Source organism: Capra hircus, chromosome 27 (assembly GCF_001704415.2).
Source record: "Capra hircus breed San Clemente chromosome 27, ASM170441v1, whole genome shotgun sequence".
NCBI lineage: Eukaryota > Metazoa > Chordata > Mammalia > Artiodactyla > Bovidae > Capra > Capra hircus.
In genome coordinates, this window is record NC_030834.1 from 31,210,996 (window position 1) to 31,283,084 (window position 72,089).

A 72,089-nucleotide genomic window follows, 5' to 3' on the forward strand; every position below is an offset into this window, starting at 1 on the left:
CTTGTGCTAATTTTGGAAAATTCTCAACAATTATCTGTTTCATTGTTGTTATTGTCGCTATTCTCTTTTCCTTCTTGGACTCCACCTTCAACTATTGTCCAACAGTTGTTTGATATTGTCCAACAGCTTTTGTGGCTCTGTTAGGCCACTCAGTCATATTTGACTCTTTGAGACCCCATGGACTGTAGCCTGCCAGGCTCTTCTGTCCACGGAGTTCTCCACACAAGAATACTGGATTGGGTTGTCATTCCCTTCTCCAGGGGATCCTCGCGATCCTGGGATTGAACTTAGGTCTCCTGCATTGCAGGCAGATTCTTTACCGTCTGAGCCACAGTGGAAGCTATCATGTTGCTCTAGGCTTAAAAAAATAAAACAACTTGGTTTTCTCTTCATGTTCAGTTTGGATAATTCCTATGAATCTATCAGCTCTTCCCAATCTGCTATAAGCCCATTATAGGAATTCTTCATCTCTAACATCGCGGCATTTGATTTCTCAAATTTCCATTTTACTCTTTTTTATAGTTTCTATCTCTCTGGAAAAAACCTCCCTTTTGTTCATGCATACTGTTCACATTTTCCTCTAATTTCTTTAGAATGAAAGTGAAAGTCACTCAGTCGTGTCCGACTCTTTGCAACCCCATGGACTACAGAGTCCATTGAATTCTCCAGGCCAGAATACTGGAGTAGGTAGCCTTTCCCTTCTCCAGGGGATCTCCCCAACCCAGGGGGAAGATTGAGCCCAGGGATCGAGCCCAGGGATCGAACCCAGGTCTCCCACATTGTAGGCTGATTCTTTACCAACTGAGCTATCAGGTAAGTGTTAATCATAATTATTTTAAAGACCTGTTTGATTGTTCCAACAACAGTTCAGTTCAGTTCAGTTCGGTCACTCAGTCATGTCTGACTCTTTGTGACCCCATGAATCGCAGCACGCCAGGCCTCCCTGTACATAACCATCTCCCAGAGTTCACTCAAACTCATGTCTGTCTAGTCGGTGATGCCATCCAGCCATCTCATCCTCTGTCGTCCCCTTCTCCTCCTGCCCCCAATCCCTCCCAGCATCAGGGTCTTTTCCAATGAGTCAAATCTTTCATGAGGTGGCCAAAGTATTGGAGTTTCAGCTTTAGCATCATCCCTTCCAAAGAACACCCAGGGCTGATCTCCTTTAGTATGGGCTGGTTGGATCTCTTTGCCAATCTAAGGGTCTCTCAAGAGTCTTCCCCAACACCATAGTTCAAAAGCATCAATTCTTCGGTGCTCAGCTTTCTTCACAGTCCAACTCTCACATCCGTACATGACCACTGGAAAAAGCCTTGACTAGACGGACCTTTGTTGGCAAAGTAATGTCTCTGCTTTTCAATATGCTATCTAGGTTCATCATAACTTTCCTTCCAAGGAGTAAGCGTCTTTTAATTTCATGGCTGCAATCACCATCTGCAGTGATTTCGGAGCCCAAAAAAATAAAGTCTGACACTGTTTCCATTGTTTCCCCATCTATTTCTCATGAAGTGATGGGACCAGATGCCATGATTTTCATTTTCTGAATGTTGAGCTTTAAGCCAAACTTTTCACTCTACTCTTTCGCTTTCATCAAGAGGCTTTTTAGTTCCTCTTCACTTTCTGCCATAAGGGTGGTGTCATCTGCATATCTGAGGTTATTGATTTCTCCCGGCAATCTTGATTCCAGCTGTGCTTCTTCCAGTCCAGCGTTTCTCATGATGTACTTTGCATAAAAGTTAAATAAGTAGGGTGACAATATACAGCCTTGACGTCCTCCTTTTCCTATTTGGAACCAGTCTGTTGTTCCACGTCTAGTTCTAACTGTTGCTTCCTGACCTGCATATAGGTTTCTCAACAGGCAGGTCAGGTGGTCTGGGATTCCCATCTCTTTCAGATTTTTCCACAGTTTCTTGTGATCCACACAGTCAAAGGCTTTGGAATAGTCAATAAAGCAGAAATAGATGTTTTTCTGGAACTCTCTACCTTTTTCTAAGATCCAGCGGATGTTGGCAATTTGATCTCTGGTTCCTCTGCCTATTCTAAATCCAGCTTGAACATCTGGAAGTTCACGGTTCACGTATTGCTGAAGCTTGGCTGGGAGAATTTTGAGCATTACTTTACTAGCATGTGCAATGAGTGCAATTGTGCAGTCGTTTGAGCATTCTGTGGCATTGCCTTTCTTTGGGACTGGAATGAAAACTGACCTTTTCCAGTCCTATGGCCACTGCTGAGTTTTCCAAATTTGCTGGCATATTGAGTGCAGCACTTTCACAGCATCATCTTTCAGGATTTGAAATAGCTCAGCTGGAATTCCATCACCTCCACTAGCTTTGTTCATAGTGATGCTTTCTAAGGCCCACTTGGGTTCTCATTCCAGGATGTCTGGCTCTAGGTGAGTGATCATACCATCATGATTATCTTGGTCATGAAGATCTTTTTTGTACAGTACTTCTATGTATTCTTGCCACCTCTTCTTAATATCTTCTGCTTCTGTTAGGTCCATAGCATTTCTGTCCTTTATTGAGCTCATCTTTGCATGAAATATTCCCTTGGTATCTCTAATTTTCTTGAAGAGATCTCTAGTCTTTCCCATTCTGTTGTTTTCCTCTATTTTTTTGTACTGATCGCTGAAGAAGCCTTTCTTATCTCTTCTTGCTATTCTTTGGAACTCTGCATTCAGATGCTTATACAAGAACAATAATTTTTTATAATTTTTAATTTTGAAAGAAAAGAAACCATTTGAGCATTTGTGGTCTGTAACAACATGATAAATTTCTGATACATTATTTTAAAATTTAAAGCTTAGCACATCTAGAGATTATTCTCACAGAATAATTTTTCTAAAAAAGATTTTACTCAATACAAAATATATTTTATGTAAGTCTGAATTCTTTTAAATTTTAAATTATACCCTGGCATTTTAAGGTTTTCTCTAACTTATGGAGGTTTTTTAAATTGACTTCATAATTCTCACATAACTTAAAATGCTTATTTATGTATTCTATAATTACACCTTCAATTACAATGAAAATTTAATTTTAAGAATTTCTCCCTTGTTAATAATTGGTTTATTTGAAGCGTCTTATGAAAGTGGTATTCTTTTCCATTGAATGCAATGACCTTTAAATTTAATTTCCAGGCCTGTGGATGTTTGCTTTGCTTTGCAATGTTCCAGCAGTTTTATAAACTGGAGATCCAAAACTCTGAGAATTCTAATAACTCCCTGATATGCTTTGCTGCAGTTCCCATGTGGACGCTTTCCTTTTGTAATAACTTACTGACAAACTTAAACGCTTGAGCCCCCGCAGTTCCCTGTCCTGGTGCTCAGGCCAGAGAGTGTTTGTGCGGACACTAAAGGATGGGCTCTGGGGACAGAGGGTCAGGACTCCCCAGCCTGGATGCTGGCACTGCCCCATACTGCGCCACTCTTTATGCTCGTGGCCACAGCTGTTGTCTCGGCCACGCGGCTTCTGCTCCTGCAACTCTCACCACCGATCAGGGCCCGGTCCCAGACCCCACGGAGCCCAGGCTGTCCAGAAGATACGCGTATGTATGTGTGCTTGGCCATCGGGCCAATTGCTCAGTGCCACGCCTCTGGTTTATTTCTGCTGCTGATATGCTTATTTCCATCGTCCCATAGAACTTGCTTACAAAACGCAAGTGCAAAGATGAAATTATCAAAACTTTCAAGATGGCAACTGCAAAGCCTAAACCATACACACTGAGTGAGAAACCACACAATACATGATTCCGTTCATATGAAACCAAGTCACAGACTCGGGAAGGCAGCCTCGGCTTCCATTTTCCCTTTTCTCAGTGTGGTGCCGCCTTTCAACAGTAGTGCCGGGGGTGCTGGAGGCAGGCATCGTCTACCTGTGTAACGCCCCCCACCTCACCCTGTTGCCCTGATTGGAAGTAAGCAAATACCTCTCCTCCAACCATTATTCTCAAGCTTCATTGATACATCACTGAATGATTTATTAGCTCATATGAATACCTAGATTTTCTAAAATCAAATTGTTTATATAAACAAGGGACTTAAAAAAATTATTTGCCCACAGTGTACGCATGGTGGGGATAACCCTGACTTCCTATAAGCCTATAAGCTTCTTGAGAATAGGAATTTTGTTTGCTTTGCTTGTTATGTGTCCCTAGTTCCATATTGTTTTGTACTGATTGTTCTCTGCTAATCAACTCCTGGTGAAATTCATGAATGTCTCTAAATGATGTGATAGATTGTGTAGAAGTCACTTTGCTGGAAACTATTGCAGTAATCAGGATTTAGAAATTATTTTGTAAGCCAGAGATTGCCATATTGCTCTTTGGATGCATGCATGTTTAGTCACGCAGCTGTGTTCGACTCGTGGCAACTCCATGGGCTATAACCCTCCAGGTTCCTCTGTTCGTGGAATTTTCCAGGCAAGAATACTGGAGTGGGTTGCCATTTCCTTCCCCAGGTGATCTTCCCAAGCCGGGAATCTAAACTGTGTCTCTTGCATCCTGCATTGGCAGATGGATTCTTTTTTTTTTTGGGGGGGGGGTACCCTAGGTGGAACATGAAGCAGGTGGATTCTTTGAGTCACTTGGGAAGTCCTATATCAGTCTTTGCACAAGCCAAACTGGAATCATGTAGCTCTTCTCTGATTTAGTTAATGGTTTATAGAACGCCTGCCAGATTTCAGGCACTTTTACATATATAATTTCAGCTCACCATTCTGGCAGTCAGTACACCATCTGTGTGTACAATGGAGTAAACAGACATGACAGCTTGGTGTCATCATGTCATTAGCAGAACAAGCATGAACACATAGCACTTGAGTTTCTAGGGCATTCATTGCCTGTGTCTGAGAGCTGCTAGGCTGCCCCCCACGCTTGCCTCTATAGCCTAGGCTACAATGGTTTTTTAATAAGTTCTTCAAAATTAGTTCAAGCAGCCTTGAACGACTTTGAGGGTGCCCTCTCGCCCATACCATTCACCCTGGGATTATAAAGGTGGTATTCAGCCTCTCCTACTGCCGCTACAGCCAGTGTCATACATGTGCTAACCTCCAGGCAGTGAAGAAGTATCATTTGTGAAAATGATTGTTGTTCAGTCACCCAGCTGTGTCTGACTCTGCAACCCCATGGACTGCAGCACGCCAGGCCTCCCTGGTCCTCCCAATATTTCATACCTTTTCATTTCTGTTATATGTGTGATGGTGATCAGTCCTCTTTGATGTTACTCTAATTGTTTTGGGCTCCCATGAACCTCATCCATATCAGACAGCAAACAATTGATAAATACTGTGTGTTCTGACTGCTCCACTGTTCCCCCATCTCTCTTCCTCTCCTCTGGCCTCCCTATCCCCTGAGACACCACAATATTGAAATTAGACCGGTCGATAACCCTACAGTGGCCTGTAAGTGTTCAAGTGAAAGGAAGAGCCAATCAGTGGGGCAAACTTCACTGGGGTCTTATTTTAAGAAATTGTCACAGTCACCCCAGCCTTCAGCAACCACCATCCTGACCAGCCTGCAGCCATTAATCTCGAGGCAAGACCCTCCACCAGTAAAGAATTAGTTTGCTGAAGGCTCAGGTGATGATGATCATTTGTAGGCAATAAAATATTTTTTAAAATACGTGCATTGTTTTTTTAGACTATTTATGCTATTGTACACCTGAAAGAGTACAGTATAGTGTAAATATGCCCCTTTTTGCACTGGAAAACCAAAAAAAACGTGGGCCTCACTTTAATGACGTCTTTATTGCGGTGATCTGGAATCAAACCTGCCTTATCTCCAAGGTCTGCCTGTATAATTTAACTCTAAATATTAGAAGCGTCTCACTTCAGAACTGGGTCCTTTACACCAAGAGCTTTGGGTTAAGGCCATGTTCATGCTAGAGGACATGAAGAATAAAAAGGGCACATTTATAAATAGGCTGGTTGTCAAGCTCCTCCCTCTCTGGAACTTTACTACTGTTCTCTGACATTTTGTCAAATTCTGACGTTAGGCTCGCATGGAAGATGTTGGAATGTGGGAGGAAGGGGGACCTGTGTCGTGTGACATGTGCCTGGCAACCAAAGCTTATAAATCAAGCTGAAACCTGGTGAACCTACAAGATTTATGGCTCATGGGAAAATATGCTAACTCAACTGCAAATTGATACCACACCACACTGGCCTCCGTCTTCTTACATAACATCGCTCAAATTGTCAGGCCGTCTTTGGGACAATTTATTGCAGCACGTTCGATGGAAACAGAGTCTCTGGCCACTTGACTGAGCCCTTTCAGACCAGCTGGAAATGATCTCTGACCAGCTTGCAGAAGAGCTGGGCAGAGCCTCCAATACACACCTTCAGCCAAAACAGTGGAAAGGATTTGAAAAACTGAATTCACAGAGACATCAAAAAGCTATGGAAATTTTTGTCATTAAATTGAATTTCATAGAACCCTTTAGAATATATACAAAGATTCCACACGCCTTTACTTAGGAAAGCATAACCTGGAACACGATCATAAAGGATAACAAATTAGGAATGTTGAACAAATTAGGAATTGCAATGTCTTCCTCTATCACTCTTTCTTCCCCCTTTCTGTTTCTCTCATGGAAATTACAACATTTGAAACTGCTTCTTGAAGAAGCTGGAGTTTTAACCAGATTTCAGGAATCCCCATTTCCTGGGCAAGTTTTATCTCCTAATCATAGGGCTTCCCTGGTGGCTCAGACGATAAAGAAACTGTCTGTAATGCAGGAGACCAGGGTTCCATTCCTGGGTAAGGAAGATCCCCTGGAGAAGGAAATGGTTACCCACTCCAGTATTCTTGCCTGGAGAATCCCAGGGACAGAAGAGCCTGGAGGGCTATATTAGTCCATGGGATCACAAAGAGTTGGACATAATTGAGTGACCCAACAACAACAACAAACACAATCATAGGTCAAGGCGGCAGGCACTCTCTCTGTGATGAGCTATTCATGACTGGCTATGAACCTACATCCTCTGGGTTTCTGCTCACTTCTGGCTCACTTTTGGGGGGACTTCCGTTCCATCTGTAGAGTAAAGCCTTTGTATCTCTTGGTGATGCCAGGCCTCCCTTCATGATAATCAAGAGTCATACAAGCAGCAGTTCTGCCTGAATGAGAAAGAGCCTCCGTGGAACTTTCTGCCTCTCCCTCTGAATCTTCTGCTGTTTTGAATAATGATCTCAGATCTATTTTTGCTCATGCAATCCTGCATCTTGAATTCATGACATAAAAGTCTTAGGATTTGATATCCTGCATTTCAAATTCTCACTTCTGTAGTTTAAAATAGTTTATGCTTTTATGCTATCAATCACTAGGCTGAGTTATTTAGTAGGACCGTCTACTTTCTTTATATACTCTCTCTGACAAGAAATTGAAGAGAACTCTTTTTCACAGATTCCTGTTCCTTCCAGCCTGACTCAATTGTATTTTAAGGGGTGTTTTCAGGTCTGATGAACACTGGAATCTTCAGGATTCCAGCAACCCTCTTCTTCCATCTGTCTCCCTATCTTCTATGTCCACAGCCCTTTCTCTTCTTCCGTCTCTTTCAAATATTTATTTGGCTACACCAGGTCTTAGTTGCAGCGCGTGAAATCTTAATTCTTTGACCGGGGATTGAACCCTGGGCCCCCTGCATTGGTAGCTCGGGGTCTTAGCCACTGGACCACCGGGGAAGTCCCCTGCCTCTTTAAAAAAAAAAAAAACAAGTGGTCATAAAATTAAAAATATAACTCATGGGACTTCCTGGTGGTCCAGTGGTTAAGACTCTGTACTTCCAATACATGGGGAGTGTCTTTGATCCCTGGTGGGAGGATTAAGATCCCACGGGTTGGGCAACCAAAACTAATGTTTTAATACACTCACAGATGGATGCTGTCTCTGACAAGGACACCCATCTGGAGGCAGGCAAAGGTGTGAGTGAACAGAGAGGCCGTGGAGGGGGTCCACACCTGAGCGGAGAGTGTTCCTGGGGATACCTCTATTCCGCCTCATGCAGCTCTGTGCTGAAAACATTGGCCTTGCTTATCCTTGTCATCTGAGTACAAATCGGTCTTTTGTTGACAGAAGCCAAACCCATTAAATGAAACATTGGTGAGAAACTTCATTAAGGAGGCATCAGTCTGACAATCTGGCCCATAATGGTTGGTCTTGGCCTTTGTAAAAGGGGAACAATAAGCCATTATGGACCCGTAATGTGATGCCAAAACAAGTACGCAGCACCTCGTGTAAAGGGTTCCTGACCGTAAAGTTGAACCTAACTTCAAGTACAGGAAATACACGAGTTTGCAGAACAAATCAAATTACACCACCAGGAAACAGCCAGCATAGATTGTAGGAGAGTCTTTTGTCAAATGAGTCATTTTCTTTTACATACCGTACATAGCATGTGTAAAAGAGACGGCTATACAATAAAAGAGAGATGTCAATGTAAGGTGTGATACTTGGTTAGATCCTGATTCAAAAAATAATCTGAAAAAAAAAGCATTTTCAAGATAAAGTGGAGCATTTCGAATGTGCTCTGAATTTAGACTATATTAAGGAATTAAAAAAAATATTTATTTAATTTGGCTGCACTGCTGCTTAGCTCTGGCTTGAGCGATCCTCTGTGTAGTATGCAGACTTCTTAGTTTCAGCATGTGGGGTCTAGCTCCCTGACCTAGCTCCCTACATTGGGAGCCCAGAATCTTATCCACAGGATGACCAGGGAAATCTCTCTCTCTTTTTTTTTGAATTGAGTTATAACTGCCATATATCACTTTATTAGTTTCAGGTATACAACAGAGTGGTTTGACATTTGCATATATTGTGAGGCAGTGGTCACCACAATAACTCTGTTAATCCATCACCATATATAATTCAGAATTTTTTTCCCTAAGGAATGATTATTGATCTTTTAGAGTGATTATGTCAAACCAGTTTTTTTTCATTCCTTTTTAATTGTCACTTAGACATGCACATTGAAATATTTACAAAAAGACATATTGTTTGAGATTTGCTTCAAAATGCTCAAGAAAAAAGAAAAACAGAAATATATGGGGAGATAGATGATGTAAGATTGGGAATATAGCAACAACTGTTGAAATTGCATCATGATGGGTATATGGGGACTCATTATATTATTCTCTTTCCTGTTGTGTATGTTTAAAACATTCCATAAAAAAAAAATAAAACATTCCATAATAAAAGGTTAAATAATAAAATAAAATAAGTTTTCTTCCTAGAAAACAGTTCAGTTCAGTTCAGTCGCTCAGTCGTGTCCAACTCCTTGTGACCCCATGAATCGCAGCACACCAGGCCTCCCTGTCCATCACCAACTCCCAGAGTTCACTCACACTCACGTCCATCGAGTCAGTGATGCCATCCAGCCATCTCATCCTCTGTCTTCCCCTTCTCCTCCTGCCCCCAATCCCTCCCAGCATCAGAGTCTTTTCCAATGAGTCAACTCTTCTCATGAGGTGGCCAAAGTACTGGACTTTTAGCTTTAGCATCATTCCTTCCAAAGAAATCCTAGGGCTGATCTCCTTCAGAATGGACTGGTTGGATCTCCTTGCAGTCCAAGGGACTCTCAAGAGTCTTCTCCAATACCACAGTTCAAAAGCATCAATTCTTCGGTGCTCAGCTTTCTTCACAGTCCAATTCTCACATCCATACATGACCACTGGGAAAACTATAGCCTTGACCAGACAGACCTTTGTTGGCAAAGTAATGTTTCTGCTTTTCAATATGCTATCTAGATTGGGCATAACTTTTCTTCCAAGGAGTAAGCGTCTTTTAATTTCATGGCTGCAATCACCATCTGCAGTGATTTTGGAGCCCAAAAAAATAATGTCTGCCACTGTTTCCACTGTTTCCCCATCTATTTCCCATGAAGTGATGGGACCGGATGCCATGATCTTCATTTTCTGAATGTTGAGCTTCAAGCCAACTTTTTCACTTTCCCCTTTCACTTTCATCAAGAGGCTTTTTAGTTCCTCTTCACTTTCTGCCATAAGGGTGGTGTCATCTGCATATCTGAGGTTATTGATATTTCCCCCGGCAGTCTTGATTCCAGCTTGTGTTCTTCCAGCCTAGTGTTTCTCATGATGTACTCTGCATATAAGTTAAATAAGCAGGGTGATGTATGCAGCCTTGACGTCCTCCTTTTCCTGTTTGGAACCAGTCTGTTGTTCCATGTCCAGTTGTAACTGTTGCTTCTTGACCTGCATACAGGTTTCTCAAGAGGCAGGTCAGGTGGTCTGGGATTCCCATCTCTTTCAGAATTTTCCACAGTTTGTTGTGATCCACACAAAGGCTTTGGCATAGTCAATAAAGAAGAAATAGATGTTTTTCTGGAACTCTCTTGCTTTTTCCATGATCCAGCAGATGTTGGCAATTTGATCTCTGGTTCCTCTGCCTTTTCTAAAACCTTCTTGAACATCTGGAAGTTCACGGTTCACATATTGCTGAAGCCTGGCTTGGAGAATATTGAGCAGTACTTTCCTAGCATGTGAGATGAGTGCAATTGTGCAGTCGTTTGAGCATTCTTTGGCATTGCCTTTCTTTGGGATTGGAAGGAAAACTGACCTTGTCCAGTCCTGTGGCCACTGCTGAGTTTTCCAAATTTGCTGGCATGTTGAGTGCAGCACTTTCACAGCATCATCTTTCAGGATTTGAGATAGCTCAGCTGGAATGCCATCACCTCCACTAGCTTTGTTCATAGTGAAACAGAGGTAGATTCAACTTTTACACTACATGGTTTATTAGAGGGGAAAATTGAATGAGGGTGGGTAAACATACATTTCCCTATTTGTTATTTTTTTGTATTGCTTTGGGGAGATAATTTGGTGTTAACTCATTGACTTAAATATTATAAGAACTCATAACTCTACAAGTCACTGAAAGAGTCAAATAAAACAAAATTCCCTCCAACTAAATGAAAGACAAAGCATAGAAAAACTCCCAGTGATCAAGCCATGAAAAAGAGGCGTCATGACTGAAAGCCTAAGAAGTCCAACTGTGTAGGGTAATGGAGACAGGGGAAATATCATTTTAATCCTGGAATTGTACAAATAAGAGATTTTTAGTTGATTTTTTTCACCTTGATTCCCTATTCCTGTTACTTTTCTGACAATGAAATTTCTACTGTAGGCTAACGTCATACTTTTGGTCGAGTAGAATGAATGCCTTGGAGTCCAACATGCACAAGTCCTGGAATTTCACTTTGTCCCCTCGGTAGGAAGTTACATAACTTACAGCATGTCCAGTAACTTCTTTTGCAGCTGACACCTCTTGCCAGGAAGGCTGTAACCAGAAGCTCGTCATCGGCTCTAATCTTTACGAATGCCCAGTTGCTTGCTTGGACAATGTTTGACGGAGGTGATTAAGCCACATGAAAGAACTCACACAAGTGCAGATGAGATCAAGTGTTCTGACTGAGGGAATGGGGCAAGGAACCGATGCCAAGAGACCCAAAGCTAGCTTCTAGATCAGTGCTGTCTACTAGAACTATGGGAGCCACAAAACTAATTCTAAATATTCTAGGAGCCACATTTGAAAAAGTAAAAAGAAATAGTTAAGATCCATTTAAACAATATATTTTATTTAATCCAGTACATCCAAGGTATTAGCATTTGTACATGTAATCAATATAAAAACCATCGTGAGATATTTCACCCTCTTTCTTTATACTGAGTCTTCCCAATCAGGTATGTACTTCATGTTTTAAGCACATCTCAGTTTGGACCATTCCCATTACACGCACTCCGTGGCCACAGGAGACTATTGGCTACCCTATTGGATAGCACATTTTCAAATGATTGATGGTGGAATTGTATACATAAAACCCAGAAAACCTTCAGCCACCCATGAGTACAAATTAAGAATTTTATTAGCAAGGGAAATATTCACAATAAAATATGTATTCACTTCTGTCTTATGGACAGTGGGATGACGTGGGAAACTCTAGTTAGTATTAGACACGACAAGCTAAGGTTTCTCCTATTTGGACAGAGGACTGGGTATTGGGTATAAATGGCCTCAGGAATGACCAGACTTGTTCATACAGGCTTATAAATGTGGGTCCTGGTGAATATATAGTTTGTAAGTCTTAGGAAAGAAAAGAATAGGTAATAGCTGGAGAATTCTTAATAGAAAACCAGACAGAAAACTAACCCCCAAGCTTTACAGCTTAATGACGATTATAGAGCCCAAACTCTGGCTAAGAAACAAGCTCTTCCTGGAGAGTTACAATACCCAGAGATACATCCACGGGGTCAATTCATCCTTGTTCTCTTTTTAACTTTATTTTCTTGGCCACATTGCATGGCACTGTGTAGGAAGAGCAGTCTCAAGCACTGGACCGCCAGGGAAGTCCCCATCCTTGCACTTCTAGTTACATTAAATCTGTAACCGAGTGTGTTTTAGAGTCTATACCCCCATGCCTGCAATCCTATTCACTGAGCTTCAGGAAAGACATTTACCTGTCTTGCAGGAACAGTGGGGTACCCTGTTAGCTCATTGCCAGACATTCTGAAAAGACCTGAGCAACAATTAAAGACCTCTGTAACAATTAAATCAAACCTAATCAAGTTGCCAACAGTTCCCATCTGAAGGTTTTTTTTTTGGGGGGGGTGGTTGCTGAAGAAAATTAGAGTGTATTAAAATATAACACTGAGGTCAAATTCATGAGGACCAAAATTGTCATCTTTGGACTCAATGAGCTGTGACAAGTAGGGAGCTAGTTTAGTTTGAAAACCATTTTTATCAAGATTCAACAGAACTGAAACAATCTTATCTAGCATTAATTTAAAATTTAATATGAGCATCTGCTTCATATTTGTGAACAGTGGCTTGCTGGGCACTATTCTCATTAGTGGATTGAGTGTCATTATTTTATTTATATCAGTCCTATGATATTGCTAAGTCAAAAAGATGTACATTCCCATTTTTCGTTTTCCCATGGGAAAGGCCAAATACAAGGACTTGCTGTATCTTAAGAATATTGCACCCAATATTGCCAAATACAAGAATTTGTTGTATCTGAAAAATATTGACTAGATGTCCCATTGCATGAGGCAAAAAGAAGGTAGTATATGCCAAGGAACCCGTGGAAAACTTCTTATAGGGGCTTCTAAGCCATTTGCCATCTGCCGCCCTCTCCTTCATCAGGAAAAACCATGGCTTCATAAAGTGTTGCTAAAGTTCTAAGAACATGATGTTTCAAGGCCTGGGCTGTACCATTCCCCAAAGATGATTAATAGAACTTGTAACAAAGAAAGGAGTACAATGTATTCGAGGTTCTGCAAAACTTTTTTTTTTTTTTTTAATTCTACAGAGCTTGCTGCTGCTGCTGCTAAGTCACTTCAGTCATGTCCGACTCTGTGCGACCCCATAGACGGCCTCCCAACCAGGATCCCCTGTCCCTGGGATTCTCCAGGCAAGAACGCTGGAGTGGGTTGCCATTTCCTTCTCCAATGCATGAAAGTGAAAAGTAAAAGTGAAGTCGCTCAGTCGTGTCTGACTCTTAGTGACCTCATGGACTCCAGCCTACCAGGCTCCTCCATCCATGGGATTTTCCAGGCAAGAGTACTGGAGTGGGGTGCCATTGCCTTCTCCATCTACAGAGCTTAGATTTATTTATTTTTTAAAGTAGAATTGATTTACAATGTTGTATTAATTTCTGCTGTACGGCAAAGTGATTCAGTTATATATATATGTGTGTGTGTGTATTTTAAAATATTCTTTTCTATTATGTTTAATCTCTGCAAAACTTTTTCACCTGGTAAGCATGTCTTGCTTAGTACCTTTACTAGAAAATAGAGTGGGCTGTCCTCCCAGTGTCCCAAATGAGAGGAAAAGTTCTAATAGTATTTCATCACTGTTATTAAAGCCAGCTGTTTATTTTTAAGGGTCAGGCCTCACTGTGAAAGACAGCAACAGTTTATTGCCTCCAAGCCTGGCCATGCATGACTTGTCTCTGACTATTCTTCTCCTGAGACAGAAGGAGCCTTCAGTATTTAAACTATTAGGACAGAATGAAACTAGGGCTGAGAAACTGGTATATGTGGCAGCATACTGCATAGAAAACAAAAGGGATCTATTAATGAAATCGTGTTGTAACCTTAGTTCTAGTGATAGTTCTGAAAGTTCTTCGTTCTAAATGATAAAAGCTATACAGTTAACCAAAGACAATGTAGGAGAAGTCTTTGTGATTTCGAGATGAGAAAGAATTTCTTAAATCTCCAAGAGCATAAACCGTAAGTCAAAAAAAAATCAATAGAACTGGTGACATCAAAATTAAAGTTTTTGGTTCAACAAAGAACATCAAAAATAAAACAGACAGGTCCCAGATTAGAAGAAAATGTTTGCAGTATTCATATCTTAACTATTTTAGAAAGTCCTGTAAATCAACAAGAAAACCTCTTTCACCCCATCCCTGGGCTGATGTAAAACACCATCTAAAAGCAGCAGATTTTCATTTTTCTCACCTTGCTATACCCAAGCCTTTTACTTAGAAACCCATTCCAACCTTCAGCGAGCTCACTGGTGAGTCCACAACTGCAGTGGGTTCTGGGGGACATTGTATAGAGAACAAACCCTGCAGCGCAAGAGGCTCTGAATCTTGACGAGGTGGTGGGTGAAGGAGGACAGTCCCGGGAATTTTCTGGAAACTACAGTTTTCCCTGAAGACTGCGGGGAGAAATGATTACAATAGAGAGGGGAGAGTCTGTGCAAAGTCCTGGAAGTGGGGGGGAAATAGGCTGTAGAGAGAAGGCAAGAGGTATATTTCTAAATTATGGAGGGGTAAAGATCAGAGCCACAGTGGCTCTCAAAGGCGTGTCAAGGAATCTGGACTTTATCCTGAGTGTGGTGCAGCTGAAGGATTTTAAGCAGGGAGAGATTTACGTGAGTTTCAGGATGTTAACTCTGGTGAACATGAACACCAAAGATCGTCAAAGAGCAGCAAAAGGATTCAATGAGGTGTGTAACGTGGTCTGCTGAAGAGCAGGAAGAAAATATCAGCTCTCCATTTTCTAAAAAAGGAAAACGTTAAGCTTCACTAAAGTTTAATATATAACAGTTAGCATAGGATCGTATCCATAATTTAGAAGTAAATATGATTAATCCTTGAGCAACTTGGGATTAGAGGTGTAACCCCTCCCCTCCATGCCTGCTAAGTCTCCTCAGTCACATCCAACTCTGCAACCCTATGAATTATAGCCCACCAGACTCCCCTGTCCATGGGATTCTCCAGGCAAGAATACTGGAGTTACCATGCCCTTCTCCAGGGCATCTTCCCAACCCAGGAGTCGAACATGCATCTCTTACGTCTCCTGCATTGGCAGGCAGGCTGTTTACCACTAGCGCCACCTGGGAAGCCTCTGCCCACCTTCCACTCAGTCAAAAATCTCTGGATAACTTCCCAGTCACTAGTCTGCCTCCAGGCACTCTACCAGGGATCAGGTAGCATGTATTTGTTGAAAAAATTCCACGTATAAGTGAACACTTGCAGTTCAAATCTACTTGTTCAAGGGTGAACTTGAACATCTCGGGGATACATGCTGAAAACATTGTCTGATTGGGAGGTCCATTTAGAGACCACGGATCAGAAGATGACTTGGAAGGACTCATAGGAGATAGCTCCTTCTCAGCTCCTGTGGATTTGATCCGGCCTTCAGGAAGAAGGGCTGCAACCAGAGCCTGCTCACCCTGCACCAGGACACAGGACCCAGGAAGTGAGAGGGTTTCAAGGCTGCCATTCCAACTCTGGACTTTCCTGGAGATGGAGGAACCCCTCTTATCTAAGATAGAAAGAACAGACACGGGCAGTCCTGGTGGGACCCACGGAAGGAAGCCGGCAGAGACATTTGGCCAAGGGAGGCTCAAATTTTGGCAGCTGTTCAATGACAACTTTGTGAGAGGAATAGGATCTGGCTTCTTCACAAACGTCGAGTTTGACCTTGAACTACATTTTTTTCCCTAAGAGGCACGGTGCTAACCTTTCCAGAGGCTGTTGTCATGGTTACTCAGGGTTGGCCATTCAGCACAATATTGGAGAGTGTTTGTCGCCAGGCTGTACTTTGGGGAGAGAGAGGGTTTTTTCGTGTTAAAAATACTCCCTCACATTTGATAGCTTGTCTCCAAGAGAGCACTTTGAGATCGGAAAAGACTAATTCAATTGTTTTCACTGCCGTATATTGTACTAGCATTGCCTGATGAAGCCCCTTTGAAAAATATTTTTTTCTCATTTGAATTTGCTTTGTACTAAGTTTTCATTTAGTATTTACGTTTCTCTTAGTGTTAAATTGAGAATATGTAAAATAGGACATTGCACTCAAGTTCCATTCACTGGTGCTTTCCTTTTAAAAAAAACTCTGCTCTGTGTACAATTTCCAGCTTATCTTCATCTTTTACGATTCATATCACTTACCACTTAATAATAATTGTTGTCCCTTATACTCTCCTTTTTTCAAATGTCAGCCTTATTCAGAATATAATTTAAGCAGAATGTAACCAATGAATAATGCAAGGATTTAGCTGGGCTTATAATTTTTCATTCTGCTCATAATTTAAGTGCTCATATATAGATGTTCATAATATAAAGTCATTAGGCAATGACTTGATCGTTATCCCATGGTTCATTCTTAGATCCTATGGAAACTGATAACCTTTAGCATACTAGTTAAAGGGACAGTAGAAGGGTATTTTTGAGAGAAGGAGACCTCAAAAAATTTGTGTGCTCCCTGGTTTCACCAAGGTTCCTTAGATGTTGTTTAGACTAGTGTTTGACACTGGAGGGAAAACTCCACTATTTAGGAGTTTAGTGGAAGTGTGCTGTATTACATTTGGAAGATAATGACAAGTGAGAGATTGAGGATGACATGTAGGTTCTTGCTTGTGTAACCTGCTTGGTGATTCTAATCATGAAGGTAGAAAATATAGGAAACGGATCTGCTTTGAGCAGGAAGACAACAAACTCAGCCTTGGACATGGTGAACTTGAGAAATGTTCGTGATACTCACATGGAGAAGTAAATCTAGCGTTGAGAAGAGAGGCTTGGAGAAGTCAATTTGGGGGTCATTGGCATACAGATAGCAATTAAAGATATTGGAAAAGCTGAGATTTACCCAGGAGAGTATGGAAAGATAACAGCGCTAAGGATAAAGACTCAAGGAGTCCTGATAATTAATGCCAAAGCGTGATAGTGTTAAAAGAAATAGCCCTGGTGTCAGTGGTACTCCTAAATGGGGTAAAACGAGTAGGAAACAATATCAAGGGCACTGCGGACCCTGACATAAGCTTCATGGATGTGATGGCAGCCCATCTATACACATCCATCAAGAAATCTGGCTATGAAGGTGAGAAGAGAAACGTGGTGTTAGCTTCTGCTGTACAGCAAAGTGCATCAGCTGTATGTATACACATATCCCCTCCCTGGGAATTCCCTGGTATCTCGGTTGGTAAAGAATCTGCCTGCAGTGCTGGAGACCCAAGTTTGATCCCTGGGTTGGGAAGATCTCTTGAAGAAGGAAATGGCAACCCATTCCAGCATTCTTGCCTGGAAAATCCCATGGACAGAGGAACCTGGTGGGCTATAATCCGTCAGGTAGCAAGAGTTGGACACGACTGAGCGGCTTTTTATACATGGTGGTGTATATACAGCAATGCTCCTCTCCCAGTTTGTCCCACTCTCGCCTTCCCCTACATGTCTGTTCTCCACGTCTGCATCTCCATTCCTGTCCCGTAAATAACTTCATCTGCACCATTTTTCCAGATTCCATAAATGCACTAATAAATGATAGTTGTTTTTCTCTTTCTGAGTTAACTTCGCTTAGCATGAGAATCTCTAGGTCCATTCACGGAGCTGCAAATGGCATTACATTCACTTTGCTGTGCACCAGAAACGAACACAACGTCATAAATCAGCTATACTTAGATTACAAAATTCAGATTAAAAAATAATTTAAAAATAAAATGCCCCTCCTAACAACTTCTCTCTGTTGCCCTCATCTGGCTTTCCCTTCCCTCTTTTCCTCTGTGATCTTCTAATTCCTAATTCCAGTCTTTACTTAGGTATTGTTTACTCCAGAAAGCCTTCCTGAATCTAATAATTTCTTCTAGACTCAAAATTTTTCTTTTTTTAGAAAACGTTGCTACCCAGAAACCCATGTCATGTGTTATTATACCTATTGGCTTAAAAGCTCTTTATCAGTATCACATCAGTTTTGCTCAAAGCTATATTCCTAAGCACAGTAGTTGGGCTTTAAGAAGCTTCCAAAAATATTCAATCGAATGAAGAAATGATCAAGTGAATTTCCAAGGCAGCCCACAGCTTTTTGGAATTTAGAAATTAAACTGAGTCAGTGTGCCAGGTTTGATCAGATTTAGGGGGAAAGCCTGACAAGGCAATGAACGATATTAATCAAAATTTGAATTTATTCATTTCAATAAGAAATGTTACTGACAAGTAGGCCTAGAGTTCCTGAAGCGACTTAGCAGCAGCAGCAGCAGGCTGAGTGTCTGTGGAGGTGGGGGGGGAGGGGGGGGGGGGGGGGGGAAGGCAGCAGGCAGCAGCAGCAGGCCTAGAGTTCATGTAGCTCTTGTTTTCTCTGTGGATTTGAGAAACCAAATCATAGAATAGTTTTTGATTACCATAGATTCAGAGACAGGGAAGTTATGATTTAAATGTTTATGACATTAGGTATTAATTGCCTGATTCGTTTATTTTTTTAACTGATGGGGACACCTGACAGGTAGACTCTGCATCTGGTTCATGGACGATACCACCGCTGTGAACCTTTCTGATCTGACTGCTGTTTTGAGCCTTCTCTGCTAAGAAACAGTGACTTGTGTTCAGAAAAGCAAACACCTTGTCTTGTATTGTTGAGGTCTTCAACCAGCCTGAGAGTCATCAAAGAGATTTGCATATTTCTTTTCGGATCCTTTGGAAGTTTTGTTATTTCCCTCGTTTCCAACTCCGTGGTCGTCACCTGCCCCAAGTGATATTTTCCACTTGAGTATTCTGAGCCGGTACCAGCGATTGCTGATTGGAGCTACAGGCTGCATTAGGTAATTTACTGGGTCACTGACTCGTTTGAAATTGAGGGCTTCTTGGCAATGATATCTGAAAAGAGAAAAATGTTGAGTCTAGGAGACAAGATAAGCATTAGAATAGCTTTTGAGGGCTAAAGACAGGCTGGTGGCAAAATGCCAAATCTTTGGAGCTAGAGGATAGTCATTTCAAAATAAAAAGCCTGAGGGACTACACCTTCCAATGCAGGGGGCACAGGGTTCGATCCCTGGTTCAGGGAACTAGCATCCACATCCCCCCAGGGTGTGGCCAAAATTTAAAAAAAAAAGAAGATAACAGGAGTTCCTACAAATAAATAAAATGAAAATAAAAAATCTGGGGCGGGAGTGGCAATAAATTAAGATTTGGGGATTAACACACACATACTACTCTGTATAACATAGATAACCAACAAGGACCTACTGTACAGCACAGAGATCTATAATCAATATTTTGTAAAAATCTATAAGGGAAAATAATATATTAAAAAAAAATATATATATATATATATACCTGAAATAGTGAGCTCCAGGAAGATTCCAGGTAACAACTATTTTGTTTTCTTTAGCCTCTTACCAGATATTCATTAACTGTTGTCCCATCAACTTATAGAAGTCAGCACACATAAAAGGGTATGCTATATGATACTGTGCTTTATAATTATATTAAAAATAAACTAAATAATGTATTTATACTTAGAATGATACATGCTTTTTTAAGATACGAGGAACAATAGTGGTGCTTACAGAAAAAAGTCTTAGTTAAATGTTATTCTCTTATCTTGCTCAAAGTGTGTATTCATACACAAAATCGTGTTATCTTCCCAAAGACAAAAAGGTCACATTCAGGAAAGTAACCATTCAAAAATCTGGAGACAAAACTCTAGGTATAATTATCTCCTTTCTTCACTACATGATTCTTATTAAACTATCCACAGTTTTTGTCATCCTTTATGTAGCTTTGATTGCAAACTCAGAATCTTCTTGAGTAGGCTGGCTTTTAAATACGCATGCATTTTAAAACAAAACTACCCTACATTTACTATATATCAACTAAACAAAAGTTTCTTCACAGGCTAGAGTTGAAATTTTTTGGTGTTCATAAAGTTTTTGTGGTGGAGAGTCCCAGGGCTTACTGCTTATTGTAACAGTGATTTACTTCTGTAATTATTAAGTGCCTACTGTTTCCACTAGGTCTGAATAGGCTCAGAGTTGGAGAGAAACTTTAGAGTAGTCGAAATAATTTCCTTTTCCTTGAAGGATTACAATCTGTAGTGTTTGAGGAGATGTAACCTGGGAAAAAAACTCTTTTGAAGCAAAATAAATATTAATTATATAGTTTTGAAGTTTGGTTGACTTTGGAAGGTTCTGTGGACTTAAAATTTTACCTTAATGGAAGTGTAGGATTTAGATGAAGGAAGGTGAGGAAAGAATTCTTGTTGGAACAATGGAAATGCATAAACCAAGTTTACATAAAATAAATGAGGAATGAGATATGGAAGTGTCTATGACCAGAAGTGGGCAGGATGGAGAGAGATCGCAAATGGAGAGTTAGAAAGAGAAGGCAGACTCTCCTAATAAGATGTTGGTTGGGGCACTTCCCTGGTCGTCCGGTGGTTAAGACTCTTTGCTTCCAATGCAAGGGACATGAGTTTGATCCCTGGTTGAGGAACTAAGATCCCACATGCCACCAGGCATGACCCAAAACACAGTAACAACTTTGGTTGGAGGGCTGACTGTGGGGCTGGGAAACTGGGGGTTAATCCCTCAATCTGATGTAGACCGAAGAGCTATAAACTCACGATGAGAGCAGAGAGATAATGGAAAGGGTGCTTCAGAAAGAAGCCAGTTGGTGAGATGAGAGGTTTCATAATTACAAGATAGGAACAGGATGTGACGGTTTTCATCAGCATGAAGAGCTCTCTGAGCTACCGAAAATCTCTAGCTTCACAGAAAACAAAGGCTTACGTAGGATAGCAGAAAAGAGAAGAAATAGGATTAAGTGATAATGTTGAATTCAACAGTGCATACTCCACAAAAGACTCAAATGTCTAACCTAGTACTAGTGACATAGTAGAAATGAACTATTAGTTATCATCATTGCCATATTATCTTGTATTATGTTTTCAGAGAGATAGAAAGTGAGGGAATCTTAACATTTGTTGGGTACCAGCTTGATTAGAATCTAGATGAGAATCGTATTTCTTTCAATTGTCACCTTTAACCCTGAGACGTAATATTAATATTCTTAATTTTTAACAGGTGAAGACATAAGCTCAGAATAGCTAAGATGTGTACAGCCAGCAAACGGTCAGAGCCTAGGTTAGGAATGAAGTCTGCCTGGCTTTGACAGCCCTGCTTTTTCCCCTCTGTCTCCGAATTAGCAATCAGAAAAGCAGATGGATAAAGAAAGCCAATGAATGCTATAAACATTCCTGCAGAAAAGTTGTCAGCGAGAGGGAGAATGTTCAACAATGGAGCACAGAAGGGGCGTCTGAGAGACAGAATTGAGAATGGATTTAGCTGTTTATAGCAGAAAGACCGATGACTCTGATACACACAATCCGGTGATTTCCTTGAAACATACTTAATGCTGTGACTTTACAAGGCTGAGAAGCTATTTTCCTTATCTTTTAACTCTTACCCAGCGATTTCATCATTGGTTTGCCAGATAACAAGCACATACTCTTTGTGCTATAGAGAAATTGCCTGTTTTTTCAGAATTAGTTGATACTTGTTCTACCAACATTCTCCTAAAACACCAAGCCTGCCAGCAACAGCATGCAGTAGGACAGACTTGGGATTGCTGTGTTGGGAGTTCCAAAAAGTCTAAGTCCTGATCTCTGCCACCCAGAGGCATGTAGTGTGGTGGAAAAATGAAATCCCAACATATGGAACCATTAAGAAACAAAATAGAAACATAATTCAGTGCTAACTGTTTGGGAACGACCGCCTATTTTAGGAAGGAGAATAATGAACTCAGCCCGATAATCGGTGCGTAATTTATGACAGGCCATACACACCATGGTTGAACTTAACGCAGCAACAAAGTAAGTTCTGACACTACAAACGAGGCTTCGCCCCCTATCAAGGGAGAGGAGGCAGACCTGCGGAAAAGACCTGTTCAGCTGCTCCTGATGAGAAAGGAACCTGTCTCGTGATGCTATGTAAAAAGAAATAGAAACCATGCTGTAGACTGGGAGTTTGACTGACATGTTCACACTGCTATTGTAAAATAGATAACCAACAAGAACCTGCTCTATAGCACAGGGAACTCTCTGCTTAATGTTTTGTAATGAGCCAGAGTTCAGGTCTCACCGCTACCTTAGCCACGTGGTAATATAAAAGGCAACTTCAGTTCAGATCTTCAGTACCACTGGCCTTTTGTCCACATTTTTCCAGAAATGGATACAAGATTATTAAAAGTAGTTTCTTCTAGCATTTCTCCGATTAAAATAGGAAGGTGACAGTCCCTGCGTACCTAAGAAATCTAGGCCAGTTCTACTTATCAAGAAATTGAACAAGTTAAATTATTTTCAAGGTTGAGATAACAGGCTGCAGACAATTCTTATTTTGACAGCATTGTTATTTGTTGCATCAGATTCATTTAGGAATGAATGCTTAATCTGATGCTTAAAACATGTAGACTTCCTCCACACAATTAAGTATTACTGCCTAACAGAAAGAATGTGTAAGTTCCTACCCCTGATTAATATCTCCTAAATAATGGCATAAATGGTATCATACTGAGGATATATAGCAAGGGCAGGGGCTTGGGCGTAACTCCCTATATAGCACAATTACCCAGAATATTTGATGGATGGTTTAGGGCAATATTCTCAAAAAGTATGAAATGCCCCCTACTTCCTTGGGATATGAGTAGGTATTATAGGGGAAGCAAGTAATGAGTTTGAGTAGGTATTACAGTGGCAAGATTTCTCAGAACCTCTAATATGTACCTTTCGGAATTTCCAGGCAGTCAAGGGGTTAAGACTCCATTGTTTCCAGTGCAGGGGGCATGGGTTCGATCCCTGGTGGGGGAAACTAAGATCCCATAAGTTGCATGGTGCAGCCAACACACACACAGACACACACACACACACACACAGAGACACAGACACAGAGACACAGACACACACACAGACACACACACACACACATAACACGTACCTTCTGAAGCTCTAAAAAACTGAAAAAGTGTTAGTTGCTCAGCCATGTCCAACTCTTTGCAATCTCATGGACGGTAGCCTGCCAAGCTCCTCTGTCCATGAGATTCTCCAGGCAAGAATACTGGAGTGGGTTACCATTCCCTTCTCCAGAATCTCTAAGAAGTGGGGTATAACATGCAGGTTACCCCAGCTTTGTCAGGCAGATTAGCAGTCCAGGATCCATGGAACACTTTGAGAAACTCTGGTTTAGAGCATAATCCCACCCCCAAGACAGAAGATGTTGCTTAGTTACCACAGGAATGCTCTTCTAGTTCTAGGTAATATGCTTTTGCAAAATATTTTTTCAGGCTACTTAGATTATCTTTGAATTGTCTTATTAATGTCAAGAGTCGGGACAAGGTAGCTAAAATGGGAAAATATTTTAAGGAAACAAATGACACTCAGCTTATGCCTGGGGATCATTTACAAACGATTGTGTGCAATAATACTCTTTTATAGCTTACCATTTGCATCCTATACCCTCAGAAGGACAGACCTCAGTGGAGCATTACAAATAAAACAAAGATTCAAGGATCTGGTAAAAACAAATAAAAAACCCACAACAAAACATCTACTTTAATCCTGCATATAAAGAAGTAAAATTTGCCTTTAGCTTCTGTTTCACACTAAATTAACCAACTGCTTGCTAAGGTACCGCAAACTCTCTCACACATAAAGTAGCTCTACACAAAAGTGCTTTTCCACAATCCTAAAGGTACTCTCGTTAGCTCAAAAGGAGCCATGCCTAGTTTCAGATCTTCAAATGGTGTGAAAGTGACATTTTTAAGAAAGCTTTAAAATCTCAGTTCCAGATAATTAAGAATTTAATCTACTACTGGAAAGATAAATCTAATTAAGATGAATTTTAATAAAGAGTTAAGTAGAAAGAAAAGTATTTAGACCCTTTCTTTTTAGATCCATCATTTTTTCCTTCTCTTAACCAGCCATTGGAAGCTTCTTTGTTTTTCATGGTACAATTAGAAAAATTCCACTAAATTACACCTGAAATTTAGTCAGAATTACCCTGAAGGAACACGAAACTGACGTGGGTGTAGAAAATACTCGGGGAAATATGTAGGCACCATGAATTCAGAGCCAAAGCTACTACAAATTTTTTGTAGTCAAAACTGAGTAACTTTTCAATCACTGTTTTGCCAGAGTTTACAATCAATTAATCTGTGAGAATTTCAAATGGATAGGAAATATAAACTTACAAAAGCCAAAAGGTAAACATGCTCTAAAAACCCGTGAAGAAACTTTCTGCCATTTGGAGGGTGTTATCTTTCAGGAAGGCACAAAAGTACAAAACCGTCAGTTTTCAAGGGTTGGGATTATCTGCTACCAAGTTATACCCTTGGTAAGTAAAACAGCAAGTTCTCCTCTCAGTACCAAAACCACTGCTTCCCACTGAGGCCATCAGACTCTATCACTCATCTAAAATCTGAGCCCCTGGGGAAAGCCAGCCAGTTGGCCCAACACCACTGTTTATATGTGGGGAGTTTCTAAGATTAGTGTCCCTGTAAAAAAAAGCTAAGGGCCCTGGTCAAATAATTCAATCTTGCTGTTCAAAGCCAAGTATATAGCAAAACGCTCTATCTGAAGACAGTCAAGAACAGGGAAGAAAAAAATCCACATGTTAAAAAAAAACAGAAAAAGGTCCCCAAAAGAGGGGTGATTTGGGCCTCTGCTTTCACAGGTAATACTATAGAGCTGGAATTTAATAACACAGCTTTATTTTCATTATGTTTTATAGTGTTTCACTCATAGAAAATGATACTAATTTTCCATTTACCGAAGTGATATGCTCCCTTTTAAAAATAAATTGACATCACAAAGTAGTCTTTTTTTCTTACAAGAAAAATATAGAGTAAATAAGACGCTGAAACACAAAATTAGAATGGTTTATGAAAATGGCAAAAACCCATCAGGCTCATTCTAGCATCTGGTGTTTAGAAAATGCTGCTCAAAAGGTCTTGATTCTTGACAGTCCCTTGGACTGCAAGGAGATCCAACCAGTCCATCCTAAAGGAAATCATTCCTGAATATTCATTGGAATGACTGATGCTGAAGCTGAAACTCCAATCCTTTGGCCACCTGATGCGAAGAGCTGACTCATTTGAAAAGACCCTGATGCTGGGGAGGAGAAGGGGATAACAGAGGATGAGATGGTTGGATGGCATCACTGACTCGATGGACGTGAGTTTGAGTAAACTCCAGGAATTGGTGATGGACAGGGAAGCCTGCTGTGCTGCAGTCCATGGGGTCGCAAAGAGTTGGACACAACTGAGCAACTGAACTGAACTGAACCACATACATGGGTTAAAAGCTGTTATTTTAGGACCTCCCTGGCAGGCCAGTGGTTAGGACTCTGCAAGTCCATTGCAGGGGGCGCAGGTTCCATCGCTGGTTGGGGAACTAAGATCCTGCCTGTGGCATGGCCAAAACAACAAGAAATCCTGCTATATTATAAACTAGTTAGTGAACTAACCAGTTAGAGAACTTTGTAACCAAAACTCTCTCCTACAGTAATGCTAAGAGGCATGGATAACAATAACCACATTTTCAAGATAACCATTTCTTCAATCACTCGTTTTACTGCTGAGCAAACTGCAAGCCAAGGGTAGGTGACCTGACGGGGATCCCAGAGGAGCCCATAGCAGGAGTCCGGTCCAGAGCCCTGGCTGCACGCTGTGGGCTCCTCAAGTGGCTCTGATCAGTAAAGAAGTTGCCTGCCCAGCAGGAGACCAGGGTTCGATCCCTGGGTGGGGAAGATCCCCTGGAGAAGGAAACGGCAACCCACTCCAGTCTTCTTCCCTGGGAAATTCCATGGACGGAGGAGCCTGGTGGGCTACAGACCATGGGGTCCCAAAGAGTCAGACATGACTGAGCGACTAGATAGCAGCAGCAAAGGGGGTTTGGTTTCTCTAACTGATGTCGAGTTTAGGCAACCTAGCAATTTCGAGATAACTTGTAGTTTACTTAAAATAGATTTTGAGTGATATCAAACCCTAAGGACTTGATTTAAGAGGTGAAGGGCTGTAGAGTTTATTAATACCAAATGCTCCTTGAGGATGGGCTCCTCTTATTTCAGGTGAGAGAGGAAGACAGAATTCTCAGGGGAAGCCACCTGTGGGTATATAAAAAGGATAGGGGAGCTGCCATTTTCCCAGGTGCCTACTGTGCAGAGGGATTCCCTCATAGCTAAGTAGGTAAAGAATCAGCCTTCAATGCAGGAGACCTAGGTTTGACGGGAAGATCCTCTGGCAAAGGAAATGGCAACCCACTCCAGTATCCTGGCCGGGAGAATCCCATGGGCAGAGGAGCCTGGCAGACTACAGTCCATGGGGTCGCAAGAGTCGGACATGACTGAGCGACTAAACCACCCACTGTGCAGAGATTTTGAAATTTTCAGTTCTCTTGTCCACTTCTTTTTTTACACCTGCATCCGGGCAACAGAATGAGTTCATCTGAATCTTATGACCAGATTCCAGCTGCGCTTGTGCTCTGACCGGCACTCCGGGCCCAATCATCTGTCCTGTCTCCCCAGTGAGAGCAGACGCACACCTCCCACCAAAGCCTGCAGACTTCCAACATCTTTCCCATCTCAGCTCTTCACGGGCAACACGGAAGCTGTGAGAACAATCCCATTTTCCCAGGACTAAATCTAGCAAGCTCTCTGTGCTGACACCCATTCACTCCAGAACTTAAGCACCTCTAGCTTTACAGACTTCATTCACTCCAGAACTTAAGCACCTCTAGCTTTACAGACTTATCATTCCAGTCACTGCTTTAGCCTCAGTACTGAAAATAGTGCCTTGTAAATACAGTATAGGTACAACAGGTATGTAGCCGGTAAAGAATCTGCCTGTGATGCAGGAGACCCGGGTTTGATGCCTGGGTCGGGAAGATCCCTTGGGGGAGGGAATAGCTACCCACTCCAGTACTCTTGTCTGGAGAATTCTGAGGACAGAGGAGCCAGGCGGGCTACAGTCCATGGGGTCACAGTCAGATACGACTTAGTAACTAAACCAGCACCACCATAATGGGTATGCAATAGATATTTGAATTAACGAGCAAAAATACCGCCCTCCCTTCTGACGCCTGAGCTGGCACTTTCCCTGGGCCTGAGGCTAAGCCCTCACAGTTTTAGCTCTCGCTCCTTCCTGCCTGCCCACTTGGACTCCATGCCTGCATTAAGGACTCCATGCTTGCATTAACCCGCTGCTGCTCGCCAGAGGTCTCATCTGTCTCTTTCTAATGCAGTATTCCAATTGGCACATAATCCTGAGACTGTCTCCTTCAGTTAGAACCCTCCCTGAGCTGCCCGGCCCCTCGTCCCACTGCTATTCCCTTGATGTGAGAACTGGAGCTGCCTGGAGTCGCTGGCTTTGCTGCAATCTTCTGCTCCAGACTTCCCTGGTGAAGTCCAGTGGTTAGGACTCTCCGCGCTTCTAATGCCAGGGGTGTGCGTTCGATTCCTGGGCTAGGAAGTTTCGCTTGTCCCGGAGCTTGGCCCCCCAAAAAATAATGGAGCTGGCCCAACTTATCCCAGCCAAGCCTTCACCCCAAACCCTGCAGCCTGTTAAACTTAACAGTCTCCCCCATCTACCCATGAGTTCTCTGTCCTCACCTAACTTGACGAACACTTGAAAGATCACTCCCTTCCTGAAACACTTTTCTCACTTTTGTCTCTGGTGTCATGTTTCCCGTTTCTCTCACCGAGAGAACTTGAGTCTCTTTTGGCTGGCCCCTTTCAAACACTGGGGTACCGCCAGGCAGGCCCACCCTCCCTCTTCTGGATGTACATGGTCGCTACTCAAAATGTGGGTTCCTGAACTAGCAGTGTCACCTAGGAGCTTGTAGGTATCTAGACATGCAGGATCTCGGGCCCCACGCCAGGCCTACTGAGTCAGAATCTGCATTTGCAGAAAATTAAATGACTCACAAGCTTAAAATTTGAGCAGCACTGATGTATTTACATGAGTGATTTCAGTCACATGACTTTAAACTCCCTTCCTAGGCAAACTCCCTAATGTTTAATCTCCCGTATCTTCCCCTAACGTCAGCCCCCCAACTCCATGATGGAATCCCACTACAATTCTATCAGGCACCTCGAACCTAAGTGCAAAACACAAATCTAGATCTCTCAAGCCCAAAACTTGAGTCATGCTTGTCATTCCCTTGCTTTGCAGCTTCTGGGCCAAAGTCCTCCGAACACCTGTAACTTTAAACACAGAGTCCTACCACCCACCACCTCCACTGTTCCCACCCTAGTCTAAGCCAGTAATACTTTTGGCAGAAAGACCTCTCAGCTTCCTCTATCTCCCTATCTTCACCAAGGCTCCCAGTGATACATTAGCACACATTTTCTACCATGGCTGCCAGGAAGGCCCTCCCCCACCAAATGCTTGAGTCAAACTGACATGCCTGTTCCATTTCTCCCTCCTCTAAATCCTTTGCCTGCCTCACTTCCTTATTTCTGGTCTCAGTTCAACGATCACTTCCTTGGAGACCGTCTTTAACTACATAACTAGAAGACTCACCTCCCTTTCTACCCATTTTCCATCTCCTTACTGCCCTTTCCTCTTGAGATCTAACACCAGTTGGGGGGGTCTCAAGTCACTAAGTCGTGTCCGGCTCTTTTTGATCCCATGGACTAGAGCCTGCCAGGTTCGTTTGTCCACGGGATCTCCCAGGAGCGGGTTGTCATTTCCTTCTCCAGGGGATCCTCCAGACCCATGGATCAAACTCATGTCTCCTCAATCAGCAAGTGGCTTTTTTTCCTCTGACCCAGGGAAGCCTACTTTATCCCCAGTACCTATACTCTTTCTCATATATATATATATATGATACCATATATATATATATGATATCATATATATATGATATATATCCCTTCACCCCTAGACTGTCTGATCCATGAATAGGAACTGTTTCTTCTTTTTTTAACAATCACTACTGAGAAAACAAGAAGCACCCAAATACTGATTCTTTAAGTATTGTTGGTGGAACTTTAGGGGTCCGGGGACAAAACTCCCAGGTATGTATCCACACTTACCTGTGCTTCAGGCACAGGTGCAGAGAATCCGCCAGCGGTTTTCAATCAGCTCAGGGTTTCATAGCATGGCAGAGGACCTACTTTTCTGTACATCAGGGGTCTTAAAAATTGTAATATTAAAACTACATTTAATAACAAATGAGTTAAATCACAACTGCTGAGGGTGGGACCCAAGTATCAGTATTTTGTGATGCTCCTGAGGTTAATTCCAATGTGAGACAAGTTGGCAAACCATGGGTACATAGTATGAGTTGGTAAGAATGCACTGAAATAGTGTATGAAATCTGATACTTAAAAAAAGTAATGCCAGTCATAATGTTATACAAACTTAAGGCTTCTATTTCCTGTGTGGTACAGAAAACAAAAAAGAAATTCATAAAAATAAGTGTTTCAAAGATTTGGTCTGAAAGAGAACACACCTTTCAGGACTTTCTGTTGCTTTTCCTATCAAGCTAAATCCAAATTTGGGGACTTCCAGTCCCACCTGCAAGTTTGGGGGGGCTTTGCACATATTGATATTTTCAACAGTGTCAGGTAGACAGCTCTATCCTGGTCACAAGGGCATAATCACTAAGACAAAATGCTGTGTCTCACGAGAGAAAAGGATTTCTCCACAGTTCAGTATTTCTTGCTCAACATAATCAACTGTAGTCATCGATCAATCAAAATATCCTTGAGTCAGAAGCTAATCAACTGTTGTGTGTTTACCTGCCTCTAGGCTCACCTTGGGGGTTGCACAGAGTCGGACACGACCGACGTGATTTAGCAGCAGCAGCAAGCTCACCTTTGAACTGTCCTCATACCTCAGAATGAAGGACAAAATTAGTGAAAAACAAGTCCTTTGATTATTTAAATCTCTGAGTGTTAGTTGCTCAATAGTGTCTGACTCTTTGTGACCCCATGGACTGTAGCCCACCAGGCTCCTCTGTGAATGGGATTTTCTTGGGATTTTCAAGGCAAGAATACTGGAGTCGGTTGCCATTTCCTCCTCCAGGGGATCTTTCCGACCCAGGGATCAAACCTGAGTCTCCTATATTGCAGGCGGATTCTTTACCTTCCGAGCCACCAGGGAAGCCCATTACTACAACAAAAAATACTCAATAGATTTCAAAAGAACCACAGATACACTTAAGTCAACTGCATACTATAGATGAGCAGCCTAATACCCAGATGAGCTGAAACGTTATGCTTAAAAGTCACACAGGAGAACTAGAAGAGAAAAAAACTTTTTTCTTTTTTTTTCTTTTTTCCAAACAAGCAAACAGGATTTTTCACATGTTAATCAAAAAGAATCCAGATCATCAGATTAGGAAGAAATGAGGACTAAAAAGTATGTTACATATAGATTTAAGGACTAGTCAATCCACTGTCCCCACCCCTGAAAAACCAAAAATTTTCCAAATATATGGATATGTATCCATCAAGATGCTTACCCTTAAAATATTAATCTTGGAAAATTCAATTTACAAATACATTATTAATTGCATTGTTATAATGAAATTAGTTCATTAAACATGAAGACACCAAACAGCACCAATACCAGAAAGTTAAGAAAGTAAATACACTATTACTTAAAATAACATATAATTTCTGATTGGGACAGAAACGAACTACAGACACTAGCAAAACTACTTAAACTACTGTTTGACATAAAGGCAATATTTAAAGACTAGTATACACCTTCTTCCTGCTGATAGGCCTGTAACCAGGCATCCCAGCTGTGGGTCAACATGAAAAATAGTTAACAAAGATGATTTTTTAAAATTGCTCAAGCGCCTCGAACCATGATACTGCATAACCCAAATTTTGCCAATATAAGCCCATGGCAGCATTTTTGGTATTCTAATTGCTCCTACCTGCCTCAATTAAAACAAAACAACTCCCATACGAAGCACTAGACAATGTAGCTGTGAAGCAGCAGCAAGGTATTTATAAACGGGCTACTGACAGTGTATCAAAACGCTACCATGGAAAATACAGCAGCAAATACTCTGATAAGAGCACATTATTCCACATGGAATCCCAAATTCTTATCTCTAGTTCCTTAAATTCTTGGAAGGCTAGAGATCAACAAGTGTATGTGTAAATGGGGCCAGGGAGAAAGAAGCTCTGAACGGTATAGTGTTCATATTTTAAATTATCCAAGATAACCTGAAGGCTTACAGAGAACTCTCAACTGTATCTAAACTTTTTTAAGCACACAGAACTAAAATGCTAGCAAAACTTTGGTGTTTCCCCCCAAATTAGCATTGCAGTTTCAGTGAAGATGAAACAGGCATGGTGTGTGAAGTTTTTATCATGTTCAAGCCACCCTTTTCTAGTCCCTGCTCCTTTCATCAGGCGATCTGAAGACTACCTGGTTTAAAATATTTGGTAATTCAGTGCAGAAAATTAAGGTCACAGACAAAGAACAACAACTTTTAATACACCATTAATACTAATGATTAAAAATTATTGCATAGTCTTATGCATTTACCCTAAAACATTTTCTGAAAGTAGATTCCGAAAGAATTATATAAAAGACAACCCTTTAAAATGTGGATGGCCTTTAACTACCTCGATCTTCTTTCCTTCTTTGTCTTTTCAGTACTTTTGTCCATCGTTTTCTCATTATCTCCCCTGCACTTGGGGCAATACCATTTCCCCTTTGGTTTATAGGTAAGTGAAACACACGAAAAGTGAAACCATTCGATTGGACACTGTTCATTGTCACATCCGATCATTTCCCCGTAAGACACTTGGTTACATAAACAGTATGTAGGTTCGTTGGGATCTATTGCAAACTCGACGGGGGAAGCTTCTCTTTCCTGCTTGGCCTTGGAGCGTTTCTTTTTCTTGGCGGACTTGGATTTCTTTTCTTTGGGAGGCTGATCGTCACAGTCCTCGATCCCGTTCGTCATGTGACACAGGTCGCGGCTTTCACTGGTCCGCTGGCGGCGGGGCCTTCTGGAAGACCGTTCCGGTTGGCTGGAGTCCATCTTCGCTTTATCCGCAGCTCGATCACTTTCGGCCGGATCTTGAAAACACTGGGAGTGCAGCTCCATTTGCCTGGCCCGGTTTTCCACCAATTCGAGCATCTGTGTGACAATTTGAATTTTTTCATCTCCCAGTTCTTGACTATTGATTAATGCCCTCTGGAGATGCTGCTGGAGGCGTTTTTTCTGGTTTGAATCATCTTCTTTCTTATATTTTTCATAGACATCATCAATTTCCTTTAATGTTTCTAAAAAAGAAAAGAAAAAATCAGAAAAAAAAAGAAAATGCTTGCTGGCACATATAACATTTTTCAAGTTAGTTATTTTTCCCAGAACTGGTACAGTAAGAAAGAACTCAAAAACAACAACAAAAAAAGAACTCAACCATAAAACCACATTCCTGCATAGTATGAATACATTAAAAACATTTTATTGTCCTTACCAAGACCACACATTATCCAACATGAAAGTACGTTTATAAATAAGCTAATAAAAAGAATGAGCCCTCCCTAGTACTCATTAATCTACATTAGAAAGAACAAAAGATGTGTGGCTAATTAAAAATAAGTCTTTCACCAGGACTAGGCTAGATTACTGTCCAACTACCTTTACAGGATTTACGGTCCAATCCATGACTTGCTACATGGCCCCAGAGGCACTCTACCTTGACTTTCATATCATCCCCTGGACATTAAGCAAAGCAAACACAAGTAACTCTTAGCTTTCCATGATATTAGCTTGAATGGCTCTTTTATTGCATCACATGGGAGACTCTGAAAATCAGACTATTTCCAGAACAGGTTTAGGTTCAGGTTCTGGCATCAACTGACTAAGCTACTAACAAAATTATAGTTAAGTCAGCAATGGGTCACTGTGCTTTTGTAGATAACTCAGCATTTGGTCCTCAGTTTTTTGATCTGCTGATTTAGGTACTTTTAGAGAATGTGGAACACACTTAAATCAACTAAAAATGGCCTAATCATTAGAAGACAGACAAAAATCTGAAAATATAGTTCCAGATGTCACCAAAATTTACATAAATGTCTTACTCAAATCTGTCCTCTTTCTTGTCCTTATGAGATACAATGCTAACTGAGAGTTCTTAGAAAAGGTGCAGAAACAAAAATTAACTTGGAATTCATCACACCACATGTCATATCACTGCTTAATCTTCTAATATCATTACTCTAACGACAAGAACAAAAATGTTAGATGAGTAACATACATTGGGGGTCTGCAAGTAAGGTAACATAGAGCATGTATTCAATACAACTTATGAAATAGAACCTCCTTGGAAACTGTAGGTACTCACACAAAGGACAACTATTTACTGGACAATGTGCCCCCACATGTCTGAGGGTACTCACACCCGCACAGCGTATTTTTAAATAATGTTCACATCTTGCTCATTTTCCCAGCTAGATATGTACGTGGATTTCTTTAGAATTCAACTTTCTTCCAGGAAAAATAAGTTATATATTTTCCCCTCAGACACACAAAAATTGAAGTTTAAAAAATAAAGGCAAGCCTTATCCAATAATCAGGAATTAGAAGCTAATTATAGCAACACAGATACTATTAATTCACGTTTTCAAGACACCTTAATTACACAGTGACAGAAGAAAGGCCACTAACACTCACTGAGTCCCTTTCATGCAACCTTCTCATGATCACAATCCCGTGAGCAAGCCACCACTTCTGCATGTGAAGACACTGAAGCTCAACAGGTAGGCTAGACTTTGAACTGCGCCATACCCGTCAATTTGGCTCTGCCCTTTAAGCACATTCTACACACCTGCATGGCACTGGATATTAAATTTGAAAATTTAGCTCAAAGGTGTAAATAACCTTTGATTATGAGGGAAATTATGAACAAGAATACTGGAACAAAAATTGAGGTTCTCTAAAGACAATACTCCATAATAAATTGGGCTTCTCTGATAGCTCAGATGGTAAAGATTCTGCCTGCAATGCAGGAGACCGGGGTTCAATCCCTGGGTCACGAAGATCCCCTGGAGAAGGAAATGGCAACCCACTCCAGTATTCTTGCCTGGAGAATTCCATGGACACAGGAAACTGACAGGCTACAGTCCTTGACATCGCAAAGGGTCAGACACCACTGAGCGACTAACACACACATAATAAAGACTTCATTCAATTATGCAATTGTTTTCTTCATTCCTCTCTCTTTAAAAGTTTTTAAGTCTACTTTTAGGGTTCTTCAGTAATTTCTGAAAATGTATGAAATAGGTAGGAAAGAAACGACTGTCTAAATAATTTATATCACTATTACTGTAAATATTAAATCAAAAAGCAGAAAATACTTAAGAACTAGCAAAGAAATTAAAGACATGAAAACCAAAAACACACAAGTATACAAAGCTAACAGAAAACTGAAAGTTAAGCTTAGGAAGCATGCTCATAGAGTAAAAACTAGATCACTGTTTTTGTATTACTTTTGAAATGAACTATAGTCTTAAGGGAGCTACAACTTTTTATAATCTCTCAGTCTTTCAAGGCCCAATACTGTTTCTCACGTTGTCAAATCTACTTGTCAATTCTAGATGGACAAGACTGCATAGTTCCTGTAACAAATTATCGCTGGCCAATTCAAATTAAAGTATCTTAACTTTTGTGAACTCAAACAGGTCTTTAAAGAAATGTAAAAGCATGCAAATTTTACAAACTTCAGAGTTATCATTTGAAAAACTAAAAAGGTTCCACATGCAACTCTTAAGCACACATGTAATATTTTTAGGTTACAATTCAGGTATGTGCTTCCATGTCTATAGAAAACACCTTTGGAGAGCATTAAAAAAAAAAAAAAAAAAGATTTAAATACTTTAAAAACGGCCATGTCACCTGAAGAAGCCCTGCTGTGGAGTCAAACATTCCCCACTTAATTGGACAAGTTACTTAAACTTCTTGTAAATTTAAATTTGTCTGCAAAATGAATTTTTACTTCATTGAGCTGTGCAGATTAAATGGGATAATGTTCTGAACGCAGTGCAGCAACTGACAACCAGTAATCTGTATTAATCACTCCCCCGACCCCAATAAAGACCAGTCCTGTCAATATGGATTCAAAAGGCAGAAATAAACTGCCTTTAAACTGTTTTTTAATAGGTTAAAAAACAAGACAGAGACAACCAAATATTCTATCAGGCTGCAGGCCCCAAAATACCACCCCAGAAATGCGTTAAGACACTACATTGTAGGATTAGCGACGGGTCAAAAAACTGAGAATGGGTCCAAGAAGTTATCTTTTTAAAGTTCAGAGGGCTGATTCCACATCAGGTCCAAGGTCTGTTGCTTGATTCGGGACTATTAACCGCAAACGGCTCCCCATTTAAGTTAACTCCTCCCCTTGCAGTTGCAGGCGAAAAGGGTCACCAATGATAAATAACAAATAACACGCTCCGTAAGAAAGGTCGATTCCCTGTCCTAGCGGTCTGGGTCTGACCACAAAGAGCGGCTTTTGCCACAGCATTTAAACTCGGCGGAGGAGGGACCCAGGGGTTGAGGGACGCCAGGCGGTTGCCCAGTCAACCAGTTCACACCCTTCGGGGACCCGGAAGTGACGCAGGGCCCGGAACCTACGCGGTGCCGGGATCGGCGACGGTCCCCGAAGCTGACTGTTTCTCTGTCGTGATTTGAGTGACTGGGGGGGAAAGTCGAAAATTCACAGACAAACGTGTCCCGAATCCCAACGCTGACTGCGCCGAGGGCGAGCTTACGTCCTGCACTGCCGCCCGAGCCTTCCCGCGACCAGCCATTTCCCGGACGGGCGGGAGCGCGCGTGCCGTGCCCCGCCCACACCCTACGTCACCTCTGCAAGCCCCGCCCCCAGGCGGGGGGGGTAGGGATCCTGCTCACCCCACACTCAGACACTCACATACACACACCCCTCAGCTCCCCCGCGGGGAGCCCCTAGCCTTTCAACCATTCGGCTGTAGCAGCCGGGAAAGGCTACGGCCCGGAACTTTCCCTGGGGTGGGAGACTGGGGAAGACTCGATTCCCGAGCCCAGAGCCCCGGAGCGCCGGGGGAGGGACCTCCCCAGAGGCCGCCTTCGCAGTCCGCCCTCGCCCCCTCCCCCCTAGCACGTTCCAGTGCATCTGCGCTCAGGGGGTGGGGGCCTGAGGCGGGCTGGGCTGAAGGAAGCCCGGCCCTGTGGGCCTGCGGGAGTCCGGCAGCGGCCGCCGCTCACTCCCCACGGCAACCCCCCCTCCACCGCCCGGCTGCACGCTCCCCGAGCCGGGGCGCCGAGGGGTCTGCGGTACACGGCGGGCGAACACCCGGAACAAATGAGCTTGCTGCTTAAAAATGGCTGATTTCGTCTTCAGAGCGGCTGCAGTCGCTGGGTCTGCAGCGGGGGCTGACGAGCGGCCACCTCTCCCTTCCACCCTCAAGACCCCCCCCCCAAGAAGTCCGCAGCGGGGGAAGGGGGAGGGCCGCGAACCCCACCTGCGGGGGCCCGCTGCCCCGGGTCCCACACACCAGACCCCACACACACACTGTGTACACTCGGGGTGAGCTGGAAAAGTGGCACTTTCCCTGGGGCAGGCTCCGAGCGACCGTGCCCGGGCCCCGAGTCGGGTGGGAGGACCCGCGGTCCCTACCTTGATATTTGTTGTCCAGCTCCCGCAGCACGGACACGTTCCTCTGCATGTCGTGGGGCAGCGACTCCACACACTCGAGGTAGTCCTGCACGTAGCAGGTGAGGAGCCGGCTCCGCTCGCCGGTCAGGAGCGCGGCCGACGAGTAGAGTTGCTGCTGCTGCTGCTGCTGCTGCCCTAACATCCTGCCGCTGCTACCGCTGCCGCCGCCGCCGCCGCCGCCTCCTCCGCATCCAGCAGCCACACATGCAACAGCCACGGCCGCCGCGGCTCCTCGGCTCGGCAGCCCGGCGCCGCGGGGACACCGGCCGCCGCTCGGGAGGGCACTGCCGAGTCCCCCAATCTCCGGTCCCTCCCCCCCTCAAAGAAGCCCTCACTCCCCGCCCCCGCCGTAACAAGCCCAGGGGCGGGGCGAGATCGCGGCACCCTCCTTCCCCCCTCCCTTTCCAGGACTAGAGCAGCGGGGACCCCCCACCCCCGACCTCCCCTAGCGGAGCTGGCGCCGGGGTCCCGAGCGTTGACACTTCCGGTTCCCCCGGGAGGCCCCAGATGCTACCAGTGCCGCCCCGTAACTCGGATCCCCATGACAAGCCTCTCGCTGCCCGCTTTTCCCCCAATCACCCTCCCGCGCCTGCCGGAGAGTCTCTCGCTGGGCTGCCCCCGCCCCTCCGGCTGCGGCCGCCTCTGCGCCTGCGCAGGGCTCCCTCCTGAGGAGGCCCGGGGGCCCGCCCCTACCGCCCTACCGCAGGGTTCGCATTCTCCCGCCTTCCCTCCGCCACCCGGGCGATTGGTCTGTCAACTCTCGGCCCGGGCGGGGGGAGGATGCGGAGGGCGGCCAAACGGCAGGCTGCGCCCCGCCTCCTCTTAAAGGGGCAGCACGGCCCGGCCCGCCTCTCCGCTAAGTGTCTGAATGGGACTGAAGCGCGAAGGAGGGCGAACGCCTTCCTTCCGCCCTTCCCTCACGGAGGGGAAGCTGGGTCCCGCTCTCTCGGCCCGGTGTTACCGACTTTCCGCCCCGCCCCGCCCCCATCAGGTGGGGCCTAGCGCGGCCCCTGGAGAGCCTCCGAAAGCGGCAGCGGGCGGCCGCTTCCCGCCGCGACCCTGAGGGAGGCCTGCGGGGACGACGCGGCGGGCGCGGCTCTCGGGCATGCGCGGCGGCGGTGGCGGTGTGCCCGCCGGGCCGGCGCCGCGCTCGGGCCCGGTCCTCCTCCGGCCGCGGCCTTCAGGCTCCCGGCGCACAGGGGGCCGATCGCGGAGGTAGGCGGTGGCGCCCCCGCGGCCCCCTGCGTCTCTTTCTGCCTTGGGCCGCCCGCCTTTGGGATCTTCCCTCTCGGCTTAGGCCAGCGCCCGCCCTTCCGCCCTTGCGGGGGGTCTCCCGCTGCCCCAGGACCTGCAGGTTTGGTCCGCCCTCCGACTTTTGTAGACTCGCGTTTATTTTAGGCAGACTCTGCCCTGTACCTGTTTGTCCAACAGACAACGTTTTTTTAAAAAGAAAAAAAAAAACAACATGTTTTACCCCCGGGGATCAGAACGTTTAAACTTGAAACATTGGCGGTGACGGCTTCCTGACGGCGATAGGGGCACGGTCAGTTAACATCTTCGACCTAAATCAAAACCCACTGTGGGCCCGGCTTGAAGGGATGATGGAGACGCCAGGATAAACCTCAGGAGTCAGGCACTTACCCTCGTCTTACGTGATCGGCTCTCACGGCGTAAATTTCTGTCTGGTGTTAAATAAAATGCCCAGCAGAGGAGTTGATTTGAATTCCGTATTGACTCGGTGTATATAACAGCGTGTTTTTTTTTTTTTTTTTTCAAAGAAATGGGTGTAAAGAGAACAAATAAATGGGGAACTTTAACAGTTGCCTGTGTAAACAAGCACTGTTGTGAGCAGTACCTCTGCGTTAAAAAGAAAACCTGAATGGGCGATAAATTTGAATTTCTCCTTATATGCAGTTGGTTCGCAGTGGTGGGCCACCTGTCTGGTGACCTGTTTAGAGCCCTTTTGAATAGTACATAACCACTGACATGCAAAGAACAATCTAGACCTTGATCTAGAGGATATTTTAAATTTCAAACCGAAAAAAAAGCACTCTTGGAAATTTGAGTCTTGGGAACAAGATAACATGGCTCAGGACTCAGAGACTTGTGTGTTTTGCTGTGAGGCTTCAAGGTTTTGATCACTCGAATATTACGTCAACCTAGGAGAAGGCAATGGCAACCCACTCCAGTACTCTTGCCTGGAAAATCCCATGGACGGAGGAGCCTGGTAGGCTGCAGTCCATGGGGTCGTGAAGAGTCAGACACGACTGAGCGACTTCACTTTTACTTTTCACTTTCATGCCCTGGAGAAGGAAATGGCAACCCACTCCAGTTCTTGCCTGGAAAATCCCAGGGACAGCAGAGCCTGGTGGGCTGCTGTCTTTGCGGTCGCACAGAGTCCGACACGACTGACGCGACTTAGCAGCAGCAGCAGCAGTAGGCAGTACAGTGTGTTGTGTTGATATTTTTGAGAACTGCCTAGGGATTTTCTTGTCATTCTGGAAGTCTTTCAGATTAAGTGGCCAGGTCTTGTCAAAAAAAGTCACCGCTAGGAATTGAATTTTAATCACCTTTTACTTAAACTCTGCTATTTTTGTGTACTAATATATTTAAATCAGCTAGTTTTTAATGAAGGCCCCAAATAATACAAGATGCCCTATAATTTACTGATTTAGATTTGACACAAAATGCGCCTATGGGTGTTATTCAGCCTAAGAAGTGATTTGCAGGCCAGTATGACACATTGTTAGAAACTAGAAGTGAGAGAAAGCAATGATTCATAATACCTAAAGCACTCCCTCCAGGAACTATGAACAGCATGGGAGGAAGGAAGGATGAATATGGAAATGAAAACATTAGTTTCACCTTTCACAATTCTGTTGAACAGGCTGAAAGGAAGCAAAAAATCTAAATAATGATTTTTCAGCTTCTGTTGCTGTAAACCTATGAAGAACACTCTGATATGGTAATATATGTGTGTATGTGAATCGTCAGAGATGTGCTTTCTTGCTATGCTGATTTATAAAAGATAATCAACATCTATTCCTACCATAATTGTGAAAGCAGAGTGTGGGGGGAGATTAAAAAAAAAAATCACTGTACTCCCCAAACTCAGCCCTTGACCTTGGTTATTTATCATGTCCTTTTCTTCTCAAGAGTCACTTACCTGGAAATTTGGGGCCTTTTCCTTTACCCTGCTAAATGCAATATTTAAAAGTCCCCAATTCTCCAAAATATAGAAGTTAATTGGTGATGTTTAATTGTATGAGTAAAGAAAAAAGTCATCTTATTTGCTCTTCGGTATGAAAGTGAAAAAGTACAAAAGTAACCTTAAAAAAGATAAGTTACTGACTTATCTTTTAAATTATCAAATTAGTAGAACTGTCTGATGTTAACATTAATTTATAAATCTGTTACTGTATGAGGTTCCTGGTAGGAAATTTTTAAGAGGTCCCTGGAAAAAAGTGAAAGTGAAAGTTGCTCAGTCCTGTCCTACTCTTTGCCACCCATTCTCCAGGCCAGAATATTGGAGTGGGTAGCCTTTCCCTTCTCCAGGGGATCTTCCCAACCCAGGGATTGAACCCAGGTCTCCTGCATTGCAGGTGGGTCCTTTACCAGCTGAGCCACAGTGAAGCCCAGGAGGTCCCTGGAGGCCCTTATTTATATTGTAAAGGGTTGGCAGGATATTCGGGAGGCCACTTCAAACTATGAAGGAGGGTTCCCAGGTGGTACAGTGGTAAAGAATCCACCTGCCAATGTAGGGGATGTAAGAGACACAGGTTCAAATCCCCGCGTGAAGAAGATCCCCTGGAGAAGGAAATGGCAACCCACTCCAATATTCTTGCCTGGAAAATCCTGTGGACAGGGAACCTAATGGGCTACAATCCATGGAGTCTCAAAAAGGTCAGACACCACTGAACAACTAAACACACACAACTATTCTTAAAAAAAAAAAAAAAAAAAAACAACCTGCAAACTGATGGAAAACTATAACTAGCAAGCAGTGCTGAAGGTTTCCTAAAGACATCTCTTGAGAAAACTCAGCTATTGCTTGAGTCAGGCCAATTAAATTTGAAACCCTTTTCTTTTTTTCTACTTTTTAATATTTTTAAAAACTTTGTTCTGGAAAATTTCAAGCACACACAATAGTAGAGGTAATAGTACAATAAATCCAAATATGCCATTCACCTAGCTTGAACATTTATCAATAATATATGGCCCATAATATTTCACTCCCTTATACTTTATGCATTATTATGATTTTTCTCCACAAATACTTTAAATATGAACAGATAATCTACAACATCATTATTGCATCCAAAAGTTATCTATCGTTTAATATCCAGACAATTGACATTTCCCTATTGTCTAATTGATGCTTTTTCACACTTGGTTTGTTTGACAAGTGTATTTGGCGCAGTTGTTCCACACTGCATTTGGTTAGTGAGGCCTTTTCTAAACCACTGCTGGTGCTGCTGCTGCTGCTACTGCTGCTGCTAAGTTGCTTCTAAACCACTAAGAGGCAGTTAATTCCCTATTTAATTCAGTGAAGCAGATAGCAGTGTTTTTCTAAGGAAGATGTTTGGATTGTTGGAAAGCATTATGTAAAATATAGTAAAATTCAAGGAAATCACTTTTAAACAAAATCCTCATATTGAAAGTTTACTAATTGATAGCCCCCTGTAGAAATGTAATTATATCTATTGCAAATAAATCTTCTAAAACTCTAGGCATTTGTTTTAGAGTATAATTTGTCCTAGAATTCCAAATGAAGCATTTAAAATTATACTGAAAAAACCCTAAAACTTGAAATCAGTTCATTAGTACAATAGGCAACAACAATAACTGCAAATACTAAGAATCTACATCTCCAGTGAGCTCAATTTTGAAGCATTTTTTATTGCTTTATTATGTAAGTAGTATACCTTAATTGTGGGGCTTCCCAGGTGGCTCAGTGGTAAAGAATCCACCTGCCAATGCAGGAGATACAGGAAATGGAGTTTCAATTCTTGAGTCAGGAAGATCCCCTGGAGGAGGAAATGGCAACCCAGCTCCAGTATGCTTACCTGGAGAATCCCATGGACAGAGGAATCTGGCAGGCTACAGTCCATGGGGTTGCAAAGAGACAGACACAACAGAGCACAAGAGCACACCTTAACTGTAGGAAAACAGAGCAAAAAAGAAGACATATAAAATCACTGAGAACTGGAAATAAGTCTTCTTGGTTTCTAAGTAGACCCCCAAGATGATTCCATTTTAGTTTTTTGCATTAAGGAAACACTCTGTCTAGGACTAAAGGACGAAGTTAAGAAAATACCAGATTCTCAGGATGGAATATTGCTAATGTTAGTATTGTTATCCTGTACATTTGGTTTATGAGGTAGACAGCACAGATTGGTGTACACAGTCAATCCTACTATGGGTTATAGTGCTGTGCAGCAATTAGAATGACCACTAACAGCAAGAGACGATCCTAAAACCTTTTAACGGAGCTGCTCTGAATAACTTGGTCTATCGTTATAGAAAATTCAGTATGATAAAATGTCATTTCCATAACTAAGAAGAAAAGCAAGCATGTATTATCCACTTTGGTTATCCCAGAGAGAAAAATACAGCATATGGTATACTCTGCATACTGCTGACCAGAAAAACATTCAATATTCCCTGGACGGTTACCATAGTTACACAAGCCGTTTATAACACCAAGAGGGGGAACTAGGTCACAGTATTGAAGGAGTTTGAATTATGCAATTATGTTTCCTAAAAGCAGAGGAAAGGGTTTAAAATTTAGGGAAGAGAGATTTATACTTATGTTCAAAATTGAAACTCTGGCCTAATTTTGCTGGGGAAACTTAGTAAATCTGTCCAAAATTAAATGTTGATACTGCAGGTGTAAATCATTTAGCCTGTACAAATAATGAAATAGCTTGATCCACAAGTGTGATAAAAGAGATGCCAGCACATTCTGTCCTCGTCCATACCCCTTTATCTCAGTGAGCAGTACCGTACCTTAAAATGTTTTTGCAGATAAGCAATAAACCCAACAATAGCCTAGAATCGTAGAGTAGCCAAAACCTGTAAACTGAAGTTTTGACCTCTTACTTTTGCAAGTTTGAGATTAAAGCTTGGGGCAGGGCTTGACATATGATACGCTTAATTTGTTGTAGAGATGTTCCTATTAATTTCATCAAATGGACAAAGAAGTGTGGTAAAGAGGTAATGTATTGAAAGCCATGGCAGCATAGGCTTAGCCCTCTTTAAATTATGTGGGTTTTTTTTTTCTTTTTTAACTAAGTACCTCAAAAAAGATGATTTTATTCAAGAACTGTGCCTGTTGTCTCAGAGCACTGTACAGTGCTGAGTAAATATAGGTTGAATGAAGGAAAAACAAAAAAAAATTGCTCTCAAGGTTATACAATTTCAGATGGTCATTTTTAATCTAATCACTATAGACTTGTATAAGTAAAAGTCATTTAGTCATGTCTGACTCTTTGCGACCCCATGGACTGCAGCCTGCCAGGCTCCTCTGTCCATGGAATTTTCCAGGTAAGAATACTGGAGTGGGATGCCATTTCCTTCTCCACAGACTTGTATAGTTAACACTAATCTTAGATCAGTGATGTCCCCCAAAGGAAGCGAGGACAGGCAACAGGCACCCTCGCCCAGTGCTGGGTGAACCACTGCTGATGTTAATTCATCGTAACCCTTGTGCTTTTGCAGTAAGGGGCACCCCTTCCAGGTCCTGAGAGGGGGCTCTGTCTAACACTGAGAGATGAATTGTCCAAGGAGACACATGCTGACAAAGCAAGAGGATTTATTGGGAAGGGGGGCCCGAGTGGAGAGCAAAGGGGTAAGGGACCCCAGGAGAACAGCTCTGCTACGTGCATGGCCCACAGTCTTGGATCTTATGGTGATGGGATTAGCTTCCTGGTTGTCTCTGGCCAATCATTCTTACTTTGGGTCCTCCCTGGGTGTGTGCGCATTGCTCAGCCAAGATGGATTCCAGCAAGGAGGATTCTGGGAGGTTGGTAGGACAGGGACTGGCTTCTCTTCTCTGCTTTAGACCTTTTCTGAATTCTTTGGGTTTGTGGTAGCTTGTTCTACGTTCCTTTCTAGGACCTCCTGTTTAAGATAACTCAGGCAAATGGCTACTATCTGGCCTGGCTAGGGCAGGCAGTTTCAGTCAGTGGTTCCCCTAACAATGTCTGTAGGGAAAGATGGTGAAGAGGTTGTGAATCCCTGTTAAAGATCAACTCGTTTTACAGGTGATAATATGGGGATCATGGGCTTCCCTTGTGGCTCAGCTGGTAAAGAATCTGCCTGCAATGCGGGAGACCTGGGTTTGATCCCTGGGTTGGGAAGATCCCCTGGAGAAGGGAAAGGCTACCCACTCCAGTATTCTGGCCTGGAGAATTCCGTGGGCTAGTCCATGGGATCGTGAAGAGTCGGACACCACTGAGCAATTTTCACTTCACTTCAATATGGGAACCCAGATAAGTAACTTGCCCAGGGTCACACTGCAATACATGAAATAAGTATACACATAAAAATTTAAGAGTAAAACAAATATTAGTTAATCTTGGCTCATAATCATTGGAAAGGAGACCAGTACCCATAGAGGGGGAAAAAATTTAAGAACTTGGGATATTATAAAATTACTTTTTCTGAGAAGTCTTGCAGCAAATTTGACAAAATCACCTCTAAAGGAAAATTAGAATTTCCTGAATGGTAATTGTCCAAATAATCACAGAATCAAAGTTATGAGAAATCCTCCTATATTCCTTTAGACTGTTACTTATTTTCAAGGGCAAATGCCTCATGCCTTCAGCTCTGGTTAAAATAAAAATGGTCTTTTAAAAATAAAACTCATGCTACTGGCCGAGTTTCCCAGGTGGCTCAGATGGTAAAGTATGATGCAGGAGACCCAGGTTCAATACCTAGGTCAGGAAGATCCCTTGGAGAAGGAAATGGCAACCCACTCCAGTACTCTTGCCTGGAAAATTCCTTGGACGGAGGTGCCTGGTAGGCTCCAGTCCATGGGGTCACAAAGAGCTGGACACAACTGAGCGACTTCACTTTCTGCTAAATCTTTTGTTCCTTGTAATGATTCTAATTGATTACTTAATGAGGCTTTATTGGCGCTATTGTTTCATTAATTGCTCTTGGCATGGTTAATTTAATCCAGCACTTCAGTGAATATTGATTTAGCCTCTGAGGATAACAGATTTTTAAAAATTGCCTATCTAATTTATTTCCATAAATTGGGGTTCTCTTGATCCTTTAATCTATGGAAACCAGTGTATCTCGATTTACTCAGTATATATGTTTCTGGAAAATTATAACCTTATTTTGCTACAAGTGTTTTTAAATGGGCTAGTTCTATAAAATAAAAGAGCCACATTCTGGAAATATTTATTTAACAAATAATTTATCTCATTTTCTTTTGTCTTCTGGACTGCCCTCAGTTTTTCCATTCTGCTGGAGAAAACAAGATTGTGTTCTTCATTACCTACCTGCAACTGAGGTGTGGTATCTTTTGCATGTTCTAACTCTGTTGTACATTCCAGATCCTTTAGAAATATACCCTTTGGTCATGGAAATGACATCATCAAGGAGCCAACCTTGAAGAAATGCCTGAAGTGACAGTAGAAATATTTTTTCCTGTTATCTGCTGAAAGTAAATACTAGAATTAGACAGATTGAAAGAAAAAAGATATAAAAGATATGGGGGGAAATTTGTGTGGAAAGTATTAGAGGCTGAAAAACTTTCTGTTATAGGAAAAATAGAAGAGTCAGAGAAAGGAATAATTATTTGAGCCATTGATGGTGGTGGGTATAACATGAGAATTAAGATTTAGGGATCATAACATTTAAATTATGTCTATAGGAGCTATTCATAACACTTTTATGTATAACAAAAAATACAGTTGTAATTCAGGGTTGGAATTAGCCTATCTAATGTAATCTTTGAAAAGTGGCATGTTGATTGAAAAATAATTTCAAAAGAGCCTACTGACTTCCTTACATGATGTTAGCTTTATTATTTTTTAAATTTATCTTACTGAAGTATAGCTGATTTATAATGCTATATTAATTTCTGTTCTACAGAAAAGTGATTCAATTATACATATATACTCTTTTTCATATTATTTTCCATTATGGTTTATTAAAGGATACTGAATATAGTTCCCTGATGTTAGCTTTAGAATTATTACTATTTACTATTCACATAAAGTATCTCTGGAAGAATAGTCCAGTGTTATCTATAATAATAGTTGCCTTGGCTTTAGAGCCTGGGGATCTGGAGTTGGAGGGAGAACTGTTTTCACAAATATTATTTTGCACGTTTGATTTTTTAAATATATTTATTGCTTTAACAAAATATAAACTTCATTTTTAATATAAAAGAAGCAAAAAGGTTTCCGTGTATCCTACAATAACAAAATGTATATGTATACTATTCAGTGGGAAAGGAGCACATAGGGTTTAGCTTCAGTTCACTTTTAATGAGAATTTTTCTGCTACTATTGCTGGTAATGTCTGTACTTTGCATACCAGCATTCTAATTGTGGACATATTGTTATACAAAGTTAAAATTAAGAAATACCACAATTAGTAAGTTTGAAGATTTGAAGATGTCACCCTTTAGAAACTGATCTAGACAGTTTTCACTCAGAAGTACATTTTTTTGTGAAGTTTTTTATTTTAGCAGTTTAGGAGAAGTTCTATTAGCTTTTTCCTCATTCAGTATATATAGCCCTCAACTTGTTAAGAGCTTTCTTAATTTTTGTGCAATCTTACTTGAATACCTTAGGTTATCATTGTTATGAGTTAAATGTTTGAAAGTTCATATTCAGGCTGATGTTCTACGTTCATGCCATGTATAAGTTGTGCCTAAAACCACAGAAGGGACCTATGAACTTGTCTACGGCAGAAGGAGCCCATCCCTGCTGTCCCTTATTGAGCTGTGGTCTTTACATGATTGAAATTTAAGCGGAAGTAGCTAATTAAGAGGACTCTGAATATAGCAGCTGAAAAAGGGAAAAGATTGGAAGAAGAGTCCAGATGTCATAAAGCAAAGAGAGGATGAGGTACAGGAAGCAGTTATTATTATTTTTCAAATGGTTCCAAGAAATAGATTCCATCCCACTGGGCATATTTTTCAGTTTGGATAGGAATCAATTAATTTTTAAATAAAATTGATTTTGTATGTGTTACATATGTAACACATAGGAAAACAACTGAATATAGTGACTTCAGTGGTTATAATACCTCATGTAAGGGATCTTTTTCAGAAACTATTCTTCAGTGTGTGATGTGTTGCTTTCTAGAAAGAATGGGGCTGACAGTGCTTCTGTAATGAATAATGACCTGGGGAGAGAAAGATGGAGAAGCCAGGAAGGAGCAATTAACAAGGAAGTGAGGTTATATGAAGTGAAGGAGCTAGATATAGAAAACTGCCAGGAGGTAATATCAACTGGGTTTAGCAGGTTTCCCTGGTGACTCAGATGGTAAAGAATCTGCCTGCAATGAAGGAGACCCCAGGTTTGATCCCTAGGTTGGGAAGATCCCCTGGAGAAGGGCATGGCTACCTACTCCAGTATTCTTGCCTGGGAAATCCCATGGACAGAGGAGCCTGTAGGGCTACAGACCATGGGGTTGCAAAGAGTCAGACACGACTGAGCACGTATGCTTCTTCCAAACAGCATTAACTGTTGTTTCCTAAATGTAGCCTACTTGTTTGTAAAGAACAGCCCACTGTAGAAATTGGAGTCTGGGAACATGTTGGGAAGGGTAGATAGAGAGACTAGAGGAAATGATTTAGATGTGCAGTGGACTTAAAAACATTTTCCCACATGCCAGGACTTAGCTAACTTCGTATTACTTCTATCAGTAAGCCAGGGATTGGTAATAATGGAGATAGCAAGGACGTACAGACCCTTGGGAGAAAAAGTTTCTGCAGCGGGTCTGGTTGCTTATTTCTCCAAGGAAACCATGACTGACCTGGCAGGCCCTGGGAAGTTGGCCTGTGGAATGTTTTTTATGTTAGTGATGATTTTGTGGTGAACACCCAGGGAAATGGAACACACCATACTGGCTTGTCAGGTTCCTTTGCACAACACGATCACCTGGTTTCACGGTTGGGGACCTGAGTCTCAGTTGCTGTAGCTGATTGTACTGTATAATGTGTGTACTTTAACAGCTCCCCATAAAAATCTTGGACCCTGAGACTCAAATGGGCTTCCACAGGTAGAGGTACTTAACATATGTCTGTAGTTTGCTGCTAGAAAGAGAGAGAGAGAGAGAGAGAGGATTCTTTGCAGCTTCAGACCAAGGACATTGGAAGCGTGTAGTAACCTCTGGATTTCCCAGCACATCTTTTTCGGTTACTTTGCTCTCTGTCCTTTGCCATAAGAAGTCTTAGCCGTGTTTGTAACCTGCCATTGACTCTTGTGAGTGGTTCTGGGCTCACCAAAGACAACAGCCACATCCAGAGTTCTGAAGAAATTTAAAACCCAATTTGTCCATTCAAGTCTTGATAGGGTTCACTGAAAAAAGAATAATTGACATACGCAAGTATGTGCTGTGTATGGATTTAAACGGGATCAAATCTTTGATCCATGTCCAGGAGACATTTGTAGTCTTGTAGGGGTACAAAAGAATGAATATAGAGTGTTAGGGAAATGCTTATAAGAATAAGTATAAATAAAATCAAATTAGGAATAAATGTAGAAGCAAGGCAGAATAAGAGAAAATTGGTAGAAGTCAATCATGGTTTATGGAAGATGGTGCATATTCAAGAAGAAATATGGGACTATGTTGTCAAATAATGTTTTTTTTCCCTTCATATCTATTATAGCAATATGTAAAAAATATGAAATAAAACACATTTTTTCTTGGATTTTATCTGATGAGTGCTGAGTCCAACTGAACTTGGAATTATTTGTGTGGAATCAAAATTTGCACTAAATCAAAATGTACATATCTTATGGGATGATACTTTTTGAGCCCTACAGTTATTAATTACAGCTATGAGTTAATATGCTTTACTATTATCATTCCAAAGACTCCACCCAATTCCTTTTATAATCAATAATTGTATCTGGTCATTTCTTCAGCTATTTCGTTAAACTGCTTACAGCCAAAGATTAAGAATGAACTTCAAAAGTTCTGCTTCTGGTATTAACCAGAGAGCTCCCATCAAATCACCCTTCTGCAAATAACAACTATAAATTCTGGATAAGATATTTTTAAAATACCAAGCGGCACTGGAGAGCAAGCAAAAGAAGGCAAATTCTGGAGGGAAGTCAATACTTAAAGAAGAATGAAATGGCACTCAGAAGTTTCCTATTTTTATGTCTTTTAGCCTGCAGCACCCAGTTCTGTAGGATGATGTAAACTTGGAAGCTTGCAGATGTATTGGCTTGAAGAGCCAGAGAGTGGATTCCAGCACAACCACAGTGTGAAACAGGGCCTAGAGTTGATACCGAGCGCTGCTTTGACACTGAGTGGAATCAGGAAGGCTGTGCATGGCCTAACACTGGGTGGAATCAGGAAGGCTGTGCACGGCCTAACACCAGACTCCCTTCCCCACTGTGCTCCCGTGGTCCTAAAAGGTCCTCTGGCCAAACAACCCTTCTTGTTTCGAGGACCAGGTATATCCCTGCAAGCCCTGAGTGGTGTCTGGGATCCTCCGCCAGGCTCTGAGCATGTGTGACTGATTGTAAACTGCCATCAGTCTCATGACTAGGGCCTGGTGTCATCTGTCAGGCCATTGCCATAACCCTCGGTTCGGATCCTTGCCTCACCAACGAGATGAAGAAGAGGCAGTTAAAACAACCAAAAATGGAAAGTGGAGGAGAAATCCCAGAAAGAGGAAAGCCACAGAGAGGGAGCCTTAAAGTCTGTAGAAACTGCCCAAGTCTCTAGCTAACTCCTAAACTACCCAAGTGCAAGGTGGACTCCAGGCAGCCCAGATAAACCCACGAACACTGCGCTGACTTGAGTTCAGTCAAGTCCACTGTATACGAAGACAAAAAGACATTGCTGTTCTTTAGAGAACGTAACAGAAGTGAGATCTCTAAAGTACATCATTCTCTATGTCCAGGACAGTATCTAAAACATACAGAGAAGTAGGCAAATGTACCCTCTAAACCTAGTTCAATGGTGAATTAGCCCCACAATGAATCAGTTGTTGGAATTCAGCACAAGGATTTCAAAGTAGCTGACACAACTATGCTCAGGACTTAAAGCACACTTGTAATGACTGAAAATATGGAAAAATCTCAGAAGAGTAAAGAAATTTTAAAAGAACTGAACAGTAATTATAGTACTGAAAAGTATAATGTCTGAAATAAAATTTACACTGCATCGCCTTAAGAACAGAAGGAGGTGTTTGCAAATTTGATGACAGATCAATAGAAATTATTCACTCGGAAGGTCTGAGAGGAAAATTGCTATAAAATGAAATAATGAGCAGTATCTCAGGGACCTATTATATAAGATAATACCAAAAGATGTAACATGTAGGCTTCTAGAAGGAAAAGAGAATGAGGCACGCAATTTTTAGTGTTCTATTTTATGCGAAGTGCTACAACACTAACTTTAAAAACACTGGATAGTTAGGGCTTCCCCAGTGGTCCAGTGGTTAAGAGTTTGCCATGCAATGCAGGGGATGCAGGTTTGATCCCTGGTCTGGGAACTAAGACCCAACACAGCTAAATAAATAAGTAAGTATTTTTTAGGAAACACCGAAAAGTTAAGGGTGTGTATTGTGAACCCTAGGACAACCACTCACACACACACACACACAATCCTAAAAGTTTTGCTAAAATTAATTAAAATGGAATTCAAAAAATTGTTCAAGAAGTAATGAGTTTATTCTAAAGAGAAAATAGGAGCTTCCCATTGCCTACTCTCATTCTATCTTTACATTATCCAGAATGTTTTAATATATACATATTCTACCTCCTACTGTGCTTGAGAGTAACTGACCCAGAAATAGAGTTTTCTGTATTATAGCACATTTCCTTTTGAGTCATGTGTGAATTCTGTTCTTAAAAATCCACTTAAAAAAATATTAAAGGAGTTGCTACTTTACATCAAAAGGGTAGTTTTAATGAATCCTTAGGTTTTTGTTTATAACATTTCATATTTCACAAAATATTTTCATGCTTATTCTTCACACTGACCCTGAAGCAGACAGCATTTCACAGATGAAGGAACTGGCTTGAATAGATTAAGTATCTAGGCTAGATTCTAGCCCCAAGTGAAATAGCTCCTGAATGGTAGAGTCAGGTATTCTGGTTTCTAATAAAAATTTTTCCATTATCCTGATATAAATTAAAAGAATCTTTTAATAATACAAATTCTCATTTTGTTTGTTGTATAAATTTAGATTTTTAGAGAAGAGTCTTTTTCTTAAAGTGACACTTGTCTGCCTAACTGTTGCAATGTATTTAGCATTTTTCCAAGTTATGAGAAATGTTTAGTATTCTCCATTGTTGGATAATAGTAATTGCTGCCAGGCTTGCCACCACAAACAACACAACAGTGAGTACTTTGAAGTTACCCTGTGAACCATTTAAAATTTTCTCTAGGGTATATCTAGGAATGAAATTACTAGGTAATAGCATGTGGACTTTATCACTTTCATGTAATACTTCCAAATTGATCTTGGAAAGGGCTTCACCAGCTAACATTCAGTTAACACCAGTTAACAGCATTTGGGGTGTTTCTTCTGTACATCCTCACCATCACTTGGTTCTATCCAACCTCCTAATCTTGGTCAGTTTACTGGGTAAAAACAAACACATAATTGTTTCACTTTGGATTTAATTACTGGTGAGGTTGAGAATCTCTTTATGAAAATTCTTTGACCATTTTCCTGTGGGGTTTCCTGTTTTTTCTTACTGGTTTGCATAATTTCTCTGTAGCTATTTTTCCCCTTATTGATTTTAAATACTATAAATATCTCTTACCAGTCTGTTAGCTATGTGTTAACATTGCCAGTATGTTTTCTTTAAACAAAACTACTTAATTTCGGTATATTCATGTATCCATTTGTGAATTGAGAGGCTTGTTTTAAGAAATTTTAAAGAAACTTTCCTCTTTTTAATATTTTCTAATCTTTTACACCTTTAATCCAACTGGGATTTATTTTTGTATATGGTGTATGATAGAGACAAAGTTTTATTTTTTTTCTTCCGTGAAGCAAACCATTTTTCCATGATCCATTAAATAATCCGTCTCTTCTCCTATGACTTGACTCAACCCTCATGTACATTCCTATTATGTTTCCTTGTTCGTTTTGTCTGTCCCTTACCCGAAGTACAGTTTTTAAGTTTTGTTGGCTCAGTACCACGTCTTAATATTTGATAGATGAATCCCTCTTCTTTCTCAAATTAGGCAGTTTGTGGAGGTTTATTTATTCGTAGATATTTTGACATTCATTTGTCAAAATCCCATAAAAAAATCTTGCTAGAATTTTATTGGAATTGCAGTACATTCATTGATAATTGTGGGTGGGCTAAACAGTTTTACAATGATAGGTCGTCCCAACCAAGAACATGATATAAGTGTCCATTTAAGCAGGATTTCTTATCTTTCATTTATGATTTTTTAAATTTATTCAAATATCTGTAAAAAATACATGCAGATGATGAATCCAAACAGTAAAAAGGAATATACGGTGTATGTACAGTCTCACTCCTGTCTCCCCACCCCTCTTCCCAGCGGAGAAAGCCAATTTCTTACCAGTCTTCCCAGAGATTTTCTATGCATATATATGTTAAAATATAAAATTTTAGCTGAGGGAGGAATTCTTTACGTGTTTTATTCTAAACAGACCACCATGCAAAAATTTCAGAGTGAATACATGAGTCTTGACCCCTTATCCACATTAAAGATTAAAAACAAGTTAGGAGAGAAGCTATGTGAACATTACTTTAAACTTAGCTGTGCTGTGGAGTCATTCAGAAAGTCAAGAGAGAGTGATTTCAGTGAGAACTGTCAAGAAGGTCTAATATGTTTGCTTATAAATCCGGAGACATAGTCCATTAACTGACTCACCTAGAAAATCTTAAAAACAAAGAGATGAATAGCTCCTGTGAAGGTAGGAGTGAAGCAAGCTTTGCTGACACTTTGGGATCAGCTTGGTATCCTTGGCATTTGGCCTGAAGTTGCTCACATATTTCCTGGAAATCAGATGAGGGGCACAGAGCCTATAACTGTTGAAAATTCTGACCTCGAGGAACCATGGGACTCCAAAAAGAAAAATGTCCCTGTGGAATGGACCACGGAAAATGCTATTTGTGGTGAAATGTCAGCGAGAGGAAAATACATTGTCTGAGCCATGGTACAGTCATCTGTTCCTAGTCGCCTTCTCAGAAGAAAAGCGCCTATGGTATAAAAACATAGTCTTAAACTCTTGCTGGAACCGGGGAATGGGAAGCTGTCTGATTTAGTCATCAGATTTGAATCTCTTGTGATCAAACATATGCACATGGTCCTGTTCCAGACCAAATGTTCTCCAGTAGTCGTGTTGTGGCCTTTTTATGGTAATGTGGAATATTGGGAACTCTAGCCCCCAAAGTCTCACCAGGGTTCTCTCTTCCATGCTTTACAATACAAAGTTCTGAGGCTTCCATTGAGACTCTCAATTTACTGTTGAAAGTGTGCAGACTCTTCTCTTGCCGGCCTTCTCCCTGTGAAGTGGGATGAGATGCCCCCACTCTGGAGGAAACACTGGTCTTAGGCTCTTTAAGATCCATCTTGCCACCTACAATTCTGAAACATGAAGGGACTGGATCTCCTTTTAATCAATATCAAAGATTGCCTGCACTACAGATATTTTTCTGTGTATAGTTTTTGAATAATTTTTTTTATTGTGGTGTTGATGGTTTGTTTGTTTTTTTTTTTTAAGAGGGAAGGTTATAGAAATGACACTGGGAGCTTCCTTGGTGATCCAATGGTCAAGACTTCATCTTCCACTGCAGGGGGTCAGGGTTTGATGCCTAATTGAGGACCTGAGATCCCACATGCCATGAGGCCAAAAAACCAAAACATGAAACAGAAGCAATATTGTATCAAATTCAGTAAAAACTTTAAAAATGGTTCATATTAAAGAAAAATCTAAAATAACACTAATTAAGGGTAGAAATTTTCAAAATAGGCAACACTAAAAAGAAACACATGGAATTTCCACATTCACAATCTACCACCCAAAGTACTTTTAACACTATTTTTATATGTCCTTCCAGTCTTTTTTCACCTGTTCCTTTTTTTTACACATAATTGAGCTGATAACATTTATTTATACTCATTTGTATATAATGACTAAATAATTTTTTTTTTGGGGGTTCTGTAGGGTCTTAGTTGTAGCACTCAGAAACTTTAGTTGTGGCATTTGGGATCTAGTTCCCAGACCAGGGATAGAACCCAGGCCCCTGCATGGGGAGTGCGAAGTCTTAGCCACTGGCCCACCTGGGAAGTCCTAGTAATATTCTACCATATAAAAATATTATAATTTTTGGCCATTCAGGTTGTTTTGGGGTTTTCTATCTCACAAGATTGAGACGACCATCAGTATGCTCAATTGCTTTTATGTATTTTGGATTATGTCCTTAATAGAGGCCCCTTAAAGCAGAATTATCGGGTAAAAGCTCTTGCTACATATTGATATTCAGCCAGACAGTCTCTTTTCTTTCATTTCTTCCTTCCTCCTGTGAATCATTCAGCAATACCCACAGCAGCTGCTTCCCTTCTGTGCTTTATGTTGTACTCTTTGAGGTCTTGGATTTTTCTCAAATACCTCCTTCAGTTGCAAAGTTGTTTGCACAAAACTGCCAGCTAACCCAATGGGCCCCCTATATGTTTCTATATTAGCCCCAAGTTGAGAAAGAGAGAAAAGCTCAAGGTTCACTTTTCATCTATCCTGCTTCCTAAACTCTTAGCTCTTCCCATCCATCTTTAACAACAGAGATACAAATTAAAATATTTTACATATTTCATCTTACGTAACCCTCACAGCAACAACAGTGAGTCGGTCTTATCTGTTTTATAGATGCAGAAATTGAGGCACAGAATTTAAATACTTTGCCCAAGGTCATATATTAAACAGTATATTCAAGACTTCAAGCCAGACTTATCTAACTTCAAAGTTCTTTATACTATACCACTGTTCCTTCCTCATTAAAAGAAAACTCACTGAGCAAATGCCTTGTGGATTAAGTTCTCAAATTATTATGTAGAGGATGAAAACTCTCATCTTAGATTTTTGTGCCTGGGGCCTGTGAATAAGACTGACAAAAGACACACACAGGAGAAAAGGCATACAAATTTTGTTTGATGTTGTTATTCAGTCAATAAGTCGTTTCTGACTCTTCTCGATCCCATGAACTGCAGCACGCCAGGCATCCCTGTCCTTTACTATCTCCCGGAGTTTGCTCTATCTCGTGTCCATTTAGCTGGTGATGCCATCCAACCATCTCATCCTCTGGCACCCCTGTCTCCTTTTGCCCTCAATCTTTCCCAGCATCAGGGTCTTTTCCAATGAGTGGACTCTTCACATCAAGTGGCCAAAGTATTGAAACTTCAGCTTCAGCATCAGTCTTTCCACTGAATATTCAGGGTTGATTTCCTTTAGGATTAACTGGTTTGCTCTCCTTGCAGTCCCAGGAACTCTCAAACTTTCTCCAAAACTACAGTTTGAAAGCATCAATTCATTGGCACTCAGCCTTCTTTGTTTGTTTGATGTTAATATTTTAATATTTTCACATGCATGGAGACCTTCATATAAAGTGAATATCCAAAGAATCAATTAAACGCAGAGGGCTTATATACCATCTTAACAATGGGTACTAAGTCCTAGAGAAGTAGCAAGACAAAGTGAAAGGGGTTTGGACTTCTGTGGGTGGTAAGTTGTAGGAAAATAAATATAGGAGGATAGTCATGGGAGATGGGTTACTGAGAAAGGTTTTATTTATGTGGACTCATCTTCGCACCAACTCCATCACTCATGACAAATGTTGTTTTTCCCTTCCTGGTCCAGGAGAGGGTGACACCCTCACAAAAGGAAGTTTGTGCTCTGCTTTTAGACAGAAAAGGGGCGAGCAGAGTTTTTCTTGCATCTGCTGCTTCTTAGTTGCCCTCAACTCCAAACAATCCTTATGCCAAAGTGGCATATTTGGGGGTGGCATATTCTGATCCTCTTCAATTTTCCACTTCCCCTTGATGTAATCAGATAAATAAAATCCAGATTTCTTTTTGTTTTCCTCTATTACATTTTCCTCGTGTTCAGGCAACTTGTTCTTTCAGTTCTTCCTTTAACCTTGGCTTCATAACTGTGAAACTGAAATTTTATCTAGGTAACACAAGATGATTTTTTTAAGAAGATTGCTGTTAATTAACAAAGCATTGCTTGCCTATCTAGGTGCTGTTTTTAAATTAAGAAAATGAAATGAAATTGCATTTGTATTCTGTTTTAACAATAAATGGGCTTTCCTGGTGGCTCAGATAGTAAAAAATATGCCTACAATGCAGGAGACCCAGGTTTGATCCCTGGGTCAGAATGATCCCCTGGAGAAGGGAATGGCAACCCACTCCAGTATCCTTGCCTGGAGAATCCCATGGACAGAGGAGCCTAGAGGTCTACAGTCCACGGAGTTGCAATCAGTCAGACACAACTGAGGGGTTAACACTTCTTTGACAATAAAAGTAGTCTGATGCAAAAGGACTTATGAATATTTCCAAAACAGGTGATATATTCTTACCTTTTTTCTTGTCCCCAGTAGAATTCAGTGCACATGCTGATTACTTTCTTGGCTTTGCAAGTGGGATTTTAGGTATAAAATTAAGCACATACTAATTGTTCATTAGTTAGCTAGTTGTGATTTTAAAACTCAATTAAGCCTAATTTAGATTTCTAATTAAGAAATTCCTAGTGTTCACTGATGGATGAATGGATGAACAAAGTGTGCGATATGTACATACAAAGGAAAGGAAAGGAAAAGGAAGTCTTGAAAAGGTAGGCAAGTCTGATATGTGCTACAGTCGGGACAGTACTTGAAAGTATTATGCTAAATGAAATAAGCAAGTTACAAAAGGACCCATAGTTTTCCACATAGAGAAATTCCACATATAGTACCTAGAGTAGTCACATCCATGAAGACAGAAAGTAGAATACAGTAGTTGGCAGGGGGAGAAGGCATGGGGCTGACAAAGTTCAGGAAATGGATGGTATTGATGAGGCTCAACAATATGAATGTATTTAATGCCACTGAACCGTACACTTAAAAATGGCTTATTCTGTGTTATGTGTATTTTACTACAATTTTAAACATTACCAAGCACCTACTTAAGTGCCAGTCGCTGATAAACAAGACAGTAAGGTGCCTGGTTTCATGAAGCCTCCATACTAGTCGAGGAAAAAATGACTAAGCAAAAAATAAGATAATTACGAAGGTAATAAAGAAGGACCTGTGATTCCTTGGGATACGGGTTACTCTATTAAGAGTTAGTGATATTTATGCCCTGGTCGCTCAGACGGTAAGGAGTCTGCTTGCAATGCAGGAGACTCAGGTTTGATCCCTGAGTCAGGAAGATCTCCTGCAGAAGGAAATGGCAACCTACTCCAGTGAAAAAATCAAAAGAGTTAGGGATATCTGAGATAAGACCCAAAGGATGGGAATGAGCCTTTAGAGGCATTGCAGGGAAAGGATGCAGCAAGTGTTAAAGTCCTGAAGAGAAGAGAATGAGGCCAGGGTGATCAAAAAAGCAGACAGAAGCCTTTCATGTACCATCTGGAATTTTTTGAGTTTGTTCAAACAAGGATAATGACCGGTAAGATGAAGGGTCAGCAGACTTCTTCTGTAAAGGATCAGATAATTTAGGCATTGCAGCCCAGAGGAAAACAAATAAATTCCTACAAAGACATTGGGAAGAGAAAAGTCTGACATGCTGTCTGTAATTTTAAGAAAATAGCGTAACCAATAGTAACCATTCTTTTGCTTCACTTGGAAGCGATCAGAGCATTTCCTAAAGTATCATCCATCTAAAGGGAGGGCTGATCACAGAAAGAGGGGCTGGAAGTGAGAAATACAGAGAAAAACACGAAGGCTGACATATTTGGAAGAGATCACGTTGTTGCAGCTTGAACTACTGGCAGAACTGGAAGTAGGCAGCTTTGCTCCTGAAACCTGTTAGCACCGTTCCATTCTCCAGTCAATGTAAACTCCTTAGGTGCTTGGCAGATAAGATGCCCAGTACATGTTTGATGAATAACATATTTATCTGTGTTCCCTACGTTTTTTATTCCCTGAGAAATCAATGCCCTAATGCTGCCTCCTGGAGGCAGAGGGTTGTGCACAATATGAAGATTTTTCTCAAGGAAGGAGGGAAAAGATTTAGAGAGCTAGGCTGCTATCACACTCTTCTAAGATGAACTTTGTCCAAAAGAGAGAACTGGCTCTCTCCTCCCCCTTTTCATTAGTGTGACATCCACTGGTTATTATGTCACAAGTCTTTTTTTTTTTTTTTGCTGATATTTTGCCAATTTTATTGATTGAATGATTTACTCTTTTTATAGGTCATGTTGGATTTTAGAGCATGTACTGTGTTTGTGATGGCCATCTCTTAACTATCAGAATGGAACAAACCATTGGAGGTTATTTTAATGAGAACAGTCTTCTCCAGGAAGTCTGTGATGACCAAAAAACTAGGGAATGGCAACCCACTCCAGCATTCTTGCCTGGAGAATCCCATGGACGGAGGAGATTGGCGGGCTACAGTCCATGGGGTCGCAAAGAGTTGGACAGTACTCAGCGACTAACACCTCCTTACCTTCCACACAATATCTTGCTCAGTGGTAAGGCACAACTCTTCGTAACCCGAAGATGATGGCAAAGTGAGATTGTTAACGCTATTCAGCGGCCACTCCCCAGTGGATTTAATCTGCAGACGTCTGGTGGCAAAGGTGTCCATACCATGGACAGCAAAGAGCCGCGTCATCTGGGAGCAGCCTGACATCCAGGAGGAAGAAAAATAAGAGGTAAGTGCTTTGTGGGAAAGGTTCCAGCACCAGCCTGTTCTGATCACTTGTCTAGGGAAGTGTCTAAGGTAAAGCCCTTGCCCTCTTTTCTTTCGGAAAGAATCATTTGAGCTGTTGTTGGAGGAAAAGACTGAGAATGGGCAGAGGGTGTTCTCCAGCACCTGGATGGCTGGGTGGTTGTAATTACCATCCTCTTACAGTGTGGGCCCTGGGAAGAACTTACGGGGCATCACAATAGCTAATTTTTCTTTAAGTCAACCTACAGAACATCTGTACCAGCACACCTTTCCCTTTCTGTGGTTAAAACATCCCTCTGGAGAATGACCCCTGAGGCCCTGAGAACTTTATTATACTATCCCCACCCCCCACTCCCCTCGCACCTCTCTCCCCCCCAAGCCTCATGGTCTCAGTTCAGATGTCAATCAACATGCCCAGCTCAAGACCACCTCTTTAGCTGATCTAAGAGCTATCACCCACTCTGGAAACTCAGAAGTAACTCCCCTTTGTTCTGATCCCCCAGCTCTAAGCTCTGAAGTGAGGGCTTGGGAATCTTCTAACCTGATAAGAATATTCGAGGACCTGTCTGATAAGTGTACTTTGTACCATAAACTCAGGTAAATATAAATCAAGTCAATCAACAAAATACAAATATTTTCTACCGCTAAATCACTAAGGCAATTCAAAAGAATATGCTTCTGGAACAAAAGGCCATTCCATACAAGGTGTCCTAAAAATGTTTTGAAAGTGGTAATATAATGGAATAAAGATAGTCTTTCCAAATAAAATTTTTCTTTGAAGTACACAAAATCAGGATTTGTAAATTTGTTTTTTTCTTTAAACAGAACTGATTTGAGAAACTTACATATTCTCTGCAGCAGAATGTGTGTTGCCATGTTCCTCATGAAACTTTTACACCCTTAGATACTTGCACTGACATTCTAGGTGTTTAAAGTTAACGTGATTTTTCAAATGCCTAGGGGTATTTAGCTATTATATACTTATATAACTATAAAGAATGTATAGATGATTGCTTGAATAGTTATGCATGCCTTTTGACCATTTGTCCAGCTATACCTGACAGCTGCAACGTTAAGGTGTATTTTGCTCAATAGTGAGAAGCTGACTTTCAACAATTTCGAAGTCAAGCAGGCAACAGGTAAATGAAGTCAGCCATAGAGCACTTACTTTCCATCTATTTCCACGCCCTCCAGCCTCTTTAGGGCAGACTTGCAATTCTGTCCTATCTATTATGCTCCAAACGAAGTCTTGAAAAACTGTCAACAACTTGTTTGCCATCGAAGCTTCCATTTCGCTTCTATTGCTTGACCCTTACGGTCTCTTATTTAAGGGTTTGTGGAGTAAAAAGAGGTTCCCTTACTAGACTTTTTGGGATTAAATGGTTGAGGAAGTACTTGTGATCCGATATCACTAAATAAGTTAATCATCTTAATTTATCGACCTGCTCTGCAGAACTCATTTTAAAGTTGTACAAGCTTCCACACAATGTCTTGCTCAGTGGTAAGGCACAATTCTTTATCATAACCCAAGTAGCCTTTACTTCACCTGGTATGATCTTTTAGTCTACTCTCTTGAAATAATTTCTCCCATAGAACAATGTGTTGACCAAAGTAATACCTGACCAAGTATAAATAGTGCCCCCAGCATTATCAAGTCACTTTAGCATATGCTGCTCCCAAGAACAGTTGGGATTTTCATGCTGTGCTTCATAAAACCACCAGTATTTCTTTCAAATTATTTTTTTTAAGTAAGAATTTTCTAAGTTTACTTGTACAGCAATCTCAGAAATTCCAAAAAGGGCCACCTTGTTTCACACTCCAAGGACTTCAGTGTCCGGCACAACATCCACAGAACTCCACATGAATGCTGCCCCCTGGTGTTGTGCAACTCAGCAGCTTTGGATTTAAGGTTGTTGGTTTATTTCTTTCCCTCCTCTAATATGCCATATTTATTTTGAACACCTTGAAAAACAAAAACACACAAAATATCCCAAGGATCATAAAACGTATTTCTTAATCTTACCAAAGTATTAATACTATGAATTCAATTTGTTAGCTTTATTTCTATACTATCTTCCCAGACTTTGAAAAGTCACCCCAAAACGAAGCATCTCTGGCAGGATAAGATGATGGAGATGTCTTGCTCAAGCCCTCTTTGTTTCGATCTCTTGGGCCCTCCTAAGGAAGGATGCATTCTCTGATTACAGGCAGGGGATAGATGAGGCAGGCTCATACATGGAGACTGTCATTACTTCCACTGCTGCGATACCTACACAGGTGAAGTCCATGTCCCCTCAGGATCCACTTGTCTCAAATTCCCTCTCCCCCTCTTTTGATGATGTTGTTCAGTCACTCAGTCATGTCCAACTCTGCAGCCCCATGGACTGCAGCATGCCAGGCTTCCCTGTCCTTCACCATCTCCTGGAGCTTGCTCAAACTCCTGTCCATTGAGCTGGTGATGCCATCCAACCATCTCGTCCGTCCTCTGTCATCCCCTTCTACTGCCCTCAATCTTTCCCAGGATCAGGGTCTTTTCAAATGAGTCGGCTCTTTGCATCAGGTGGCCAAAGTATTGGAGCTTCAGCTTTAGTCCTTCTAATGAATATTCAGGATTGATTTCCTTTAGGATTGACTAGTTTGATCTCTTTGCAGTCCAAGGGACTCTTAAGAGTCTTCTCCAACATCACAGTTCAAAAGCATCAGTTATTCGGTGCTTAGCCTTCTCTATGGTCCAACTCTCACATCCATACCTGACTACTGGAAAAACCATAGCTTTGACTAGACAAACCTTTGTTGGCAAAGTAATGTCTCTGCTTTTGAATACACTGTCTAGGTTGGTCATAGCTTTTCTTCCAAGGAGCAAGTGTCTTTTAATTTCATGGCTTCAGTCACCGTCTGCAGTGATTTTGGAGCCCAAGAAAATAAAGTCTGTCACTTTCATTTCCCCATCTATTTGCCATGAAGTGATGGGACCGGATACCATGATATTCATTTTGTGAGTGTTGAGTTTTAAGCCAGATTTTTCACTCTCCTCTTTCACTTTCATCAAGAGGCTCTTTAGTTCTTCTTCACTTTCTGCCATAAGGGTGGTGTCATCTGCATATCTGAGGTTATTGATATTTCTCCTGGCAATCTTGATTCCAGCTTGTGCTTCATCCAATCCAGCATTTCGCATGATGTACTCTGCATATAAGTTAAATAAGCAGGGTGACAATATACAGCCTTGATGTACTCCTTCCCCAGTTTTGAACCAGTCCATTGTTCCATGTCTGGTTCTAACTGTTGCTTCTTGACCTGCACACACAGGTTTCTCAAGAGGAAGGTCAGATAGTCTGGTATTCCCATCTCTTTAAGAATTTTCCAGTTTGTTGTGATCCACACAGTCAAAGGCTTTAGCATAGTCAATGAAGCAGATATTTTTATGGAATTCTCTTTCTTTTTCTATGATTCAACAGATGTTGGCAATTTGATCTCTGGTTCCTCTGTTGTTTATAAATTCAGTTTGAACATCTGGAATTTCTCAGTTCATGTACGGTTGAAGCCTGGCTCGGAGAATTCTGAGCATTATTTTGCTAGAGTGTGAAATGATTGCACTTGTACAGTATTTTGAACATTCTTTGGCATTGCCTTTCTTTGGCATTGGAATTAAAACTGACCTTTTCCAGTCCTGTGGCCACTGCTGAGTTTTCCAAATTTGCTGGCATATTGAATGCAGCACTTTAACAGCATCATCTTTAGCTCAGCTGAAATTCCATCTTTTGAGCCTCTTCAAAATCTGCCAGGGCTGGAATGATGCATTTTCACTTCCTTGAAAGTCCTGTATGGGACTCCTTTCCTATATGAGCCATGATGGTGGAATGACCGCCAGAGAATGCCAATTTCAGGGGAAAAGAATGAGTTTTCAAAAATAGTGTTTTGATTTTACCTGTTTCACCTGTATCATATCTCTCTTGTTCATTGCATTCAACATTTTGAAATGAAAAGTGATGACAAAGGTACACATACTTTGTCCCATATTGGTTTCCAAACTGCAAGCCACTGAGCATGTGTGTTCATTAAGCAATCCACCACAGTGCCCACAGGTAAGACTGACTAGAGATGCTTCTGCGAACCTGTTAGTTTTTATTTCATGACAATCCTCTTTTTTTTTATCAGCTAGTGTAGAAAAAGATTTAACAACAAACAAATGGTAAAGCCTAATGGGATGGGTTTTATTGCATATGAAATTTGTTTCAACCATTGGTTACATCGTTGATTATACCACTGCCTCTGTAGACTGTCCCTTTAAAATTCTACAAATAGAATGCCTAGAAACCATTTCCCAACAGTTATTTCAGATACATATGAGCAACTTCCTTTTAAGTTTACTTCTTTAGAAGCTTCCTAATTTAAATTGTTAAATAAAATTTTTCAAATTTCCTTCAAAGTGTGATTACACTTACTATTTTCTAGGATACAAACAAGTATCATGGGACAGCATGTCTCACTGGTTGACATTCAGTGCCCCAAATTAGAACCAACTTAAAAGTTATGACCAACCAAGACAGCATATTAAAAAGCAGACATTACTTTGTCAACAAAGGTCCGTCTAGTCAAGGCTATTGTTTTTCCTGTAGCCATGTTTGGATGTGAGTTGGACTATAAAGAAAGCTGAGAATCGAAGAGTTGATGCTTTTGAACTGTGGTGATGGATAAGTCTCTTGAGAGTCCCTTGGACTGCAAGGAGATCCAACTAGTCCATCCTAAAGATCAGCCCTGGGTGTTCATTGGAAGGACTGAAGTTGAAGCTGAAACTCCAAAACTTTGACCGCTTTATGCAAAGAGCTGACTCATTTGAAAAGACCCTGATGCTAGGAAAGACTGAGGGTAGGAGGAGAAGGGGATGACAGAGGATGAGATGGTTGGATGGCATCACTGACTCAATGGACATGGGTTTGGGTAGATCCCCGGAGTTGGTGATGGACAGGGAGGCCTGGCATGCTGTGGTTCATGAGGTCGCAGAGAGTCGGACACGACTGAACGACTGAACATTGTTTAGTCTTCTAGAACACTGGATCTGAGTCCCTACCTCAACATTTACTCATCCTGTATTTGAGGAGAACAAGTCAAAATGGTCGTCAGTTTTCTCATTTGTGAAATAGGATCAACAACAGCAATTCACCTACGGGTAAGGAGACTGACTTAAGTAAGTCGTTATGAAGCATCAGCGTATTGTAGGCACCCAATGAATGGTAGCTATCCTCGTGGTGACTTCTTGCAGTGCTGATAGTATTGTTTCTTGACCTAGATGATCTCATTATGTGGGCATTTATAATTATTGGGCTTTATATATGAACTTGGACTTCTCTGGTGGCTCAGACAGTAAAGCGTCTGTCTACAATGTGGGAGACCCGGGTTTGAGCCCTGGGTTGGGAAGATCCCCTGGAGAAGGATATGGCACCCCACTCCAGTACCATTGCCTGGAAAATCCCATGGACAGAGGAGCCTGGTAGGCTAGTCTATGGGGTCGCAAAGAGTTGGACACGACTGAGCGACTTCACTGTCACTATATATGAACTTCTGCAATTATATTTCACAAAAAGAAAAAAATGATAGCTATTTTGGGAGTTATCTAAATGTTAATTTATTTGATGGTCCCTATAGCCTGAGTCTCTACTAACTGCAAATTCTAATCACATTTACTTTAAAACAGATTAGTTCCAGAGTAAATTGGAGGCTTTCTGCTCCATCCATTGTAATACCTGTTGCAGAAGGAAGCTGGCATCTACACAAGGTCTCATCCATTGCTAAACCCCCTTCTTTTCAGTCCAAGGAGATGCCAAGGAATTGAGAACAGAAGGTAGAGGAATTCAGCCATGGGTTATGGCTGCCCTCTTTCTAAGTAGGTCGGCTCCTGTCAATTTTACACACAGGATTCCATCTTTTAAGAAATGTGACTAAAAGTTTGAAAACCACTGATTGCATATTCAGTTTGGATTTTCTCATTTTAATATCCAAGCCCTGCTAAACTGACAAACATGAAAACAGTCATAAGGAAAACACTAGGTGATCATCTTCTTGCACATTTGTATTTACGCTTCAAGTTTTATGTATGTTATATGAATATATATAAAACAGTGCCCCTTCTGTATCGTAGTACAGCTTTATAGCTATGTATGCTGTTTATGCTGTTAAGTGTGGTTGTTCCTAACACCTTGCAAGAATTCTGATTCTACTCATGAAAATTTCAAGATCACAGGAAGTGTTTAAGGATTGGCATATGAAATCTCTAGTTTTTACTCAAAGCAATATCCTGTATCTAACCCTTCCTGTTTGGTATTACCTTCTGCCACCTCCCTGCACCCCCCCTCCCCCCACCCCCACCCCACCACCAAGCTAGTCAGTTTTGTTTGGGACCTTGTCCACTAAATACACTATTTTTCTTGCTGGGTAAACCACAAAGGAATAAAGAGAAATTTAAAGATTAGTATTTTAAGACAGTGATCTTTCTCCAGTAGTCCTTTTAAAGAAAAAAAAAAAAAGTGGAGAGCAAAGCTGGTAATACGGGAAGAAATGGAGAAAGGAATGGTTCTAGCTGAATGGCAACGAAGCTGTATTCACTGAAATTTCTATCCATTTTCTTTTGCAGAGGGAGTAGCAACATTAGTGACTTGACAACCCTGCCTTTATTTATTTGTTTAAACAGGAGAAAGCTACAAAGAATTCCTTTAATCATCAACCACACAAATTTAAGTCATGCTTAAACAGATACCCATTGATTTGCCAGCATCTAGGAAGTGAGTCAATAGATGGCACCACTTTTTAAGACAAAGTTGAAAATTCCTCTTAACCACCACAAGATGACAGACCAACCTGGTTTCCAGCCGCTGCTTGCTTTGGTTACCTTCTCATTGCCATTGCTCAGGAAATCAAAGAGAAAGGAGAAATCTGTACTAAGGAAAGTTGTACTTGGCAAGGAAAATGGATGGCCCTTTTATATCTAATTTAAAATGGAGCATGTTTTTGATAATGTATCAAAAGCCTTGGAATTGCATGTTATCCTCATTACAATTATTTTATCCAATGGCAGCACTGGAAGGGCCCCAAAATTTGGGTTAAAAACTTGTAACAATACCATTTTTTAAAGTCAACTTTATTGGGGGAAAAAAAAAAAATTCCTGGACTTTAGCACCATCAAGGGAAATTAGTTTTAGGACATCATGTTCTCTCAGACGAAAAACCAGAATTTCCCATCTCAATATGTCATTTTATTCAGTAAACTTGATTGCAAATTATTTTATTATTAGCAAACTTCAACTGCACCCATATGGGACAATTCCCTAGTTAAGAATATTCAAAACATGCAAGTACTAAGGAGAAGCAGTACAAATATAAAGGCTCCTAAGTGACTCAGTTCAAGGAAATGAGCCTTTAGAATGATGTGGTCACTTAAAACTAGTAGGAAACCAGAGGAATTTTCAGGAATGTTAGCCTTCAGAGAAGTGAGAAAGATCATTAAGCAATAAAACACAGTGAAAGCTTGTACTCTGGAATCAGGTAGGGTCTTGAATTTGGTCTTTGACCACATTACTTTTTCAGTTTCTTCATCTGAAAATGGGCCAAATGATAAAAGCTACTCATTAGATTCTGAGAAAATTAGAACACACATCCAGGCAGTTCCTCAGCTATGGTGCGCTTTGCATCTATTACCTTGTTTGTTCCCCTCAGTTCTGAGGCAGCTCGCCTATTTTACAGATGAAGTTAAAATGTTGAATTCCCAGTTACATGCCTACTTAAAGAGGCAGAGCCAAGATTCTATCTCAAGATTGCAAAGATTCTTTTCTTCTGCCCTATGCTATTATGAAGAACTGTAAAATATGCATTTCTCTTAAACCAGGGATTCTTTAAATTTTAATAAAGTGATAGCAAGTGTTTATAAATTAGATGTTTTTACACTAAGCAGCTTCCTCCAGTTCTACCATATAAAAAGTTTATTGTAATTTAAAACATTTTCAATTGCTTTTATATTAACTTGAAATTTAGCCAATTTAGGCAATTATTAAACCATCTAATTTAGATATATTACAGAAATTTATTCTTGTAATCACTGACCCACAAATTACAAGGCTGAGGAAACAGGTAATTAAAATAGCTTTCATAACACTCATGTTACTGCTCCTCACAATATATAAAGGCAACCCATTCACAGAATATGGATTTTAAACTTTGGAATCCAATTTAACATGCTCAAAAATGAATCAAAGTTATCTAGTGAAATAAAAATGATTATTTCAAGTATATGTACTTCTATTATTTCTAAAATATAAAACAGAAATAGCTTCTGCATACCTAAATTTTACTATTTATGTCCAATTTTCCTACTCCAACACAACTGCCACGTAAAAGGTCATGTCCTGGTTTTTCTCGGTACATTATCACATCAATGGTCAAAGTGCAGCAATTTCAGAAAGCCAGAAGGCAGCCAGAGAGTAATCCAGTCTGAATCACCTAGGACACAGAAGCAGGACTTCATTTCACTATCAACAACTGTAATTCAATTGAACAGGCTCATTAAAGAGCTGAGCTTAGCTTTTCTACTGCCTGCCCAGTGTTTTTCTGAGATTTGTAAACAAAAATAAAACACCTGGTTCTGCTTCTAGATTTGCAAACTGTTAACCTCACTACCCACAGAAAACTGTACCAAGCTGTGAGAAATTACCCAGTTGTAACTTACGATGACTGGTAACATGAAGCCTATTCACAAGGATTGGTTCTGACTTCAGGGGTGAAAAAAAAAAACCAAAAAACCACAACTTCTTGAAAAGGTAAAATAGCTGAAAGCATTTAATATCTAAACAAATCAATCCGTTAATTATAGTAGTCACAAAATATGCTTAATATAGAAACCCACATTTATGTCTTTTAAAAGGGTAAATTGTAGTTTACCTCAAAACATAAATTAACCCACTTAAAGAATCTGCAGAGGTCAAAATCATGGTGAATTTCAAACAACTTCAGAATAAAATAAACCAGTATTTTACACTGCTTTATATCTTAAAAAATGCTTACAACTTCTCATAAAAATAGTCTGAGGCAACTATTTTCTCTTTTATTCTTTAACAGACGTTCAATATTATGGGCAACATTCTTAAAACCTTAAGCTTCACAGACTTTCAGACATTCAAATACTATGGTCCCCTTTTCTTTGATGTGAAAGTTTATTCAGCTAGTAAAAGAAAAAGCATGGTAGACAACTTATACATTTTTCACCAAATTGAAAGTAGTACAAAAATTTCAAGACTACAGAACTACACATCGTACCTAATGTGTCATTAAAAATAGAAGACAGTATTTTCTTCAGCAAATAAAACAGCATCCTGGTATGCCGTAATGCATAAACCTTTTAATGTATACTGTCATTCACAAATTATTTACAACTTCCACTGTGTGAAGAGAACTAGAATGTAAATTTTCTGCAAAACTGGAAAAAAGCAATACAAAATTTGTGAAAGCTTGTGTTTCATATACAAAAGTAAGCCAGTTTTTTTCTTCAAATACCAGATAATGTACACAGTGATATTTTGGACATATTACAGTAATTCTTGAGGATGTTTTAATGCTGGAGGCAAGTTTACAGGCCTTGATTCTTCATCGAGGAGTACTAAGTCTTCTATTTCACTGCCTCTGTATTTCCTTTTACATATTTTTACCACTACCTTTTTCTTGAGAAATAACTTCAAGGCTTCTCTTGATGCAACTGCTTTAGCATTTTCTTTGCTTTTTCCACAGCCAGTGCCCAAATACACAGACTTACATCTCAATTCACAAACAATACTTTCTTGAGAACTCTTGTTTTGAGGCAGATCTGCCAGTTCTTTTAGCGGGACAAAAAACACATCCAGTGTGGCTTTCAGAGCCTCAATAGCTGCGTTTAAGAGCTCGCCATGATTCACACTGGGACTAAAGCCACCGACAGCCACCAACTTCCATGCCACTGTTTTATACAGTCTATTGAAAAAAGGTTGTTTCTGTTTCACATCTTCGTTGGTTAACTTGCAACAAGAGAACTTGACAGAACTCTCACTCGACTGTGAAGTACTTTTGGAAGGCAGCTGTGCCGTGCTGGTCTGAGAACTACTCTTAGAAGCCAGCTGGGACACACTTGCTATGGCAGTGTTTTTGGAGACCAGAGAGCCACTGGTCTGGGAGCTGTTCTTGGAAGCTAACAGTGACGCAGCTACCTGTGAAGCGCTTTTGGAAGTCAGCATTGTGTTCACTGAGGTGTTGCTCTTGGGGGTTAGTGAAGATGTGCCTGATGATGAACTGTTTTTAGAAACTGATGATGAAACACTTGCCTCTGAACTGGCTTTAGAAGTTAACCCGCTGGAAGCTGTCTCTGAACTAGCTTTAGAAGACAACAGTGGCAACTCTACTTCTGAGCTTCCTGAGGAGCCCAACAAGGGTACCTCAATCTCTGAGACGCTTTGAGAGACTGAGGCGGACAAGCCTTCCAAAGCACTCTTTTTCGGCGATCCACTTTGTTGTCTGGAATCAGTGGACTGGGTTACATGACTATTCACACTGGATTTCAACAATGAAGAAACAAATGATGCTGAACCATGTTTATCTGGAACTTCTGGTTCAGAAGCTTTTCCAGACCCTACTGCTGTCACCTGAGAGGCAGCGCTGCTGCTGCTTTGGCTGGCAACTGCGCGCTCTCCATCACTTGTGGCGCTATTCTGACTTGGGGTGCTGGAGCTCCGAGCTGAGTTCCCACTACTCTCTGATTTGGAAGAGGAACCTGAACAGGTTGAGCTGCTCTCCTGCTGAGCTGATGTTTTAGCAGGAATTTTCAGACGATCTTGCTCAACTGCAGAATTGTTTTTCCCTTCTATGGTTCGTTTTTTGGCTGGCTCTTCTACCCCTTCTGAAAAAAAGGAAAGCAGATATGTAAGTCTACTTCACACACACACATCAGCTCAAAATGTACAAGACAGATAACACATATTAAAACAAAGGCACAAGGTAAGGTGAAATTACTTCAGGATTTGTAGATTCTTTACAAAGTGTGGAATAACTTCATTAATTCTCAAAACAGCTTTGAGTAACATCAATAATTTCTAACATTAAAAAATGAACAGTATAGGTAACATTTGACACTTCGAAATCTCATGGCAGTCAAAGGAAACTATCAAATTCAAAGCCTAAAGCACATAAACACATAATTTAACATTCCAACTTGATTAATATTATAAAATTGTAACTCATTAAAAATTAGTAATAACGATAATTCCTAATTACATCAAACTTAAGTTCTAAACTCCTATGTATGTTCACATCTATGATCTGCTAACCATTGCTACTCGATATCCCTCTTTTCTTCACCTTGGCAACCAGTTCGTCTCTTGTGATATGGATTGGAGCATCTGTCACTTTGATGCCTTCAGCCATACTAAGTATTTTATCCATAACTTTTTGAGGGTACCTGTAACAAGAAGGGAGAGACGTTTCAGAAAGTGTTTTTGCTCCGCTGCCACCTCTAGGGTACAAAAACTGCAGGCCACAGGAACTGCATTTCCTGGTAGTAAACAAGAAACTGAACCAACCGCCAGGAACTTTCGGTTTCCTGGAACTTCACACACAAACGCCCAGGGTCTGGGAGGCGGGGCCCTTTCTTACAAACCTAATTTAGATTTAGTGTCTCTCTCTCCCGAAGAGCATTGTCAGCTCATCGCCAACGACACCAATGGCAGCTCCCCACGCTACGGGGGCACCTCCAGACCGTGAATCGTGTCGGCTTCTGACAGAGACGCCCTTCTCACCCTTAGAGGGCAGCAGGTCCCGCGGATTCCCGCGCTTCACCACTCCCCCTCCCGGCCGACGGCTCCGGGCCTCGGGAAACGGGGGACGCGGGCTCACTCACCGGCACCCGAGGAAGACGTGGTTGGCCCAGGCCATGGAAAAGGAGATGAGCTGCTGCAGCTGCCGATTGCGGGTCCCGCTCTCGGCGTCGGCGGCCTCCTCTCGGGGAGCGGAGGCAGCACCGCCGGCGGGGGCCAGGTCCCCGGCGTTGCGGAGCAGGAACTCTCGGCGGTGGCGCCAGTGTTTGTCGGTCTCGCCGTCGCAGCGTAGCGCCTCCACCCAGGCGGCCACTCGCGGGTTCTGGCTCAGGTATTCCGACACCTCCTGCGCCATGTTGGGCCTGCGGGTCGCGGAGGCCGGGAGCGGACTCTGAGCCGGGAGGCAGGCGGGGGGCGCGGGGCGAGCGGCCCTGTCACTGCGGCCTGCACCGGCAGTCCTCCAGAGAACGCCCCTCCAGAGGCCCAAACACCAAACAACAGCGCCGGGAGCAGCTGAACCGCCCACTTCCGCCCGCCGCCGGCTCCTTCCCTTTTATAACCTCGTCGCCGCTGAGCGCCCGCGCGTCCTTCCGGCGCGAGCCGGCTCTCCCAGGACGCCTTGCGGCGCGCGAGCTGCCGCGACGCTGCCGCCCCGACGGCAGCGGGGGGAGGGGAGGCGGAGCGAGGGCGGGCGGGGGCGCACCTCCCGCCCCAAGAGGGCAGTTCGTCTGTGGGTTCGCCTGGGGTACCCTTGACCTCCGCGCCCGTCTCCCCGTTCTGGGTCGGCTTTGTGACGCCGCGCGCTCCGGCTTCCTCCCTCCCGCTCCTGGCCCGTCGCTCCGGGGGGCGGCCGAGGGCAGCTGGGAATGCGGACTGGCTGGGCGGGGCCGGCCGAGTCCTCGCGTCTAGCGCGCGTCCCCGCCGACTCGAGCTGCTTTCCCAACGCGAGGTCTGGCGTTTCGGCCCTAGGACGCTGGTTTCGAGCACGGCCAAAATAAAGTTCGCTTTCATCTTTTGGTTACATGGAAAACAGCATCCAGCGCCGTTTCGAATATAGATAAGCGAGGCATTTTGAAGCCGTTCGGGTCTCAGGGCATATAGGGATGTGCGGGTGCGTATTAGTTTCAATTGTGCTAATAAAGATCAATGATAACTTTTATCCAGTTCGATGTTGCTCTGTAGAGCCCAGTCTTTGAAACCAGCCCTGACCCCGCAGATTTAGGTTTCGTTTCCGCAGTAAAACCCAGGCTGTA

General features: G+C 41.7%; 2 protein-coding genes across 3 annotated transcripts; both read right to left on the minus strand.

The window, feature by feature from the left end:
- On the minus strand, positions 31,722-37,778 carry ING2 (inhibitor of growth family member 2). Its single transcript, XM_018042129.1, has 2 exons — positions 36,914-37,778; positions 31,722-32,540 (listed from the first exon to the last, which is right to left on the minus strand). Exons 1-2 carry the CDS (start codon positions 37,092-37,094, stop codon positions 31,870-31,872), a joined length of 852 nt encoding a protein of 283 aa, XP_017897618.1. The 5' UTR covers positions 37,095-37,778; the 3' UTR covers positions 31,722-31,869.
- On the minus strand, positions 67,814-71,379 carry CDKN2AIP (CDKN2A interacting protein). 2 transcript variants are annotated; one of them, XM_018042112.1, is made up of 3 exons: positions 70,920-71,379; positions 70,382-70,481; positions 67,814-69,923 (listed from the first exon to the last, which is right to left on the minus strand). In XM_018042112.1, exons 1-3 carry the CDS (start codon positions 71,189-71,191, stop codon positions 69,915-69,917), a joined length of 381 nt encoding a protein of 126 aa, XP_017897601.1. In that variant the 5' UTR covers positions 71,192-71,379; the 3' UTR covers positions 67,814-69,914. The 2 variants fall into 2 exon arrangements, with proteins under 2 accessions (XP_017897601.1, XP_005698809.3); XM_005698752.3 differs by having other exon boundaries at positions 70,351-70,481; positions 70,920-71,371.

Excerpts from the sequence above, each read along its gene's own strand:
- CDKN2AIP (XM_005698752.3), bottom strand. The coding sequence starts at position 71,191 with ATGGCGCAGGAGGTGTCGGAATACCTGAGCCAGAACCCGCGAGTGGCC. Across the intron at positions 70,482-70,919 it reads CACGTCTTCCTCGGGTGCCG|GTACCCTCAAAAAGTTATGG; the intron begins GTGAGTGAGCCC and ends TTCTTGTTACAG. Across the intron at positions 69,924-70,350 it reads AGGGATATCGAGTAGCAATG|AAGGGGTAGAAGAGCCAGCC; the intron begins GTTAGCAGATCA and ends CCTTTTTTTCAG.
- ING2 (XM_018042129.1), bottom strand. The coding sequence starts at position 37,094 with ATGTTAGGGCAGCAGCAGCAGCAGCAGCAGCAACTCTACTCGTCGGCC. Across the intron at positions 32,541-36,913 it reads GCTGGACAACAAATATCAAG|AAACATTAAAGGAAATTGAT; the intron begins GTAGGGACCGCG and ends TTTCTTTTTTAG.